At 45.0% G+C, this 72089-nt stretch overlaps 2 protein-coding genes, 2 long non-coding RNA genes and 1 pseudogene across 10 annotated transcripts; 2 read left to right on the top strand and 3 right to left on the bottom strand.

The window, feature by feature from the left end:
* Positions 1-4828: 4828 nt before the first annotated feature.
* LOC120670776 (serine carboxypeptidase-like 51) lies at positions 4829-26700 on the bottom strand. Of its 3 annotated transcripts, none has more exons than XM_039950918.1 (14): positions 26526-26700; positions 20829-20970; positions 20632-20726; positions 20388-20495; positions 20056-20303; positions 19873-19916; positions 19711-19778; positions 19532-19637; positions 6005-6177; positions 5817-5886; positions 5662-5712; positions 5414-5466; positions 5197-5332; positions 4829-5110 (listed from the first exon to the last, which is right to left on the bottom strand). In XM_039950918.1, exons 7-14 carry the CDS (start codon positions 19749-19751, stop codon positions 5042-5044), a joined length of 699 nt encoding a protein of 232 aa, XP_039806852.1. In that variant the 5' UTR covers positions 19752-19778; positions 19873-19916; positions 20056-20303; positions 20388-20495; positions 20632-20726; positions 20829-20970; positions 26526-26700; the 3' UTR covers positions 4829-5041. The 3 variants fall into 3 exon arrangements, with proteins under 3 accessions (XP_039806852.1, XP_039806854.1, XP_039806853.1); XM_039950920.1 differs by lacking the exon at positions 26526-26700 and adding an exon at positions 24896-25055; XM_039950919.1 differs by lacking the exon at positions 26526-26700 and adding an exon at positions 21078-21685.
* Positions 26701-29457: 2757 nt separating this feature from the next.
* On the top strand, positions 29458-32104 carry LOC120669003. The gene is made up of 2 exons (XR_005672654.1): positions 29458-29739; positions 31525-32104. It is a non-coding gene; the product is annotated as an uncharacterized LOC120669003 (long non-coding RNA).
* Positions 32105-32503: 399 nt separating this feature from the next.
* Positions 32504-44193, top strand: LOC120670702. 5 transcript variants are annotated; one of them, XR_005673328.1, is made up of 7 exons: positions 32504-37705; positions 37771-38083; positions 42533-42631; positions 42710-43033; positions 43212-43453; positions 43540-43769; positions 43849-44193. It is a non-coding gene; the product is annotated as an uncharacterized LOC120670702 (long non-coding RNA). The 5 variants fall into 5 exon arrangements; XR_005673329.1 differs by having other exon boundaries at positions 42744-42991; positions 43849-44188; XR_005673327.1 differs by having other exon boundaries at positions 37771-38058; positions 42710-42991; positions 43849-44187.
* Positions 44194-60872: 16679 nt separating this feature from the next.
* On the bottom strand, positions 60873-65238 carry LOC120670128 (annotated as a pseudogene).
* A 137-nt stretch (positions 65239-65375) lies between these two features.
* LOC120669296 lies at positions 65376-67503 on the bottom strand. Its single transcript, XM_039949072.1, has 2 exons — positions 66021-67503; positions 65376-65381 (listed from the first exon to the last, which is right to left on the bottom strand). The coding sequence occupies exons 1-2, from the start codon at positions 66534-66536 to the stop codon at positions 65376-65378; spliced, it is 522 nt and encodes a 173-aa protein (XP_039805006.1). The 5' UTR covers positions 66537-67503.
* Between the last annotated feature and the right edge of the window lie 4586 nt (positions 67504-72089).

Genomic DNA, 72089 nt, shown 5'->3' on the forward strand with positions numbered 1-72089 from the left:
AGCCAATCGGCAGGGGGTGGCAGGGTGCTGCGAGCCCCAAGGAGCAGCTCGCAGAAGCGCAAGCTGAGAGCTCTCTCGGGATGAGTAATTCTTTGTTTCGCTCTTTGTATTTGTTTTTTGATTCCCCGGTCCTTGCTGATCCTGATTCTTTCCCCGCTTGGTTCAGCCGGAGGGCTATCCCGGCTGCTCCCCCGCTGGTGCCAACCAAGGCCCTCAAGTCGGGGGCCGCAAAGAAGAGAAAGAAAGCATGTTTGACTGCTTGAGCAGTATCAAGGTTCCATCTGTATACTCATCCGATGTAAAAGAAATCCTAAATTTGGCAGGGAAGAAATTAACAAATCTAAAGTCACATGACTGCCGCGTGCTTATGACCGAACTTCTTCTGGTTGTGCTGCGGGAGATTCTGCCTGACAACGTCCGGTTAACCATCGTGAAGCTATGTGCCTTCCTCAACACAGTTTCTCAGAAGGTAATTGACCCTGACAAACTGATATAGCTGCAAAACGATGTGGTGCAGTGCCTTGTTGGCATTGAGCTGATATTTCCACCCTCTTTCTTCAACATCATGACACATCTTCTAGTGCACCTTGTGAAAGAGATTGACATCCTCGGAGCAGTATTCCTACACAACATGTTCCCTTTCGAAAGTTTCATGGGGGTACTAAAGAAATGTGTTCGTAATCGAGCTCGTCCAGAAGGAAGCATTGCTAGTGCCTACGGAACTGAGGAGGTCATTGACTTTTGTGTTGACTTTATTGATGACCTTAAACCGATTGGGGTTCCTGAATCGCGATATGAGGGGAGGCTAAATGGAAAGGGTACATTAGGAAAGAAATCATATGTCTGCATAGATGATTTCTCATTCAAGAAAGCACATTATGCGGTTCTTCAACAATCATCCTTGGTGGACCCGTATATCGAGGAACACAAGAAGATTTTGCTCTCTGAATTCCCAAAAAAGTCTGAGGCATGGATTACTCGTCAGCACATGAATACTTTCGGCAGCTGGTTGCGAAAGCATCTAATACATAACTTGGATATAAGTGAACAACTATTCTTATTGGCTAGGGGACCATCTTGGAATATCTTAACACACCAAGGGTATAAGATAAATGGAAACATATTTTATACGATAGCCGAAGATAAAAAGTGTACCAACCAAAATAGCAGTGTCCGTATGGATGCTACAGACAATAATGGAAAAAAGGACACATATTACGGCTACATTGAAGAGATATAGGAGTTGGATTACAGTCCCAATTTCAAGGTGCCTCTATTTCGTTGTAATGGGTTAAGCTATCTGGAGGAGGGGTAACAAAAGATGAGTATGGGATGACAATAGTTGGTCTCAACAATCTTGGGTATAGAGACGAGTCGTTTGTCCTAACCCAGTATGTCCATCAGGTTTTCTACATTAAGGACATGTCCAGTAAGCCAAAGAAAGGGGATAAGCAAGTAAAAGGATGAGTCTAAACGACACATAGTTCTATCAGGGAAGAGAAACATTATTGGAGTGGAGGACAAGAGAAACTTGTCAGAAGAATATAATAACTTTGTTCCCATTCCACCTTTCGAAGTAAATGTTGATCCATGCATCCTGCTAGCCAACAATGATGCTCCATACTTGTGCCGTGATCATAATCAAGGGACATTTTTGAAGAGAAAGTTTGTTACCATACAGTAGCTGCTGATCCTTGATGTACTTGAATCATTTTATATTATTCTATAAAAAAGTAATGGCAATTCGAATACTTTTATTATATATGTACTATACCATTATCCTTTATGTGTTATATATATGTATATATATATATGTGTGTATATATATATTTTTATATTTTTCACTTAATTATCAAACTCATATAATTTTCATACAATGATATCGATTACTCAACTAATTATATTTATTTCATGAAATTACATTCATATTAACACACTATACTCTCTCACTAACACACACACTATCTCACAAACTCACAAACTACTTATTACTCCCATGAAATGGCTTAATTTTGTGTAAAACTCACTTTTTAAATATTAATATCGTGATAGAATCCATTTTCTGTCGAAAAGCAATAGTTTCAAAAAAATTATTCACCTAATACATTTTTGCATGGTCAAAATGAAAAATATAATATGGATAAAGTTATATATTTGGTTGACCCAATCACTTGAATAAAAATTAAACATTTTTGTTTTGTATATCAAGTCTATATACAATAAGAAATTTTGTTCCATAATTTTTTTACTCAATTAACAAATGAAAGCCTATTTTAAAAGAGGAGTAAAAAGAAACAAATGAAAAAAAAGAAAGATTTAGCGGAAAGAAGGGAAAACGGGCCCCTTTTGTCCCGGGTGGTAGATCCACCCGAGACTAAAGGTGGGCTGTGGGCTGGGAATTTCTCGGCCCGCCAAAAAAATACATTTTGTCCCGGGTGAAGCCACGACTCGAAGGAAATAAAGTTTAAAACCTCCCATTTTTCTTCTTTTTTTCATACATTCAGGGAGCTCCTCCCCCGAGCAAAAAATGGCTTGTTGGGTGGAGGAAGAAGGGAGTGTAGCTTTTGATGGCCATTTTTAGGGGAGGAGGGTGAACCTCCCCTAGAAATTAATTTGCAAGGGCTGGTCACCTCCACACCTGCTACTACAAATGGGTTATTTTTAGGAGCGCGTGGAGAGTGAACTACCCTACAGATTGCATTTCCAAGGGCGGTTCACCACCCAACTACCCCTGAAAATGACGCCCATTTGTAGGGGCGGGTGGAGAGATGACCCGGGCTATAAATGGATTTTCAGGGCCGGTTCATTTTGGCCTCCTGAAAAAATCAGGACATTGCTACAAATAGTTTTTTGTAGTAGTGTGCCGTCCTACGGGAGTCTAGATATAGACGCAAGCAACACTGCATGATAGAATGAACCGGCCGATCCAATTTGCGCGCAGTATATTGATATGTTCCCTCTCTTTTCCGCGTATACAGATCGATATAGGTGTTTTCGATCCATCGACACGTATGCACCTACGTTTGTCTCCGTTGTCCACAGGTCAGATTCTGAACCCATTAGCTCTAGCTGGACGTGGGGATAGAGGGGAGTAGCTACACGTGAAGAATCCATTTCCAAAATATATGTATAGTTTCTATATGATTTAGTTTTGTATGTATAATTATATACATTTATGAAACATATTCCATAGATGGAACACAACAAGGCTCAGGTACTGATGGCTTCTCGGCTGAATTCTATCAAGTTTTCTGGGAAGTAATTAAGGACGACATTATGACTCTCTTCATGGACTTCCACAAAGAGGATTTAAACCTCTTCAGTCTGAACTTTGGAATTATTATACTAATTCCAAAAGTTCAGGAGGCAACTAGAATTCAACAATATAGACCTATTTACTAATTCCAAAAGTTCAGGAGGCAACTAGAATTCAACAATATAGACCTATTTGCGTCCTCAACGTCAGCTTTAAAATTTTAGATCTGCAATTGCAGAATAAATGCTTATTGGCAAAATAGTTAGTCAATCTGCTTAATACCAATGGTATGTGGCAAAGTCTACTAACAAACAAATATCTAGGATCCAAGTCTCTCACGCAGGTGAAGGCTAAACCTTATGACTCTCATTTCTGGAGAGCTCTTATGAAGATCAAAGATGAGGATTTTGCTAATGGCTCCTTTATTATTAAAGATGGGAGCAAGACTAGGTTCTGGGACAATGTATGGGAAGGTCAAATGCCATTCAAAGACAAATATCCATCACTTTATAAGGTTGTGCATAATCCTCATGTGACTGTGGCCACAAGGCCAATCAATTTATATTTTAGGAGGACTTTGGTGGATATCAAACTGGTTGAATGGCACAACCTTGTAGCTCAGATCGCTAATGTTCAACTGGAGGATGGGTCGGACATGTTTAGATGGAATTTGACCAATTCAGGGTCCTTTACCGTTCGATCTCTGTATCTTCACTTATTAGATAGACAACCGCCTTTCAGACATAAGATGATCTAGAAATTAAAGATTCCTCTAAAAATTAAGATTTTTCTTTGGTTTCTTCAAAGGGGGACACTTTTAACTAAAGATAATCTTGCTAAGAAGAACTGGACAGGAATCCAAAAATATTGCGGATGTAATAGTAATGAGACTATAAAACATCTTTTCCTGGACTGTCCTTATGCGAGAATGGTTTGGAGGATTATCTTTTACGCTACAGGTTTAACGCCGCCTAGATCAATTAGTCATATGTTTAATTCTTGGCTATCTAATCAATCTAAAAAGATTAGGAATTTCATCTGGGTGGGGGTTGCTGCAGTATGCTGGGCAATTTGGAGATGTCGCAATGATATTATTTTTAACAAAATTAAAGTTAACTCGATTTTGCAGGTCATCTTCAGGGGAACGTACTGGTTATGTTTCTGGGCGCAGTTGCAGCGTGAGGAGCACGCCAAGAACACACTCTCCAACTTGAGCAGACTAATTGAGACAGTAGCTCTTGATTTAGTTAAAGGAGGATGGAAGCATGCCTATCGCTTGCAGTAGTTCTTTGTCTTTCTAGAGACTGGTGTTCCCTTTTCTGTTTTTACAAACATTGTAATAATGGCTGTGTATGCCCCTTGTCATAGAGGCCGGAATGGGAATCCTTTTTCTAAAAATATCTTGATCACTATGACATCAATGGATTTTATGGCAGGCTCGACAACTCATTTCCAGGGGTGGGTCACCCCTCACTCGCCCTGAAAATGGATTTTCAGGGGTGGGCACGACGTTACCTGTCTATGCAAATAGTATTTGTAGCTGCAAGAATTGGCTGCAAATAGTATTTGTAGTTGCAAGAATTGGCGGGTACGGCGGCACCGCCCCTACAAATGTGTTTTTACTCTCCCATAAAAACTGTTTCGGTAGTAGTGAAACACATAGCTACCAAAGTTCACACAACGTTGGTAGATGGCCACAAAGTTAAAGGGCTACTCTTATTACAAGTTCTAAAGGAAACTGGTTTACTTAATTAGCTGGAGACTGCACTGTGCTACTGATCGATCTTAATTAGCAGGAGACTGCACTATGCTACTGATCATGTGAACCGCTGTGCATGGCTGATCAACAGGGACCTGCAGAGAACAAACACAGGCAAATACTAATCTTCAGAGAGGCGGTACAAAATAACCATTGGCATGCGCATAAGGAGATTACTTACCGTGTGTCCTGCTGCGAGGACCCAATAGAAGTTCAAATTCTTGTATGACCTGACGAATGCATTGGTGAGGGAGTAAGGATGACAGTAGTGCATGGTCTTCCTTGGCAAGCTCAAGAATTTATGCAGCCCATCCCATCTGAAACGCAAGATATATCATGTGAGAAACGTGTTTGGATAATGCAAGAAGTTGTAAAATAAGAAGATGAAAAAACCTTACTTGAGCCTCCTCACCCATGCTTCGGCACCAAGTGTCGAGCAAAGGATGTCGAACTTTAGAGGAGATAAGATGACAATATGTTAGCTTTCCATACTCTCTCGCTCTCTCTCCCTCAAAAAAACTCTCTCTCTCTTTCTGTCTTAATTTGTTAGATGAAATGATCGTTTATGCATTTGCTATAACTATAATATTATCTAATTTCAGCAATGTTAAAATTCTCAAACATGTATATATTCGCTACTACTTACCTGTCCATTGTACACTGTCACATTCACACCATATGCCAGCAGCTCATCAACCTGCAGAAGAATTGCGCTGATTTTGTCAACAATGTAAATTCCATCACAGCAGAAGATCTTTAAGATTCATCAAACCAAGTGGAGCTATATATATGTTCACATGCCTCGTTGATAGCTGGCTTCATGAAATCGTTGGACAGTGCATCGAAAACCTGCAGTGATGCTTCCTGCCAGCTGCGCACGCAGTATCAGAGAGTATGTTATGAGTTAAAAAAAAAGAGATAGTCCAATTAACCAATATTCAGTAGGCTTTAGATTTTGTGATTTGCACGTAAAAGTAGAATATGCTCACATGACATCCTTGGGGACAATCTTGAGCTTTTGCTTGATGATACCGTTCATGATGCCGCTGATTGTGTTTGGGCTAGAACTTGTTGCCTGGCTCCTGCTCGCCACTGAGTGTCTCTCTTGTAAGTCTAATAGTACCGAGCTCATTGTGTTGTCAATCATGATGTTTTTAATATTCTGCATAAACTCAATCATTAATTAAGGTGCGTGAGTATGTCTCTCAGAGTCAGGTAATTAGAGCTCTTTTAATGTCCTTTGTACTATTATTAGTGCACTATAGAGATTATCTAACTATATATACATTGTACTATTATTAGTGCACTATAGAGATTATCTAATAATTTTTTATAAACTACGAGATAAATTTATTAAAATTAATTAATCTATCATTGGAACATATTTATTGTAGCAATTTATTATCTAATCACGGACTAATTGGGATCAAAAGATTCGTCTCGCAATTTATAGGCAATTTGTGAAAACAGATTTTTTTTCATCTATATTAAATACATGCATGTGTCCAAATATTGAAGTAATTGAAGTGTAATGTTTTTCACGGGGAACTAAACAAGGCTATGAAAAATGAAAGCATGAATAGTGTAGGTTGTGCCGAATGGTGGCAAAACGTTGGAGTAAACAATGCTCATACACAAGGTACTAAGGTATAAAAAAAATTGTATACCTTTACTAGGGGAATGAAACGAACTCAAGCAAGCTTAAATCAAGCTAATTAGTTCTCCAAAATCTCTCTCTCTCCCTCCCTCTCTCTCTCTCATACACATGTACACCCCCACGCAAGCACGCACATGCACATAATGAACAAGTGCTACATATAATTTTCTGATATAATTCAGTAGTGAAACATAATTGGTGACTAGTGAAGTAATAATATAATATAATTGGTAGAATTTCTAACTAATAAATGGAGGAAAGCACCCCCCCCCAATATAAAGATATAAAGACGTTCAATTTTATTTTAAAAAAGATAACAAATCTAGATCTGTGAAAGGAGCACTACTACAGAACAGGCCTTTGTTCCAGGCCATTTGTCCCGGCAGACTTTGGGCCCGGGACAATAGGTGGCTTTTGTCCCGGGTCCAATGGCTAGCCGGGCCAGCGGGGGGACAGGGGCTTTTTGTCCCGGTTGGAGGCACCAACCGGGACAAAAAGTGGCCTTTTATCCCTGGTTGGTGGCTCCAACCGGGACAAAAGGCCAGCGCAGCCTTTTGTCCCGGTTGGAGCCACCAACCGGGATAAAAGGCCCCCTCTTTTGTCCCGGTTGGTGTCTCCAACCGGGACAAAACTCCTTGGCCCCTTATCCCCTTCCCTCCCCCACCGCCCCCCCCCCCCCCCCGCCCGAGCCATTCAACTCACTTGTTCTTGCTGTTCTTGGCTCGGGAGAGAGGAGTTCTTGCTTATTTCTTTTCTTCACCACATTTGTGAAGATCTTTGATTCCCCGTCCATCCATCGGCGCTAAAGGTTTGGGGCTTGTTTTTCTCTTCTTCCTTGGCTTGTATAGCTCATTTCATTCTTTAGAAATAGAGAAAATGTGTAGCTAGCTCAATTCTTGGACATTTAAATTGCATATGTAGGTGTGATTTTCTTTTAGATTTAGATGAGTATGTGGATAGTAGAAATTTTTAGAATGAGTGTAGACACTTCATGTGATGTACTTGTATATATGACCATATTGTGGATAGTTGATTTTTGTATTCATGAATGAATTAATGAAATGAGTATATTAGAATTTTTTGTATTATGAATGGATTATTTTGACACTCTAGTGATGTATTTATTCAGGCTCACATTGAAACCATCTAGAAGCTAAAAAAATCTTTATTTTGAAACAAGTATACATCGTTAATCTCCGTCCAATGGTGATGGCACTACTTTTCGGGGATACACGATGCGCTATAAGGACGTCGCGAATCGGCTGGTCGCATCACCATCACTTCCGATTGATAAGAAGACAGCATTTGACGCAGTCAGCATGGCCGTTGTTGTACTGAGAGCATATCAACGAGCACGCTGCCTGTGCCAAGTGCTGTGCCTATTAATCATAAACGTTGGTGCTGCGACTGGCCGATTGGTGACATCCTTGTACCGCACCGTGTCCCCCCGAAAGGCAGTGTCATCACCGCAGGGTTGAGGTTACTGACATATACATTTTCAGAAATAAAGATTTTTTTCTTCTAGTGGGTTTCTGGATATTGAAAAGAGTGTACTCCTGGAACTGAAGAGTGTCAAAGTAATTATAAGTTATAGAGATTTCTTTCAATTAATTAGAGATTTCTTTCAATTAATGATACATTTCGTCTTTTTATATGATTTCATTGTTATTTGCAAGAGTTATTAATCTGATCATTGTAATTGTAATAGTAAATAATTTTTGCATTGTAATGGTAAGAATTTATAATTTTGTGGAAAATAAAGGTATTTTTCAGTAAAATATGGCTTCAGCAGCTGGAGGGAGTGGCGCCGGTGGGGGTGATTGTTGTCCTTCTGGAGAGAAGGGCACAACTCGAGTAAGTCGTCGGTCCAAAAAACCTAGTGCTTTTCATAGGGCAGCACTCCATTATTTGGAAAAAGAATATAGAGAATGCATGGCAAGGGGCGAGGAATCTCCGTTTGATCTTGAGGATTTATTGCGGTGTTACGGTTCGTCACCACCAAACTCGGAGGTTTCAGCTCCGTCATCTTCTTCTGCGCCAGCAAGAAATCCGTTAGAGCATTGTGCGTTCCAACGCAAGGACGGTTGAAAACCTATGTGTAGTTGTCCGAATTTTTAAGTTTCATGTATAGTACTCCTTTGTTAAGTTCTGTAATGGATTAAGTACTCCTTTTATGTAATCAAGATGTATGATGGATATTGCAGATCTTTTAATTATTCATGTTATGTTATATTTATTTTAATTTAGGTTTGATATATTTTATTTATTCGATACGTGTAAAGAATTCAAATCGATTTATTTAAAATGCAGATGGACCGGCAATTGATGTACAATGCTGACCGACGTTCGAAAGAATTCATTGATGGCCTACATTATTTTTTGTCTGTGGCTGAGGCAAACAAGTAGAATGGTTTTATGTGTTGCCCGTGTGTTCATTGCAACAATAACAAGGATTACTCATCTTCAAAAATCCTACACAGCCACATTTTCGCAAATGGTTTCATCGAGAAGTATGTTTGTTGGACGAAGCACGGAGAACAGGGGTTACCTTGGAAAACAATGAAGAAAAAGATTTTGACGACCACTTTCCCGGGAATGCTGGAATAGGTGCATTCGATGACGATATTCCCATGGAAGAGCCCGAAGTAGATGTAGCAGAAAATGATCCCAGCGATGATCAGGGGCAGGCATTGCACAATGTGCAGGCAGACTGTGAGAGTGAAACGGAGAGGTTGAAGTTCCAGAAGTTGTTAGAGGACCACTGTAAGTTGTGGTACCCAGATTGTCAAAATGGATTGAAGAAACTTGACACCACCTTGGAGTTGCTGCAATGGAAGGCGACAAATGGTGTATCCGACAAGGGATTTGGTGAATTACTCAATTGTTAAAAAATGCTTCCTAAGGACAACGAATTGCCTACCACAACGTATGAAGCCAAACAACTTATTTGCCCTTTAGGATTGGAAGTGCAAAAGATACATGCATGCCCCAACGACTGCATCCTCTATCGAGGCGAGTACGAGAATTTGGATGCATGTCCCGTATGCAGTGCATTGCGTTACAAGATTAGAAAAGATGATCCTGGAGATGTCGAGGGGGAGCCTCCCCGGAAGAGAGTTCCTGTGAAGGTCATGTGGTATTCGCCTATAATACCATGTTTGAAGCATCTGTTTATAAATAAAGATAATGCTAAGTTGATGCGATGGCACAAAGAGGAACGCAAGAAAGACTCGATGTTGAGACACCCCGCTGATGCGTCGCAGTGGAGAAAAATAGATAGAACGTACCCTGAATTTGATTTGGATGCGAGAAACATAAGGTTCGGTTTGAATACGGATGGCATGAATCCTTTTGGTGAGATGAGCAGTGATCATAGCACTTGGCCTGTGACTCTTTGTATGTACAATCTTCCACCATGGTTCTACATGAAACGAAAGTTCAACATGATGCCAGTGCTTATTCCGGGTCGAAAGCAGCCTGGAAATGACATTGATGTGTACCTAAGACCATTGGTCGAAGAACTCTTATTGCTCTGGGGCGATGAAGGTGTACGGATGTGGGATGAATACAAACATGAAAACTTCAACCTACGAGCATTGCTGTTCATAACGATCAATGACTGGCCTGCTCTTAATAACTTGTCAGGACATTCGAACAAGGGATACAAAGCATGCACACACTGTTTAGATGATACCGATAATATATGGTTGACTCACTGTAAGAAGGTTGTATACATGGGTCATCGTCGGTTTCTTCCCATCAGGCATGCGGTACGAAAGAAGGGCAAGCATTTCAAAGGCCAAGCGGACCACCGAACAAAACCGATGCACCGTAGTGGTAAAGACGTCTTCAACATGGTAAAAGATCTAGAAGTTATTTTTGGAAAGGGATCTGGTAGCCAACCTGTTCCGAACGAAAACGGAATGGCGCCCATGTGGAAGAAGAAATCTATATTTTGGGAGCTACCATATTGGGAAGTCTTAGATGTTCGTCATGCAATTGATGTGATGCACCTCACAAAGAATTTTTGCGTCAACCTGATAGCACTTGGGAGTGTATGGAAAGACAAAAAATACAGTAGAAGCACGTCAAGAATTGCAACGTATGGAAGAACGAGATGCCTTACATCCACAACAGCGAGATAATGGACGACAATACTTAAGTCCTGCCAGCTATACTCTTAGCAAGGAAGAGAAAGAAACCATGTTTGACTGCTTGAGCAGTATAAAGGTTCCATCTGGATACTCATCCAATATAAAAGGAATCTTAAAGTTGGCAGAGAAGAAATTTACAAATCTCATGTCCCATGACTGCCATGTGCTTATGACCGAACTTCTTCCGGTTGTGCTACGGGGGGATTCTGCCTGATAATGTCCGGTTAACCATCGTGAAGCTATGTGCCTTCCTCAACGCAGTATCTCAGAAGATAATTGACTCGGAGAATTTGATAAAGCTGCAAAATGATGTGGTGCAATGTCTTGTTGGCTTTGAGCTGATATTTCCACCATCTTTCTTTAACATCATGACACATCTTCTAGTGTACCTTGTGAAAGAGATTGATATCCTCGGACCAGTATTTCTGCACAACATGTTCCCATTCGAAAGGTTCATGGGGGTACTCAAGAAATGTGTTCGTAATCGAGCTCGTCCAGAAGGAAGCATCGCTAGTGCCTACGGAACTGAGGAGGTCATTGACTTTTGTGTTGACTTTATTGATGACCTTAAACCGATTGGAGTCCCTGAATCGCGATATGAGGGGAGACTAACTGTAAAGGGTACATTAGGAAAGAAATCTTATGTCTGCACAGATGATTTCTCATTCAAGAAAGCACATTATACGGTTCTTCAACAATCATCCTTGGTTGACCCATATATCGAGGAACATAAGAAAATTCTGCTCTCCAATTTCCCAGAAAAGTCTGAGGCATGGATTACACGTGAGCACATGAACACTTTCTGTAGCTGGTTGCGGAAGCATCTATAGCATAACATGGATATAAGTAAACAACTGTCCTTATTGGCTATGGGACCATCTTGGAATATCTTAACATACCAAGGGTACGAGATAAATGGAAACACATTTTATACGATAGCCCAAGATAAAAAGAGTACCAACCAAAACAGCGGTGTTCGTATGGATGCCACGGACAATAATGGAAAAAATGACACATATTACAGCTACATTGAAGAGATATGGGAACTGGATTACGGTCCCAATTTCAAGGTGTCTCTATTTCGTTGCCAATGGGTTAAGCTATCTGGAGGAGGGGTAACAAAAGATGAGTATGGGATGACAATAGTTGATCTCAACAATCTTGGGTACTGAGACGAGCCATTTGTCCTAGCCCAGGATGTCGCTCAGGTTTTCTATATTAAGGACATGTCCAGCAAGCCAAAGAAGGGGATAAACAAGCAAAAGGATGAGCCTAAGCGACACATAGTTCTATCAGGAAAGAGAAACATCGTTGGAGTGGAGAACAAGACAGACTTGTCAGAAGAATATAATAATTTTGTTGACATTCCACCTTTCGAAGTAAATGCTGATCCATGCATCCTGCTAGCCAATAATGATGCTCCATACTTGCGCCGTGATCATAATCAAGGGACATTTGTGAAGAGAAAGTCTGTTACTGCTAATCCTTCATGTACTTGAATCATTTTATATTATTGTATAAAAATGTAATCGCAATTCGAATACTTTTATTATATATGTACTGTACAATTATACTTTATGTGTTATATATATCATTTTTTTATATTTTTCACATAATTACCAGATTCAATTATAATTTTTATTCAATAATGGATTACTCAACTAATTTTATTTATTTCATGAAATTACATTCACATTAACACACTATACCCTCTCACTAACACACACAATCTCACTATAACACACACACTATCTCTCAAACTCACACACTACTCATTAATATCATGAAATTGCTTAATTTTATGTAAAATTCACTTTTTAAATGTTAATATCGTGATAGAATCCACTTTCTATCGAAAAGCAACAGTTTGAAAAAATTTGTTCACCTAATATATTTTTGCATGGTCAAAATAACAAATATGATTTCAAAAAAGTTAGATATTTCGTTGACCCAATCACTTGAATGAAAATTAATTATTTTTGTTGCGTGTATCAAGTTTATATAGAGATAATAAATTTTGTTTCATAATTTTTGGAATCAAAATTTATTAACTGAATTAACAAATGAAAGCCTATTTTAAAAAGAGAAGTATAAGAAACAAAAACAAACATAAGATTTGGAGGGAACGAGGGAAAACGGGCCCCTTTTGTCCCGGGTGGTAGATCCACCCGGGACTAAAGGTGAGCTGCGGGCTAGGAATTTTCCTGGCCCGCCAAAAGACACCATTTGTCCCGGGTGGAGCCACGACCCGGGACAAAAGGCCATTTTGTCCCGGGTGGTGGCTTCACCCGGGACAAAAGGCCCCCATCCTATATATGTGTGCGCCTTGTTCCTCTTCTCCCAACACTTCTCCGTCATCTCCGATCCGCTACCTGCTTCTCCGCCGCCGCATCCGCCATCTCCGATCCACTGCTTCTCCTCCGCCGTGAGCCCCGAAACCTCGCGGAGCCGCCCAACCTCGACCACAGCCCCTGCAGTGGCCGGAGTTTGTGCCGAACGCCACCGCAGGTATTTCCGTCCGCCGCCACGATTCCTCGCCGCCGGTGGACTCCATGCCGCCCTGACCCCCGGCCCGCTGCACCTTCGTAGGTCTCTCACGAGCTGAATCACGGGATCTAGGAGCCCGGAGGACCCCTGCAGCGCCTCCTCCACGAGCTTCGCCCGTTCGCCGCCGCTCGCCATCGCCGTCGACCCTACTGCACGCCGCTGCGCTGCATCTCCGGCCGACCCGAATCCTCGGTGAGCACCAACCCAAGCGTAGGTTGAATCGACCCCCGGAGCACCGAGAACGTTGAGCTCTGGCGAGCCTGAGCCGAGCGCCGCCACGGAACTTGAGTTCCGGGAACGCAGCACCGCCGCGTCCCACGCCAGTTAGGTCCCGGCCGCCCGATCCGCAACCAATGCACCAGATTAGATCGAGATCGGATCAAACCCGAACCCCTAGATCCAGATCCGACGGCCCTCATCCTTAGATACCGCTTCAGCCTGCCCTTTTTGTTAAAGAGCCCCTGGACTTTTCGGGAATTAACCCGCGATCCACTGCAGTTCAAAAATAATTCCAGATCAGCCCTGTTTTTAGCGTTTAGGCCCCTGAGCTTTCCAGTTTTTGAACCCGCCATCCAGTCCCTGTCTTTTTGCACGTTAGACCCTAGATCTAACCTTTAATTATGTTTTAGACCCTGGTTTTTGCGCAGAAACCCCTGTAGTTCTAGTTTTCTCGCAGTTTAGTCCCTGGACCTTGTTTTAGCCCTAGATTTCGCGTTCTAGCTCCGTTTTAGGTGTTCTTTATGTCCACGCAATCGTTGTAACACGCAGAATAGTTCTAGCTCAGTTTTGTTTGCTATTTTTATGTATTTTTGTATTGTTTCTTAGCATTTGTCTTTGTTTGCATGTATGTGTATGTGCTGGACCTTGTTTTGGCATTGCGATCGTGAGTAGACGTTGATCCTTCAGAGGAGTACCTGGAGCCACCTTCTGCGGGGCACTTCGAGCAGCAGGAGCAGTTTCAGGAAGGCAAGTATAACATGAACATTCCTATCACCTTTAAATACAATTTCATACTGCGCAAATATGTCAAAAGTTTATAATATTTCTTGAATATTTCATGTATATTACTTAGCAACTACAAAATATTGTAGAAAATTGCATTTTGACTTTGTGAAATACTTAGAGAATGACTTAGTGAATTACTTGGAGAATGACTTAGTAAATTACTTGGAGAATGACTTAGTGAATTACTTAGTGAAATACTGTGTGAATTAATAAGTGAATATTTCATTGAATTACTTAGTGACATACTTGGAGAATTACTTAGTCAATATTGATGTGAATTACTTAGAGAATTTTTTAAGGGTTTTATTTGTATTCATATTTTAGTTACGATGGACCTGCGACACACAGACGCTGAAGATGAACAGTTCCTGTTGAATATGATTGCCAAAGGTCAAGGAGATGTCCCTGAACAAGCTGATGATGGCAGTAATACCGACATATATTTGAATATATCCGGTGATGGAATTGAGCCACCATCTATTCAGGATGACGCTGCTGCTGAACAAAGTGCTAATGTACATATCACAACTATACTTATTTGTAGTGACAATCACATTTTCATCTGAATCTATATGAATACTATGAATGTTTTTTTACAGCCGTCTAGATCATCGTCGTAGCAGAAAAAGACGAAGCGAGGCCCAACAAAAAAACTGGAAGGGCGGTTCATTATAACGGAAGTTGGTCCAAATGGCGAACCGATCGCTCCAGAAGCTGCCGCCAAAAAATTCATAAGATAATCCGGATGTATTGTCAGGGACCACATCCCGATCAGCTTCAGGCTCTGGAAAGCTTCCAATCCAAGCGAGGAACGGGATGCGGTACCCAAAAGAGAAAAAGAATGGTGCTGGCGGGAGCTTAAGAAAAACTTTATGGTTCTAGCTGAATCCGAAGAGATATGCAAGCGCTGGACCCTGAGTAAGATGGCCGAACAGCTGCAATCATTCAACAAAATTTTGACGAAGAAATATATCAAGACCGGGACCACACCCGTATTTACCGGCGAGCTCGAAAAGCTCAGGGGTCACTAGGATGCATTTGTGGAATACAAGTCTTCAGAGCTTGGGCTTCAAAAGGAGAGCTTGGGCTTCAGAAGGTGCAGAAGGCCAAAGACAACGCCTCGAAGAAAGTGTACCATCACACTCTAGGCCAAGGAGGCTACAAGTTTGCAATACCCAAATGGGAGAAGATGGAGCAGGATCTGCTTGACAGAGGCATCCAACCTATGACCATGAACTGGCCTGAAAGGTCAAGGACCTAGTTTTATGGTCACAGGGGAAGCTTGGACCCATTGACTGGGGACTGCATCTATGGGCCAAACATCCAGCGAGCAGCCCAGAGACTACAGGAGGCCATACAAGCAGCGGCCGAGGGAACATTCCAGCCGGATAGAGAGAGGGACGAGCTGACTTACGCCCTTGGGAATCCAGAGCATCCGGGCCACACAAGAGGCAAAGGCGTGGTTCCGTGGAAGTATGGGTTCAGGGATTACATTGAATCATATAGAAGCCGGCAAAGAAGAAAGAATGTTGAGTGGGAGCACTTGTGAATGCTAGAGGAACGGCTCATGTCACACGATCAAAGACTAGAGGAAGAGGTTCCACGCCAAGTGGCCATAGCAATGAGCCAGCAACAGCAAGCGCAAACGGTGCCTCCAGAGCCTAATGTCGCAGCCGATCATCTGTCTCAGTGGAAAAGCAGTTGTGCTTCCACAGACGTCACCGTCGTCGAGCCAACGGGGATCCAGGCCGCAGTTGAAGCGATGGCCCTGCAGCGATTTCCAGTGGATGAGATCACCCAGTGGACACCTTATGACCTGCAGACTGCCATTAAGAACTTAATGTTCACTGTTGCGTACGGTACCGCCATGCCAACCCAACCAGGTGACGTGGACCACGGGCAGCAAATTCTGCCAGGATACACAAGAGTTGGCGTGGAGCGGGTGTGCCATGGTTGGGAGACGCTCGAGCTTGATATTCCTGGAGACGATGGGGAGAGGACACTAGCAGAAGTCATTCATGGCTACATCCTATGGGATAAGCGCTACATTGTCCTAAAGTCAGATGATCGAACACCAAGACCAGCATCTCAGCATGCCTCTCCAAGGCCGGCATCTCCACAAAACTCCCCAAGAGCAGCACTGTCTCGGCAAGGTTCACCGGCACATTCTCCATCACCATCAACTCATGCGCCGATGAACACTCAAGCGTCACCGTCGCCTACATGGTCACCCCTTCTGCCGCCGGCAAAGAAGCAGAAACAGCCGCCGGCAAAGAAGGTTGCTACACCAGCTAATGAGCCTCCAAAGAAGAAAGAAAAGGAGAAGAAAATCAAGGAGGCTCCTATAAACCTTGGGACATGAGCCTTGAAGAATGCGATCAGATAACTCAAGAAAGAGTTAAAGAGCACTTCAAGCCGAAGCCGGAACCTAAGAAAGTGATAAATCCGGTAGATTTGAATTTTTTTAAAGGAATGTGCGAAGTAAATAAGAGAAAATTCATTCCGAGAGATCCCCCTTCAGACTACGAACGCCCAATTATCAAAACTACTGAGAAAAAGAAGAGACAATCAAAGTCGTCATCGTCCGACGTTCCACAGCTCGGAGCCCAAAAGAAACAATCAATAGAGCCTCTCGTAGTGGGACAGACGACGCAACAACAAGACTTTGTTACATTTTTGAAAGAATCAAACCTGACGGCGGCTCAGATTGCAGGGGCAGAAGATATTCCAAAGGCCGATGTGGTCGTCAAATGGACGTATGAGCTGGGCGAATCTCTTGTACCCCCCCCCCCCCCCGAAGTAGTGTCCGTGCTTCCAACGCAAATGTATAAGCTGCACCAGCACTACATGCGTGCGATGGCCGATTGCATCTTCATGTAGCGCGCAAAGATTAAAGATGACGATTTCTTACGGGGGGAGACCATTATATGGATAATCTGGGAAGAAATTTACTAACTATTCCATCAGGAGGACCTCGACATCTCTATGGTCGGCTTGTGTGTTCTGTAAGTATTTTACTCTCCTTACGTATTGTTTTGCATGATCTCAACGTACGGATCCCTTGATTTATTCGGTATCATGTAGAATGGAGATACAAACTTGCAGGAGAAAGGGATACTCTCACCTCGGCTTCATCGACCCAATTACTTATAATTGGAGGATTCTATGCGACACTTCCGATGAGCTATTCCAAAACCTGTTCAAGTACATAAGCGTTCATCACAACAAGCAAATGATATTGTTTCCTTACAACTTTGCGTGAGTGATTCTTTCCGTCTAACTCTTTCTATTCTGTAATTGAATTGTTTAAACCTTAACTACCAAGAACTTCCTCCGTATAATCTTGCAGTGAACACTGGGTCCTAATTGTCATAATTCCCGAGAAGAGCCTACTCGTGGTTATGGACTCATTGAGGAGAAATCTAGAACAATACGAAAATCTTCTTAACATGATGAAAAAGTAATTCTACCACTACTCCGTCGATGACCGATAATTTGAATCACTTTGTTACTTGACTATAATTGTTCTAATCATGCACAGGATTTGGAAACAATTCGCTAAAAATCATTCAGGCAAATTTGACAAGGAATTGAAGATCAAGACAGATTTTGCGGTACGCACTTGGATGATTCGTTGCACGATTCATTAGTTTTATTATATATTCATGTAAATATCTTGTAATTTCTTCTCTCTTAAAGTGTATGAGGCAGAAACAAGGCACTAATTTATGCGCATACTATGTATGCGAGAACATCCATGGTCTGGTAGGTCCTCCAAGGGCCTGGACAGATTGGGAGGAAGTAAGTAAAAAACTTGTTAATATTTGAACTTGTATTTTAATTAGTCAAAATTAATTATCCCCTTTTTTCATAGGTCGAGGAGATGCGCGATAAACTCATACCGGAGGAATAGATTATGGTGATTCAAGAACAATTGTCCGGATTTATTGTTGAGCAAGTCCTCGATCCAAAAGGCGAATTCTACTATGATGGACTATCTAATATTGACAATCGCAGCAAATATGATAATATACGCGTATATATGTAATTAAGAATGAATATACCTATATAAATATATATGTGTGTGTATGTATTAAATTTCTATTTTGAGTATGTATGTATTATATATATAAGCACTCCAATAATATATATATGTGTGTATATATATATATAATATTGGTCCTAGACATTTTCATATGTAAAGGAATTCACATGTATAGATATGTGTGTGTATATATATAAGTGAATTAAATTATATATGAAAACTATCTAGGACAAATATTATATAAGTAACTATATATATATATTAGTGGAGATCATACATACTGAATTCCAATACATAAGTTTAATTGAAATGTAAAAGTATAATTGAAATAGAAAAAGAATTGAGAAAAGAAAAACAGGAAAAAAAAGGACCATTTGTCCCGGTTGGTAACACCAACCGGGACAAAAGGTGCTGCCAGCGCCCTTTTGTCCCGGTTGGTGTTACCAACCGGGACACTACCTTTTGTCCCGGTTGACAGACCCGGGACAAAAGGACCCCCCTTTTGTAATCTATATGCAAATTTAGGGGTTTACTTAAACTATTTTCATAATGGTGGAGGTATAAACAGAGGTTCAAATTTAGGAGGTTACTTTACGTTGTTTTTCATGTGGAAGTGATGATTAATTTTGTTTAAACATGTTAGAGTATAAGCTTTAGAACATCAATTGAGTCGACAAATCAATTGTGGTATGTTTGGTTTTCTATATCAAATTCTGTCTTTTTCAACCGTTTCTTGAGAATTCATGTGGATGCTTTGAAAAAAAATAAGTATCTAATAAGATATTCTAATAATCAACTTAAATATAAGCTGACACATTAATCAACACCATGCTGAAGTCTAAAACACAAAATCTCTCCCCTGCGCCCGTGTGAACCCAAGCTCACCCCAAGCCCCTTGTGCAATTCACAAACATTCTGGTGCAGTTTGCATCTACTGAGTTCAACTTGCTGACAATGATAGGAGGGAAAATAAACAAATGGAAGATATAAAAATGTTCCGAGTTAATAATCCAATGAAATTCAACCTACAATACATGTTATATTATTACTGAAATGCATGTCCTAGAAGTAATTAACCACTGCTGAGAATTCAGTGTTAAATACTTACCACTCTGCCACTACTGTTGTTAATCAAATCAAGCTGATCAGTCAAGGTCTTTAGCGCAGCTGCAAATTGCCCCGCTGCTACTTGCTTCTTTAATTCCACTGCCATCCTGTGACAACGCCAGATTAAAATTGAATGTAAAGTTCACTTGTTTATGAAGCAGACTACCAGCGCTAGCTTACATGATAGTCTTGGGGACTGCATTGTCGTCTAGCCTGGACATGGCCTGAAGAAGCCACGGGTATGAGAGCTGCATGCATCGATGACCAAACAACCCGTTGGAAAAAAAAAACATTGAATTGCAAGTGGTCCATCAAAGATTTTTCAATAAATGAATTTCTTACCGCAAAATCATCAGGCGAAATCCAGCTATTGCCGAGCACAATACCTGTACGGTGGCCAGGAACCAAAAGTTATTAAGCATTAGTCGAGTTGCAACTTGCAATGCAGCTACTACTTTTAATTCAATTTTGAGACTGGTTCAGAACTTGAGATCACTTGAGTAGTGGGTAATAGGGATTAGTTACCTCCGAGAGTGAGTTTGAGGGTGCTGGCGCGGATAGCCCTTGCCACAAGGACGCCAGTTAGAGCAGCGAACTTGCCCCCGTAGGAGTTAGGACTCGCCGACAAGGAACAATGGGCTACTCTGCAGGGTCGGTATCTCCTTAGAGAGTGCCTTGAGAAGTTTCGTGAGGTCAGTGGCCACCTGCAGATCTGTCTTGGTCAGCGCGCTTGGGTCCTCAACATAGCTGTACCCAACGCCAACTGGGTTGTCCTGCCACCACCATGATAACACATCAGCTGTGCTCATGAAGGAAGAAGGAACTAGAAGATTAAAAAATAAGTCTCCCTGACAGACCACGAAGATGAGGTCAGCCTTCTGTAGCCATGTCAAGTTGCGTGTCTGAAGGTTGACGTCAAGAGGCCCTATCTCTAGGAAGTTACCACCTCCAACACCTGAACCTCCCTGATAGGTCCAGAAGAACAAGATGACAATTAGACATGTAGTTTATCCTCAACCAGTAAGTGAAAACCAAAACATGAAACTTAGCTAAATTTAATATGTGCAGTGTGAGAGGGAGAGAAGGAAAGATTATTTGTACCGGACCACCCTGCAGCCAAAGGATGGTCGGCCATGGCTTCTCTGGCGATGACACCTGATGAGGGCTTTTATAGTAATACCAAAATAGGTACGCCTCTTCAAAATAGCAAGCACAAATGAAAGTAGTGAGTATGTAGAAATGATAGAAAAGTAGTGAGTTATAATGTAAGAGGTGGTGATTTGTGAATAAATGATTACTTTGCCGGACTTCTACGTATCCCCATCGCTCCGTGCCATCATCTGTTCCATCACTGATATTGGCAGCGTCCCCGTAAAGTTTGGAGATGCAAAGGAGGCTGGCAAGAGCAACTATGGCATGGGACTTCATTTCGCAGAGACACTGTGTCAAAAAAAATCAGTTTGCTCTTAATTAAGCAATACTCTATATCACTAGAGATTTATCTGCTCAACCCAAAACAAATTCAGAATATATATATATACATATACCAGTTGTCCATGTCAAAGCATACAAATAAAAAGAGACTTGAAGAGTAGCATATATAGAGCGGCAATCAATCATTTGCATGGAAGCAGCTTTACTGTTGCACTACTTGTTATCTCATACGTATAAAGGTATCTACATTTCATAGAGCATCTACTTTCGCAGCAAGGAAAGCAAGCGAGTGATTGGAGAGGGAATCGGAGTGAGATGTAGATGGAGCTGATTTATGGCGTGGTGTGGTGTTGCATCTGCAGTTTGCCAATTTGTGAGGAGGAGCAGGCTTTTCTGCTTCACTTGGACCGAATCAAAAGAGGAAGATGAGCTGGATTGGATGGATGTTCTGGTGCTTGGCGTGGGCAGGAGAGAAGGGATGTGCTACTTGTTTGCTTCCGGTGCATGAAGGTCTAAGTGTGGGGATGGTCCAGGCCAGCTACTGCTAATTGTTTGGTGGAGATAAGAGCAGCGGGAGGAGATGCAGCAGAGCTGCACAGGGATTAGGAGTTGGCATGTGGGGAAACACTGGAGCTGGGGCTGATCGGATTGGAGAACCGGTGCAGTGGTGCTGGTGCTGGTGCTGGTGCTGGTGCTGGCGATGGCATTGGTGTGAGGAAGGAGATGCGTCCTGCTACTGCTGGTTTTTATGGTGGAATGAAGAGTGGTCTGCTATGGAAAGAAGCACATACTTGATAGAGAAAGGGTAAGATGATAAATAAATAGTGGAGGACAGGGTTAGGGTTAGTTTTAAAAAAAAATAGCGCTTTGTAGATGAGTTTTTTGTTTTGTCCCAAAATTGATATAGGAGACTGGACTCGGGTTTATTTTTTTGCCAACCCCTATCCTGGCACGAATCAGACGCTTGTTGTAGTCCATTTGCGTCACAACTAGAATTTCAAGATGCTCAAATACTATATCTAACATGATGTAATAAGCCTTGTTGCAAATCATATTGAAATAGCAGCGCTGAATACTCTTGATGGAGGTTTGCTCTCGATCCCTCACCTCGCCCCCGGTTTGCCATCTTCATTTAGGTCTAATTTGAATAAACCATTTTCCTTGTGCATTAGAGGGGATTGAAAGGGAACGAACTACTTTTCCCCTTAATTCTCCACTTCCCATTCAATCCATCACATGGAAAATGACTGTATCCAAACAGGCCCGTCGGTTACGTGGATCAAAAACAACTTTACAATGGTGTAATGGCCTGGCTCTTTTATTTTCCGTACTTTTGCTAGACTTTGAGAGACAAAAATCTTCCTATCTCTTCTGGAGGACTTATCCAAATAAATATATATATGTGCTCTCAATTTACACCCTATGCTGAAACTTCTTTAAAATGCACTACGGGAAACTCTACATTTGCCGTGTGCCAACGAGTTTGCCGTGTGCAATTTCTCGGGCACACGGCAAAAAACAACTTTGCCGAGTGTCAACAAATAAACACACGGCAAACTAGTGGCACATGGCAAAGCTGCTTTACTTTGGCACACGGCAAAGCCATGTGTTTGCTGTGTACTTTTTTTTAGCACACGGCAAAGTATTAAAATTGTCGTGTGTTTTTTTTTGCACACGGCAAAATAATAAAAAAATTCCTCCAATCACCTCAAAACTTTTTTTACTCTTCACATATGACATATGGTACTTTATGTAAAAATTTAGTATATTTTTGTTTTTATTTTCTATAATTAACTAATTAATTTTATTTCAAGCAATTTTTTCAATTAAGTCAAATTTGAACTGCAAGTGATTCAAGTAATAGAATAAAATGAGTAGAAAAATAATATTCATGTTATTTAACCTATTTTTAGGCCTTATTCATGAAATGAAATGAAATTTTGAACATCTTATTCAGAAAACATGACCACGAGTGTGTGCTCTAGTGATTTTAAAATTCTAGAAAAAACAAATAAAGTCTGAAAATTATAAAATCTGAAAAAATCTCATGATATCATACGTGGAAGCTATGGTAAAAAATTGAGAAAGTTTCGCACATTTTGTCACATACGATGTTTACAAATCGAAGCATCTCAAAGAAAGACCAGTAGCGTTAAGAATGATTCAATTAGATTTTGAGACAACCGTGATGGTTAAATTGTGGTTTGACTATAAAACCTTTTGTATAGACAATAGAGAATATAGGTTATTTCATGTGAAATTTTGGTAATTTTTTATACTGTTTTCATAATTTTAATGTTTAAAATGCAATTATAGAATAATTTAATTTAAGCTATAACTGCATAAATAATAAAATAATAAAAGTAGCAAATTAAATACATATTGTTGAGTAAATTTGACATAGTATTTTCAAAGTGCATCGTAATATATTTAGAAGAACAGAAAAAGAAGAAGAGAACAAAAAAATAAAAAAATAGTTTGCCGAGTGCTATCTGTCTGGCACTCAGATTTGCGGAGTGCTTTCTTCTTGGCACTCGGCAAACAACAGTTGCCACATCATCGATACGCACCCCGGATCCTCTCTCCCCCCATCAGATAAGCCCCCTCACTCCCCCACTCTCCCTGCCTTTGCCTCTCTCTCTGTCTCTCTCTCCGACCGTGGTGGTGGCGCAGGCGTAGAGCACGGGCCTGGTGGGCGCACCCGCACCAGCGCAGTGGCCGCCGCCGCCCAGGGGTTCAGCCGCCGTCCCCGCCCTTCGGAGCGGGCATCGGGGTCGGGCTCGGGGGCCCCGCCGCATCTCTGCGCTCTGTCGCGCGCCATCCGCCCTGCACTCCACCGCCGCCGGCCGTGAATGGCCGGCGCTGGCGGTGGTGCATCTTCGAGCGCCGGACGGCGGAGGCCACCCGGTGGGGCCTCGAGCGGCGACCGGCCCTAGCGGGGAGCGGACGGACGGCGCCGCCGGAGGCGCAGCCTCGAGCACCAGCCCCGATGCGCCATCCTCATCCGGTAGCTGCCCAGCCCCGCCTTTCCCTCATTGGCGATGGCGCGGCCCCTCCCCTCCCCAGATCTACGACGTGGATGGCCGCCGCCATCGCTCCCTCCCCAGATCTGCGATGTGGATGGCCGCCGCCGCTCCCGCACGTGGATGGCCATGTGCGCCGCCACCGTCTCGCCCTCCTTGTAGTGCGCCCCCCTGGCCCCGACCTGAGGTGGTGTCCCCGCCCCTCCTTGGCCTGCGGCGGCGCGGCACCGCCTCTTCCCGACAGCAACGGCAACGGTGCGGCTCCAGCCTTCCCTTGACGGCCTGCAGGCGGCGCAACGGGGGTGCGGCTGGGGCTGCTGCAGGGCGGAGGTGGCGGCGGACGTGGTGGTGGCTGGTTTTTTTATTTATTCCTAAAATTATTTGCCGAGTGTTAGTTGACACACGGCAAACACTCTTTGCCGAGTGCCCGAACATTGACCCACGGCAAACTTGTCTTTGCCGGCCGATCTATGCCGTGTGGGGTTTGCCGTGTGTAATACGGCCTTTGCCATGTGCCTTTGGTACACGGCAAATGTGGCGCATCTGGTAGTGATGTCTAGTTAAAATCACAATCTATCTATTGGGTGTTGTGTTTATCTTGTCTGAGGTCTGGTTATTTATATTTTTCACTACTTGTGCTTTTAACTTTGATCATTTATGATTTCCTCATGAGGTCTTATCATTTATGTTAGGAAATAAGGGAAGGGAAGGAAAGTAGTTTATTATGTTATCATTTGGGGATGGGCGGGTGGCTGATTATTTGCATAGGAAAGGACGTAGGTAATTTGCTAGAGCATGAATCGGAATAAATATGCCAAAATGCCATTGAACAAAAGTGACTGATGTGTATATTGTCAAAATTCGAAGCTAAATGTTACAGTGGCCAACAGTGGAAGCCCAACACTTACATGTTTTGAATTTCGTTGTATTTGGTAGCGCGAATCATCGCCATACCATGTATCTTACATGTTTTGAATCAGCACATGCCTATAAAACAAGCAATTGATCTAGGGTTGATTTTGAATGTGTTTGCTTTTTGTCCGTGTTAGAATAGATCAATAGAGGCAGACAATATGCATTGTGGGACATGTGCACACCCGAGCGTTTCAGTGGCCGGACCTCGGTACCTATAGTAGTAGTGCAATTTGTTTAGCTGTTGCAGAGTCATGGTGACAGGTAAGCATCAACAGCATGGTGGAGTAATATAGCACATGCGCAAATTAAATGCTAATCTCAACAAAAACCAGATCAGTGGGGTGAAGATGAAGACTATTCCAGAACTAGACCAAAATAAAGCTAATGGTTAAGGGAGTTGAGTGGCAACGTGTGGGTGCACTACTAAAACCAGTATGCTTAAGACTGCAGTACTCTTTTTCCCCTAACTTCAAAATGTACTACTATATTAATTTGTGTATAAGACTACATGCTTTTGGGGTTTCTTGATTTTTTTCGCTCAAAGGTCACTCTAGCTTTGGTGATGGGATGAGACCCACGCGACCAACGGCACCTAACTTGCAGTAACTCCTTTGAGTAGGATAAAAACCTATGAGATGCCCCTGTGTTCCTTTTTTTCCTTGGTTGTCCTAACATAGTTGCCAAAATTCAAGCTTTCTTCTACCAGAGGTAACTGATTGAACAAGTCCAGGTGTTCGTTAATTTTGTAGTTAGTGGCCATGTAATTGTGTCCGGACAAAGTTCTATTTGTTTCCGTCTATATCTTGTTTACTGCAATTGTAATTTAGAGCTCAAACTTTTTCCTCCGACGTACACAATTATATTGTCTTGCATTGCTTACACCAAGCTTGTTGACATCACACTAAAAATTACTATTATTCTCTAATAGAAAGAAAATATATCTTAAAAATTAAATATGCAATTTTGAAAACAAATCATGTGTAGAGACCTTGGGGAAAAAAGGAAACTTCTGTTTGCCTCAATCTTAGATGCATGCAAGAAATACACTGGTAGAAAAATGCAAAGGAAACGAGAAATAACAGAGGAATGAATTTGTAAGTACAATATACCTAAAAGACGGGGTAGATATGCTGGTATTTCACTACCGTAGGTACAAGTACTCCACTATACCATGACGGTATCATCAAGCACTAGCAGTAGGCTAGTAGCTCCTAGTGATGTAGACATGAACTCATCATAAACATGTATTCATATCGGCAGGACTAAACCATGGGCAGGCTGTTTCTTCATAATCCCATCAATTAATGATCCTGAAGCGTTTAGTAAGGTTGTGCTAATGATAAGGACTTCTACGTTAGCATGCAAATACTTTAGCTACAACACACGATGCCTTGAGTTAAAATTTGCCGCAGAAACTAGAACTCGATCTATGCTAGCTAGTTCAACAACATTCACGCTGAGATATGATGTCTCATGGAAAAGTGTCCTGTTATTATATCTTTCAGGCACACATTTGAGTGGATGCAGTGAATGTTCATCAAGTCCATTATAAATAAACTAGATGTCGTCCAATCCAAACAAGTAGGCATTATATTACCAGAATCTAAACAAGCAGTCACTCACAGGTGGTGCGGTGGTTGGAGCAATCCAGTCCCAGCAGATCAGAACGTCAGACTAACAGAGTTGGGCACTCAGCAGTGTTGGAGGGAATAAGGCAGAGGGAACATATGCAGCAGTGCAGTGGAGGCAAGTTGAGGTTGTGGCTCACGAGTCACGAGTAAGGAGATGGAGACACAGCAGTGCAGGGAGAGGGTGTGGCACTGTGGCCTTTTTATTGGCCGGTGTCATCCCCTCTCCAAGCTCATCTTACTTCTTTTTTTTCTTTTGCGGGTAACCTCATCTTGTTGTCAGTTGTCACCGCACCCATCTCATCGCCTTCGATTATTTCCTCTTCCCACTGTTACCCCCACCCCTCACGCCCGCGCGATTTCCTGTCCATATTATTTGATGTAGGTCAAAACCCAGATTATAATTGTGTAAGGGCCACAATCTTTTTTTTTCTTTCAAACTAGCTCCGTATAGTAAATAAACTTCGTTCTAGCCCCTCCTGTGGTTTGCGTTGAAAACGTCTTTGTGGAGCACAAGCCTGGAATGTGGCCGCGATTGCCCTTGGCTCTTAGGCTTTCTCCAACCATTCTCCCCATCCAACTCCCCCCAAACGTACTATTTACTATATTTTACTATCTCCCTCCAAAAGATTCCTCCCCCTATAACTCCTTCTCTCCAACCATTCCCCTCATATCTATTCCCCCTATATACTATCACTCATTAACTAACTATTTATTTAACGTTTTTGAATTTAAAAAAAATCATACAATATTTGTACTGTCATAATACACATTATCATCGTGTTACGGGGCTCAAACGAGATTAATATCGCGAAGAAACGGTGTGATTAGAGATATAGGGGGAGTTGAAACTCACCCTATATATAGGGGGAGTTTCAACTCCCCCTGTATATAGGGGGAGCTGTGGAGGGAGCCGTTGGAGGGCTCGCTCCCCCAAAGCCCCCCCTACGTAGGGTGGGGGGAGGGATACGGGGTGCCGTTGGAGAATGCCTTAGATCGCCTTAGATCGCCGGCCGCACCGCGCAGTTACTCCGCACCACTCCCGCTCATCTCGATTCCCATCAGCGCCGCACCCGCTCGCCTCGGAGGAGATGATGGCGGACTCCATGGATGCGTCGCCGGCGGACTCTTTGGATGCGGCGCCGCTGGACTCCATGGATGCGGGCACCGGCCTCCGCGTTGGCCATGGCAGCCCAGCACAGGGAGCACGTCTTGGAGGTCGATGGCGCGGCCAACGGCCTCCGCGTCGGCAAGCACCCGTGATATGTAAGTTTTTCGTATATTTATTTCTATTTCTTTTTGCTGCAATGTGATCACTCACTCCATGTTTTTCATTCTTTTTGTTCCAAGCAGCGGCGATCCTAAGGTCCCGACACCATTCAAAATCGTATGCGTAGGGGAGAGGGTGCTAACGATGGTCATATAGAATATATATGCCTTTTTTGAAGAACTCTTGTGTCTTGCCATGGAGGACTCCCGTGTGGCTGGAAGGTCTGGCGGGGAGTGATTGAAATTGAAGCACTTGGGCCTTTCAGGATTCGGTGGACAACGACAAGGACGACGGCAAGTGTCAGGCAGCGGCTGCAGCTACACGCCACAGCAGCACTAGCACGACGTGCGTACAAGAGTGTTTCGATGTGAAAATTTTGCAAAAAGTGAAGCTCAAAAAGTATTGTATCGCTTTTTATTTGTATGTGTTAAATATTATTTTATTATGGGCTAACTAGACTCAAAAAATTTATCTCGCAACGTACATCCAAACTGTGCAATAAGTTGTTTTGTTTATTCACATACGTGCGTCATTTGTTATATTTAATATTTCGATGTGATTTTAATGTGATAGAAAATTTGAAAGAACTAAACACAGGAAGAGAAGTCACTGATCACTGCGCCGCACGCTGCTCCTGCCACACCTCTCGGCCTCATGGGCTGATGGTGGGCATCCTTGTGCAGGCTAGGCATCGAGCAATCAGGCAGGCAGGCGAGACCGGCCATAAACGAGCTGGTCGCTCGGGCTAGCTAGGGCACTAGCTTTAGCTCCGTGTCCGTGGCGTGGTGCGCGGCGCACTGTGCTGCAGTGTGCGCACATGGCTCCCTGCCTGCCACTGTGTGCTTGGAATCTTTCCAGGCCAAGTAATCGATCGTATGCTTTTTCATGTTCGGCTTTTGTTCGTGTTACAATGGGGTGGGGTGGGGGGCGAGGCCGACAGGCGTGGCATTTGCCCACCCGGGAAGATCACCTCGGTAATTCACCTGCCCGTCATGTTACAACAGACATATGAACTGCCCAGCTATATACCGCCAGCAATGCAGTTTCGTACCGCTAAAGTTTGGTCCTCAGGATGTTTCAATGCTAATTAAAAATATTAAAATATACTAATAACAAAATAAATTACATAACTCTTAGACTAATTCGCAAGATGAATCTATTAATTCTAATTAGTCCAAGTGATGTTATGGTAAATAAGGCTAATTATAGATTAATTTAACTTAATATATTTATCTAGCGAACTAGCCCTAGCCTTATGCAATTAGTTTGATTATTAGGCTACGTTTAATATTTCTAATTAGCATTCAAACGGACGTGATAGGATTGAATTGTAGCCCTCCATCCAAGCACCCCCGTCGACGTGAACCTTCATTAATAATTAATGAAGAGAGATGGTGGCACGCGGTCGATCTCCCATGTACGGGGCTGCAGGGTAGCGCCGTTGTAGCGCTCAATACTGTTGATGGAGGTTCCTAGGCTGCTCGTCCTCGTGGTCCTCTAAATTTATTTTTTATATAAAATATTTTTATTTGGTCATCAAAATTTTTTACTCTATAACTAATTTTTTTTACTCGTCCATCCTCTATATCTCTCTGTCCCAACTACCTGGAATAGACCCACTTGTCAGTATTAGTTTTTCTTTTGGGGAAAGCTAAACGTTACTTGAGTGATTCTCCGGCGTCCAGCACTCGATTTCTCCGATACTTGCGTTGGCTTGTTTTTGTTCGTTTGATCCGTTCGGTGGGTTTGTCTGGTTTGGAGCTGTGCACGTGGTGGGCCCCACGTGTTTGTGTCTGCTGTTTCATTTTGGGAGCCGAACCTTTTAATGTCCCGTTGCTTTGACCCTTTGACCATTCCCTTTTCTCTTCTCTCGTTCTCCGTCAGGACTCAGGAGGACGTTCTCCACCAGGGGCATCCCGGCTCTCAGCCAGGAGCGCAGGTATGGCGATTTGAAGATTTCCTCCGTTGTTGTTCTTATTCCCCTGTGGATTTCATGTTTTTGCATTTCCGTTTGGTTGATTTCGATCGATTACCCTGTGATCTGTTCTGTATTTTATTCAATTCCTGTGGTATTAACCTAGGCTTTTTGTTGATTAGATTGGTCTAGTTGTCTCTGTTGTGGCATTCGCTTTGGTTGCATAGCTTTTAACCGATTAATTCACGAGATTAGTCTAGTTTGATATGTTGTTTGGTTGGATTCAGTATTGTAGCTTGTACCTGCTCATTTTTTGTGTCTCTGCTTTGCGATTGGGTTTAGTAGTCTAGATTTCTCTCGAATTAATGCCAAAAATAATTTGTAACAGAGGTAGTGAATTAGATAGCAATAATCTCAACAGAAGCATTTTAACTTATAGGTGGCTGGATTTGTAACTGGCTATCTGCATAGTAGGGTGTAAAACTCTATGCTAGAGGATTCTGGGAGTTTGTTGGGAATGTTGTTCTCAGGTTTTCGAAAGAGTAGCTAGCTAACTGATTTTTTTTATTATAGATCTGCTTGATCTGTCTGGTTAAGATCGATTTTTCTTTAGTTTCACAACAAAGTCTGTTCTTTTTGGCTAATAAGTTGTGTTCTCCTCATCAGTGAGCAACAGTCCCCCTAACATGCATTTTCTAGTGGTTGCCGGCTGGAGTTTAATCTTCTTTTTTGAAAGATGGACACAAGAGTTTTTATTAAACCCACCCCTCCCTAAGATAAAATCTCCGTTCATCAGAGATAGTAATCAGTTGTGAATATTGACTAAAACAGAACCATATGAATTGTGTCCATATAAACTTATTCTATATTGTTTCCTGCTTATTTTAGACTTTGTTTCTTGGAAGACATTTCTGACTGATTGGATATTATAACTAGAATAGAATAGATAAGATGAAGGTATTGAGGTTGTTTAGTTCTGTTTTTTAGTTGTAGTAGTACTACAGACTATTCCTGCATATGGTTTTATGATTACTATACTTCTACTAGTGTCAGCTTTTTAAAATGTTGCTTCCTTGATCTGTTTTCCCATTTCCCCCCGGTTGGATACATTGGAAATATTAATATATATACAATTTACATGTTGCTTAGTGTTACATTGTAGTAAATTTGTTGCTATTTTGCTCTTTGTTACATTCAGCCTACGTTAGGTGACAAGGTCCTATACTACTTCTAATAGGATCAATAGCTCTAATGTGATGTGCAATGTGTTATATAAATTTGAAATATGACTTGCTTATTACACTTTTCAATTCTTTGTCCTCCTTCTACCTTCCACTTTTATTTTATCCACTGCCACTGCCTATGAAATTTGCATCCTATATGTAATTTGTGCCATTTCTAAGTGGTAGAGAAGAGGAGGTTTGTCCTGGTGGGCGTTCTCTCCTTTTGTCTTTCTTCCTTTTACTATTTACAGTCCTTTCAATTCTTCATCTTTCTCGTGCTTTAAGTTTACTTTAACGATAGATCACTAGATTAGCCTCATTTTTTATTGTAAAACACTGTTATTTACTACACTTACATGATATGTTTACTACACTTACAGTGTAGCATAACCATAATTACAGTGGAAATGTCACTGTAAATTATGTATCATGCATATGTAATATCATGAGTTCTCATATGTACGTGTGATTTATACTAATTTATATTTTACTAGAACTTTGGGAGTTCTACGGAATTGCTATTGATCATAGCAGAAGTGGTGTCTTTGTACTATGCCCTTATGCTTCCGGCCAAATTGCTTTGTAGGTCCATGTAGGTGGAGAAGACCGTGTCATCTCTGGCACAGTTCTGAGCATTGAACTGGTGCCTGTGGGCAACAGTGCTAGTTCTTATATTGACTTTAAGGAAGGGTTGTATTCTAGATGCAGCTTCATATTGAGTATCCTTTCTACAATGGCTTCATATTGAATTGGTGCCTTTGTTTTCTGATTGAAAATTATGTTGCATTCTATATACAATACAGTCTGTTCATTATAAAGTTTTAGTACTAATTGTACTATCATTTTTGTGTAATCAAGGTGTAAATACTATATAGTAGATATTTTCATATTTACATTTTCTAATATTTGCTATTTGCATCTGCAGGGTTTAGGTCAACAAATAGTTCGAGTTACAGTGCAAACATGTTAAATCGCCAGTGTACCTTGAACTGTCATTTATTTGAGTTCTTGTTGTAATTTCTTTTTCTTTTTTTAGCTTTTTTTTTGTATTTGCCATTTGGCATTTTTTGTGGGGTTTAAAGGCACCCTCAAATTTTTGTTGTCTGTATTCCATAGAAATATTTTGAAAACATTTGTTTATATTAAAATTTGTGTTTTCACTTTTTTTTTTCTGCATTTGAATCACTCATGTTCAATTTTCTTAATTACAATTCTATTTGTTGTCATCTACACCTACTAATCTGATAGAATGCTTTTTGAAAATTCTGAATCTATAGAATGCTTTTTGAAAATCTGAATTTTCTTTTTTAAGTCTGTTTAAGCCTATTTTGTGTGAGATTAGTAGTGTGAATGACTTGGGTTGTGTTGGATTTGTTTATTTGTGTGATTTGATGCCTAGTATCATCCGAGTGAGACTTGTCTATGTTTCACTCGAATTTCCAGTTCTATCATATTCGTGTGATTTGTTGCTCGTAATCACTCGAGTGTAGGAAGTCCACAAATACTCGAGCATGATATAGACAGATCCTTTCTTTTTTTACCCTGCACACGCCCTCCCCGTTCTCTCTCTCTTCGGCCTCCCTCCCTCTCCCCCCTCCTAGGCTCCATCCGGCCATGGCGCATGGCCCTCCTCCCTCCAGCCGCGCCTCCTCCGGCGCGCCTCCTGCTCCGGCCGCGGCTCGCTCCAGCCTCGAGCACCCGCGCCACCTCCAGCGGCGAGCCCGGCCATCTCCTCCGGCGGCCGCCCCTCCTCCTCCCTTTCCCCCTCGCTCCATCGGCCGGATCTGGCGGCGCCACCTCCTCTTCCCCCCTCGCTCCTCCGTCCTCAGCCGGACCACCACTCTAGCGCCACCCCTCGAGCCCCCCGGCCGCGAGCGACGGAGATTCGCGGTGGGCGGGTAGAGCGGTGCGCGCGGCGCGGCCCCTTGAGCTCTGCCGCCGCCTCCAGAACAGGCGCTACAGCGGTGCCCGCCAGCGGGGCTCATGCGCGGCGAGCTGCTCTGCGCGGCGATCGGCGCGCGCGGGCGGTGCGGCGCGGCGCGGCGTAGCGGCGGCGGCACGCTCGTGAGGCCGGCCACGGCGAGGCGGCCCGGCAGTGGCGGCGCGCACGCGAGGCGGAACGGCGGCGGCGGCGTGCACGCGAGCGGCCGGAGCGCGGGACGGCGGCGTACGCGCGGCGGTTGGCGAGCCGAGAGCGCACGAGGTAGACGGGCCACGCCGGCATGCGGTGACGGCCGCGAGCTGCCGCTCGAGCTCCACCCTCTCTCTCCTCCATTCCTTCTCTCCTGTCTGCTCTCTCCCTCTCCTCTGCTTCTTCCTACGTCCGGTGGCGGACGAGCTGCGTCGGCGCGCCGACCGCTCGCTCCGCTCTTGGCCTTCCCTCGCGCCGGCCATGGCCCCTGCTCCCTCCGCGCGCCGGCAGCGGGCGAGGGTGTGAGGGCGGAGCGTCGCGGGCGGGCGGGCGGAGCTCGGATGGCGCGCGGAGGCCGATGTTGCGCGGGGCCCAGACCACGTGTGACGATGGCGGAGGAACGCTATTCCTCTCGATTTGGCGGAAGCTGCCCCCTTCCGCTTCGGTAGCGGACGTGATAGAGTATGCCGCTGCAGCAAATTTTCCTCTATCCAGAACTCGAGGGTCGCATACCAGACGCCAGTGTGGGCAGCCTTGGTGCAAGTACTCTTGATGGAGGTTTGCTCTTAGTAGATTTGTTTGCACGAGTACCACAGAAAAATTAGCATATAAATAAGCAGCACATGCCACAGCGTTCAATTTAAAAAGGAACTTGTGTAGTATAGAATGGGGGAAAAAATCATGTGCACCAAAGTTGGTTTACGTTGGCAACTTATAAGTTTCATTTTCGTCTTCCCCTATTTGGTTTTTTATGGTGTAACCTAGTTGTTAAAGACACTCAGTAGCACCTTTGGTCCTAGGTTCGACTCCATATGCGAGCGAATTTTCTAGAATTTAATGGTGTTTGTGCTTTCAGTAGTAGGCAACGTTGTCGTCGATAGCGGGATGCCTGTGGACTTCATCAATCTTGAGTATTAGCCGGCTCAGAGTGTACGTGCATTGTAAGTGTCTGAGTTATATTGTGTATCTAAAAAAATTACTCCCCTTGAGGTTTCTCCAAGGGCGTTAATTAACACTCAAATTAATTCTAATTCACTTGATATAGAAATGACTGCTCAAGTTTCCCTCCAGATCTGCTTTACTTGATTTGCTTTACCATAAATACCCTATTCTCGAGGACCTTAAGATTGCCTATGTTGCCCTCGAACACCCAATTCTTATTCCTGGATTTGAACTTCACAAACTCGAATTTCCGTTCATATCTTCTTTCCTTACTAGTAGTTTATTAGTTATATTCATCTGCCTAATAAGTAGCACTTCAACACACAACTCTCTTGATTTCACCAAAGGTTTATTATTTTATTAAATTTAAAATTACTATAGATCAAGTTTAACTCAAAAGAAAATTAATCATGAAATTAGAAACAAAATGAAAAAATGTGTTAGAGACCTTGGAAACACATGGATTTAATTTGTCTGCTTCACTATTAAATCATTAGATGGATCCAAATCGCTGGTAAGAAAGAAAGGAAGAATATAACATGGGAGGAAAGAACTTTCAACTACAAGGCACCTAAAACATGGGGAATGGGAATAGCATTTCTGTAAATACAGTCCAAGCTCTCTACCGCCACTGCAGTAGTGGCTCCTGCCGATGTAGGCATGAACTTATCGTAAGTATGTTTCTCCAGCTTTTAGTAAGTTTATGCATTTACCAAACTTATTTTCATTACCTACCCATGAACCTCCTAGCGTTCAGTAAGGTTATCCTAGTGCTCAGAACATATCAATCACATGAAGAAGCTCCTACTGTGATATATCCTAGTCTAGTCAGACATTTGAGTGAAGGTGCACCAATCGAAAAAAGCGCCATAGAAATTAAATGTCCTGTCGAAACAAGATGGCACTAATCACGGGAATACAAACAAGCCGGCACTTAGCAATGGAGCAGTGGTTGGAATGGTAGCAATAGCATGGATCGAAGTCTAGTGCCCCCAGCAGATGAAGATAGACAGCAGTGTAGCGTGGAGGGGAGGTGATTGATTCGATGTGCACGCTTTTGATGGAGCTTGCTCGCTAGTAATGCAAAAGGTTGATGCAGCTTGGAGTGCAGTCGAGCTCAGCACTGTAGTGTGACATTTCTATTGGTGGCGCAATGTCGCCGAAATGGCCCTGTAGAATATAACGGAGTGCAGTGCTAGTTGCATCTAGGAGAATTAATGGTCGTTGCTCAAACTAGTTTGCTTCGGAAGGCTCTTTTTCCCCAACTTCAAAATATTCCACTATATTCACCATGCTTTGCTGCTCTTCATTTTTTCTTTGAAAGGTCACTGTAACTTTTGGTGATTGATGGGAACCAAGCACGCATGACCAACAGCACCTTTTTCACGTCCTTACAATGCGTTGGAATCAGAGGAGGATCCACCAATTAGTAGACAATTTCTTCGTGCCTTAGTTTTTGTCACGAGACACATAAACATTAACATTTTCTAGGGACGGATGCCGCACCCGCTCTTGCTTTTCGCATTTAAAAAGAGTGTTTGCAGATACGAGCGCGTTACCCGTCCCTTGAAAATGCATTTCCAGGGGCGGCTCACCCCTTATCTGCCCCCGGAAACTGAGTTTCAGGGAGGGTCGCCCCTTGCAGGGGCGGTTTGAGGGGTGACCTGCCTTAGAAATGATTTTCCAGCTGCAAAAAAATTCACCAATTTAAATTTAAACTGTTCAAATATATTTCATAAATATAAATAATTATGCATGCACAATTAAATCATGTGGAAATAAAACACACCTATATATCATTACAAAGCATAATTAATATAGTTCATACAAATATGTTTCATATATGCCATTACAAAGTTGAATGCATGTTTTTCTCCTATTTACCTACCAGAGAAGGAATGGTGTTTAAAAATTATGCCCCTTAGGTTGATCACTTCGTGCATAATAAAATAGCATAAATCGACAACTACTTCTAGAAGTTGTATCTCATGGACTTGCTCTTTATTGCTTGGTGGATGATCCTGCAATTAATTAGAATCAGAAAGTAAGCGAGTGTTAGATATACGCTAACATAATGTAACACATGTACATCTATCCCTAATAAAGAGTAGTCCCATACACATTTAGGATTAGTTGTGTATCTTCTTTGCACCCTGAGACGCTCGCTCAAGTAATACCTGCAGTACACGGAACAAGCAGGTTGCTTGTCGCACAGGAAGTCTGTTCATAGAGTCATTTTTCTTTTCTTCACGGGGGATGAGCACTGTCTAATTTAATGTACTGCTGGTAAGCCCTATTTGAAAAAATAAAGAAACCGGAAGTTAGTTTATAAATGCATACTTTTTATGGAAAAGTTTGCATAATGTACGTATGGATGATAATAAGTTCGATCACTAAGATTTTGAGGACGATTAAGAAATCCTCGTAACTGCTCATCGTTAGCCAATCTAAGGAGTCCAATACGAGGACTCTTCCAATCTTCGGTTGTAGTACAAAAACAATCCAGTGATTTCTGCGAAAAATATTATATACAATTTCTAGCTATGGATCGGAGCAAGTATGTATTGTAACCAAATGATTGAAATTAGACGTACCTGACGTTGTATGGCACAAAAATGCAGTCGGCCACATCTTCCCAATTGGTAATCAGAGCAAGGTTTATCAGTGAGAGACTTCCAATCTTTTGCTGTTTTGCTTTTCCTATAGTCCAAAAAAGCCAAAAAAAATTGTAGATTAGTCTACCTGCAATCCTACAAACACTTTGAGCCTCTACTAGTACTACTCAGTTCATGCTTGTTGAGTCTTTGGTTTCATCGGTTGTGTCGAGTTGCTAGTCTTAGTTTTAGTTCCTTTAAAGTTTCGAGTTCTTGTCATAGTCGCACATCACATGTACAACCTCTGTTCGCCTACTGGCAGTTTGATCATCCGTGGTGAAGTCCGATTTGTGATAAAGATTTTCAGGTGATCCTAAAAGGAAGAAGCAACTCATACTTGCAGTCAATCTCCTGCATTTGTTGAGTTGGCCTTACACAAGAGAGAGAGGGAGAGAGAGAGAGAGATTGTGTGTGTGTGTACGTGGTGAATTACTCCTTTTGTAATCTTTTGTTCATATAATCGGTTTGTGAGTTTTCCTTGAAAAAAAAAGAAACAACAACAACAACAACAACAACAACAACAACAAAACAAACAAAAAGCAAAGAAGAGGTTGATCCTCCCTTTGTTGTTCCTGCTATTTCTATTGGTGTATTGTGGTTTCCCTTGTGTCCAGACTTGCTTATCTACCATGGTCTAGGCTAGGACCAGCATAGTACCACCAACGAGAGATTACTCAACTTGCTTTTTGTGACTAACATGATAGTACTATTTCCTTGTGTCCATTTTTAGCCCACCTACAACTCCACATACTTGATTTCAGCTTCACAGGAGTTGTTGCTGCAGTACCGATACACTTTCTTCCTGGTCCACAACTTGTTGTTGTCGACACCTCCTACACCTCCTACGAGTAGGGTAAGAATTGGTAAGAGCTTTATACCACATGTTGAGAGTGAGAGAGCACCACATAGCATTTACATCTAGTAGTTGTAGGGATTTGCTCTACTTCACTTGTTTCCTATTTGTTCTTGTGCTTGTACCATGGCAGGGTCAGGGGATGAAGACGAGGATGGTGGAGGCCCACTTACACCTCGTACCAAGGGTATTATACAACACTTTAAAAAACAAGTTAGGGAGTACACGAAAGAAATTGATACTGACTTGCAGGTGGTGAATGAGAAGGTTGGTGTACTAGAGGGTGGACCCATTTCCACAAACAGCAAGCTTGTAGGGATGGAGACCTCGATCGGTCATGTTGACAAGAGTCTTGCTGCTCTTTTGAGGTGCTTTGATGACCTCCATGCTAGGACTAATAATCAGCATAGAGGAGGTGTCCAAGAGGGTGAGCACATCGCAGAAAATTCAGGTGCTGATTATTTTGCGGACACTGAAGTTGAGGATCAAGATCACCATTATGCCATAACCGTCAGGGTATGGGTGACACCACCACATGAGGTACACAACAATGACAATGCTTTCGGTAAGATACAATTTAAGATACCCTCTTTTGATGGTAAATATAACTCTGATGCTTATCATACTTAGGAGATGGTTGTCAATCAAAAGTTTGCTTATCATGATTTTCCTAAAAATGCACGTGGTAGAGCTGCTACTAGTGAGTTTAGTGATTTTTCTTCCATTTGGTGGATAGAACATGCCAAGAAAAACCCAAATAACATGCCACAAACTTGGCAGTACTACGAAAAATGATTTACCGCTAGCTTTTTTCAACACCTTCGGGGTGGGCGGAAATTCAAACCACCTCAGTTAATGGCAGGCATTAACTGAGGTGGTCATTTCTTGTTAACCGAGGTGGTTAAAGATGTGGCAGAACTACCTGAAATAATCTGGCTTAAGTGCATTAACCATCATCACAATGGCAATTAGGTTTAACTTGCACATCAGACGGAAAACCTCGGTAGTCCGTCGGGTAAAATCCCGATAAAACCACTTAAAACCTGGATCGAACAAAGCAACATAACTCACATGAAGGCGAGTCCAGATATTACAACATTACAACAATTCTTACATCACAAAGTCTCAAGCTTAATTATTACAGACCAAGTTCGAAATGCATAAAATTAGTTCTCCAAGTTCTAGAGTTCAGAAAGTACATTAGAGTTCAAATGCAGTGGAAAAATAAACGATAGTTATAATCGATGGTACAGGATATCATGATAAAGCCCATACATGACATCCCTCATTATTATCATCATTGGCCAGAGTCTTGTCCCACTCAACCGACCAACCAGGAGGAGAGTACACGGCCAAGTCAAACTCTAGCAACCATGTCCTCAAAATTTTCACCTGAAACAAAGTATAGCCACAAGCAAGATTGAGTATACTATTACTCAGCAAGGCCTACCCGACTAAGGGTATACTTAGCCCAGTGTAGGCATTGTGTCTAGATTAGATTCTACTAGTTGATTGTTGTGCCTCTCACGGTTTCTAGAGGTAGCATGCAGGTGGTGACAACCCTGTTTTGTGCCATCGTAATCCTCCACGTTCGGTTGCACAACAGTAGCCTATGCCAGAACTTCTGGTCCGACCAGGTGAAGCTGGTGCCCAACATAAATAGTTGATTCTTAGTCTGATCTTACCTTGAATCTGAATAGTCCTCTCCACCCCTTGATCCTACCGGTGTTGTGTCTTTGGATGTGCCTGAACCGTAGATATCATACTCACATTCCATTGGATTCGATAACCCTTGGAATACTCTGAGGTGAAAGCTACATCGGTATCCATACGCTTGCGAATTCTTTCATGAGGTTCAGTACCAAAGCAGCTTCCTGGTGTTGTTGCTGGTTAAATTAGTAGTGACGTTAGGAAGCGCCAACAGTGATTCATCTAGAGGATCGGGGGCTACACCCACTGCGCTCGCCACCCAATGCTATGGCACTTTCGGCTAAGTGTGTTTTCTGCCTGGCAATGAGATCCCTTGAGAGATCTAGCGAAAGGATCCCAACAAGGGCTCGGGGGCTACTATCGGGTATAAATGTCCCGGATACCCAAAGATAGAGAATTAGATGTCTAAGCTGCTCTGTCAGGCAAGCTGATAGCGGCGTCAGCCAGCCCGGCCAACATGGAAGGGCTCCGCCTCGTCTGAGCAAAGGAGGAGGATTCCTTCCGCCCGACCTAAGGAAGGGATCCTTGCCTCGCCCGAACTATCGAACAATCCCCACTTCATCAGACGACCAGACGGACGAGGGGGCCGCACCCAACATGTAGCAAGGGCCCACCACGACCCACATTGTGTGGGTCTGACAGCGGAGTAGGCTGATAGGCGACCGGGCATGCTCTGCCCCGGCCTATGCTGACACAGCGCACAGTGGAGCGCCCCTTCCCGTCACGTCCTACGGCATTGTAGGACATAGGGTAGGGGCCGGGCATGCTACACCAAGACCAAGACGCCGCCACATATCCCGCTTCACAGACCATGGAGTCAGACGGACCCGGCCGCGAAGGCAGAGGGCGGGGATAGCAGGGTCAGAAGGACCCATGATGACCAAGCATCACGGAGGAGGCTCCACGGGAACTCTCTCTCTCTCCCTCTCTCTGTATCTCTCTTGATGTACATCGTTCTCTTCCCTGTGATATAAGGGGAAGAGGAATAGAGGGAAGGAGGAGAGCTCTGGACCACCAGACACACGGCTGGTCACACTACCAGCACTACTACAAAAACTGATTAACAATGACCTTTTTTTGGACCTCTTAGGCGAGCACAAAAAATAACCGCCTCTGTTAATGCCCATCACTAACAGAGGCAGACATTTCCTATTAACTGAGGGGGTTCAAAAAACCGCCTTGCAAAATCGATTAAAAGAGGCGGTCGATGTTATGATGACCTCCTCTGTTAATACTCCTATTTTTAGAGGCGGACACTTTATAAAGGTCTGCCTCAGTTAATAGGCCAAGCCCAGCCCAATAAGTGGAACCCGAACCCACTCCAACCACTCCACATACTCTCTCTCTCTCTCTATATATATATATCTATGTCTCTCTCCCCCTCACTCCCTTCTCTCCACGCGGCAGCACCCTTCCTCCACATACGCAGGCGGTGGTGGTGGATCTGGCTCTGAGTGGCCCGCGGTGTGGCGGCACACGGCTCGGGCGCGGCCGAGGATGCGACTCGGCGGGCACAGCTTCACCAGCGCGCGGCGTGGGTGCGGTCGAGGAGGCAGCGGCGGGCGGGGCGGAACCCTAGCGTGGCATCGGCGGCGGGATGCGGCGCGGCACCCGGCAGCGGGACGCGGCTCGCTTCTGGCGTGGCCGGCGGCAGCAGCGGGTGGGCAGGGTGGATCGCCGGCGACGGTGGCACGGGCGGGTTTTTTATTATATTTTTATTTGATTAACTAATGTGGGCACACAACCACCTCTAAAAAGGTTCCATTTACTGGGGCCTTTAGTTTGAGGCGGTTGCTAAAACTTCCTTAGAAATGATTTATGTAGTAGTGCAGAGCACATGAGCACACTCTCGCCAATGGGAAAGAGGCAGGTGGAACTCCGGGCAGTTCTCACCGGCAGCTACCCTAACCAGACGAGAGCCACGAACACGTTTCCCTTCCACAAATCTCAGAGATTTAAGGCACTCATCCCTCTCTCGACCATTTGTAACCACCAACTACAAACCAGTGCAAGATGTATGAGCAGCATGAACTGGACATAGGGTATCACGACTCCCGGCGGCCCGAATCAGTATAAATCCTTGTGTCTTCCTGCATTTCCATCCATCACTAAACGCGCATCCACGAGAATCACTAGCCGATGCTAAAATATACCGACAAGCATGAATGGAACAAATCAAATTAGAGCCTAAGGTGAGTTTTAAATATTCCAAAACTAGTCTTTTTGAAACTTGAAAATTATGAAAATAAGCTAGACACTTCTAAGGTGGAATTTAAGGTGTTACACTATGGATAGCCGGAACCTCCATATAGCATTCGCCACTCATGATTTTAATCCATTCAGAACCATGAATGTCAGCTGTAGTGTTTGGTTTGGTATTTGTATTCCCTATAATTTTCCACCTTCAATGTGCATGAAGCAATCCAACTTCATACTTAATTTGTTGATTCCTGGTAGACATAGTCCTGGTAGTGATATGGATGTTTGTTTTGAGCCACTTGTTTATGATTTGTTGGATATGTTTAAGAATGGAGTTAGAACTTATGATGCTTTGAAGGGTGAGTTCTTATAGTTGAGGGCAACAATATTGTGGACTACTTCTGATTTCCCTGGTTTAGGCTATGTGTTCGAATCTATTACAGCTGGTGAAACAACGTCCTAATTGCCACTCCTAGTTCAATTCAACTTTTAATGGTAGCAAGACATATTATATGGGTCATCGTAGATTCTTCCATGAAGACCACCCATTTAGGTTTGATGCAGATAAGTTTGGTAGTACTAAGTTTAGACCAGCACCTACTCCACTTTCTGGAGATGAAATATTGAACTGCACTAAGAACTTAATACAGTTTTTTTTTGGTAAATATCCATCTGGAAAGAAATCAACAAGCAAGAGACACAATGAAGGGGAGCCATTAGTCATTTTTAAAATGAGATCTATTTGGTTTGTACTTCCATATTGGAAAGATTTAATGCTACGACACAATTTTCACTTCATGCACACAAGAAAAAATGTGAGTGAAAACTTTGTCAATACTTTCATGGGTATCGCTAGCAAATCCAAAGTTAATTTGAATTCTTGATTAGACATTCAAGCTCTAGGTATTAGAACTGACTTTCATCCAATTGAAGCGGAAGACCAACTTTATTTACCACCTGGACCATACATAATGAGTTCTGATGAGATGAAATTATTTTGTCAAGTTCTAAAAGGGATGAAGTTTACTAATGGTTATGCATCTGACATACGGCATAATGTATATATGTGCGTAATATTCATCTTTAAAGTAAAAAATATCTGTAGGCTGGTGTTCTAGGGCATCCTCCACGAAGAGATAAATTGTATATAAAGACCCTTACAAGAAAAAATGGAGTGGCACCAAGGAACGCATGACCAATTATTGTAAGTGTGGTTATGAAAATGACTTGCAGATTGTAGAAATATTTTTTGTGTGTAACCATACATATTCCATTTGTGCAGAATAAACTTATAACCATTGTTTGAGCTCATCCAGAAATGAAGCAGAAAACAATTCAACAAGGTGATGCATATGCTGCTGCTTGTGGAAAAAAGGAGCCAAGTGGATGTGTTCGTGTTTTGGGCCTTGGACCAACCCCCCGCCCCCCCCCTCAAGATGTTGGAACCCTGGGGTTGAAGTATTACAAACCCACAAGGCTTCAAATGGAAGCTCTTGCCCGTAAAAAGGCTGAACGTGAGAAAGCACCTCTAGAACAACTCATTGCAGAAATGGAGGAAGATATGGTAATAATGTCACAAAATGGTTCTAATTCAATGCATCATGTGGTAAATTACTTCAATAACCTTGAGTTATTTAGAATCATAGTAAATAGTAAAATATAATTACTTGATGCATAATCTCATAGGCATATGTAAGCTCATATCGATAGAAAATAATAGTTTTTACAAGCTCATAGCTCCGATTTGCACTATCTCTTATTTACTCCATCTTGATGGAGCCCAGGGTCTGAAGAGCATATTCATGAGGCCCATCATAATGCTCAATATCAAGAAGATGGAGCTTCAGACCACTCTGATGAGGATAATTACTTGACTGTGAGAAGGCGTGTCGTAGCCCCAGCAACAGGTCAACACGATCAAAGGAGCCCTAGAGGTGCAACCCTAGCAGTGCAGCCGCATCGGTGCATCCTTGTTAAACCAACCCCAGCACGGAATCATGCCTCTCCATCTTCACATGATGAACTTGTAATTTTCTTATCCATGCTATAATTTTTTTAAGATTTATTTGTGTCTCTATACATTGAATCTCATAAATGCATCATTTCCTTCAGGTTGGAAAGGATGTGATATTATATGCCTTTCTGAGATCTAATCTAGCAGTGGCTAAGGGAACACTTATTTCAACTGATCCAAACAACATGCTAGGAGGTGTGGCTCTTGGAAAGCAGTATTTTGAAGTTGTGAAGTGCTGAAAAGGGATACAATTCTACCTCGTTCTTATGGTTATGTGGAGACCATGGCTGATGCACATAAGATGTCAATTGCATGGTCATATAAGAGAGTAATATTCTTATATTTTCTACATTTTTTCATGTGTGATGAGAGTGACCGCAACCACTAATTGTTTATATTTCTAACAGTTGAAGGTTACAAAAGGGATCACGATCTTCCCAAGGTACATCAAGTATTTAACAGCTCACTCTTCCACTAGTACTATTTGATCTCCAAATTTTAGTTCCAGCTTTGGGAATGTTAGGATTTGTAGTAGTCCATGCAGAAAGTACACTTAGTTGTATGAATTGCACATAATTAGCCAATTTCCCAAACATTAGGATTCCTCCAATGAGTAGGCAAGTTAGTTGTACAACAGCCATCAGTTTTGTAGATTAATTTTCACTGTTCCTTTTGTTTACATAGTTAACTTTCAACATACATTTTTTTACCAACTTACAATTTTAACTTTGTTCAAGTGGGAGGTCTTAGAGGTGGCATGATGGTTGATCATCACTACTGCAGAAAGGGTTTGTAGGGGTGGGCGAAATGACATTTTTAGGGGCGGACGACGCAACCGCTCCTGCTTTTCGCAGCTTAAAATGGCGATTTGCAGGGGCGGGCACGTGAGCCACCCCTGAAAATAGTTTTGTAGGGGCGGGTGGGGGGGGGTCGCCCACCCCTGAAAATCGTTCTGTAGTGGCGGGTGATCCCCAGACCCGCCCCTGTAAATGCTTTTCCAGGGGCGGGTTGGGGTCTCACCCGCCCCTACAAAAAGATTTTCAGGTGCGGGTGAGCCCCAGACCCGCCCCTAGAAATAGTTTTCCCGCCCTCCCAAAATTTTTGAATTCGCATTTTTTACGGGATTTGATATATACGTCTAATATATGTCACATCTGCACTATTATACGTCTATTAATGATAACGTCCTAACTTCAAGCTCGTTTGCGATCGGACCGTCGAATATGTTAGACATAAGATACTTATATAATATTCACAATAGATGAAAAACAAATATCAATATAGTACATCATCACAATTCAGCTCTTATACGTGTTTTTCCATCATTCCCCTAGGGCTTATACGTGTTTTTCCATCATTCCCCTAGGGCGCTTAACCGTGCTTGAATTTGTGCCACTCACGAAGTGAAAGGTATTTATCGTTCGTTGCTAAGTCTGAAGTTTCGTCAAAAAATTTGTCTTCCACGTTGACCACTTCGTGTAGAACGAAACGGCACAAATCATCGACTACATTTAGAAGTTGTCTCTCGTGGAGCTGGCCTCCGTGTCTCACCGGGTCAAGCTGCAATTATTGAATACATAATAAAATTATCAATTTGTAGGTACAGTAATAAACATTGTGCAAACATCTATCTGTAATAAAGAGTAGGCCCTTACGCATTCGGGATCGTAGTGTATCTCCCTTTCAGCCTCATATTCTCGCACAGGTAGTACCCACAGTACACGAAACCTGCCGGTTGCTTGTGGCTACAAAAGTTTATGCGAAAAGTCATTTGCTTTCTGTCAGCGGGGTAAGGAAGCCCTTTTTTTTGCTTTGAACTTGTATGCCCTGTTTTAAATTGAATATATAGAAAGTTAATTTATGTAGGCATATTTCTCTAGAGACACAAGAGGCAGATGTCCATATGGAAGATAAGAAATTCACTCACAATTGAATAAGGTCTATGAATTTTTGGTAAACATCGGTTCGCCAGTCCAAGGAGTCATGTACGACAACTCTTCCACGCTTTGGCATTATTTGGAATGCAATCCAGTTACCTCTGTAAAACAAAAAAAAAGTTAATGTATGATTTGTAGGCATCGATATCGGAGTAATGGTTAATCAAATAATTGGTATTAGACTTACTGGACGTGGTATGACGCAAATATGCAATCCATGTCTACCCACATTTCCATCATAAGCGCTATATAGGCCTCAACCCTCTTCATGGTTTCTTCGTGAAATTTGTTGCGTGCCGCATCTTTGTCCTTCTTTGTTTCAAAAGACTTTAGACAGTCATCATCGTCCTTCATCCATTTTGGCCCAGCGTGCAAAGACTTGCAAATCGCTATGGGATCAAGGTACCAGACCTTAAAATTACAAATAATAGCATCCATTGTTTGCATCCTGTAAATTTAATGTATGGCATTAAATATTTATGCTTATACAATACTATAGAATTTAATACAAAGTCGATGAGGCACTTTTTTACACATGCACCATAGTCGAACCATTTCGCTACCAAGTTGTGAGAGGCGAAACATTTGCTGGATGTCTTCAAAATTGAACATGATATCATTGATTTGTGGCCCCTTAAGTCCGAATACATCCTTATGGTGTGGAGCACCTAGGCTTCTCAGCCCAAGTCTACATGCCCTCTTGTACCAATTATGGATCCTCTTCATGTAAGTTGGACAATCACATAGTATCCAGCTCGGTAGCAAGTCCTTTCCCTATGCAAACTCTAGAGGAGCATCTTCTAAGTCTGGAAGGCCATCAACCGCAAGCACCCTGTTGAACAATGTGTCCGTGCGGGGCATAGAAAAGCCCGACTTTCTACTGCCACTAGAAGTTGGTGGTTTATCCTATGACTTATCCTTCTTAGCCTTCTTAGCTTGGCTCTCGTTGCTCTGGAGCCACAGGTGATGGCAGAGCTGCATTTGATGGCTCTTGTTGCTCTGGAGCCGCAGGTGTCGGCTCTTGTTCCTCTCGAGCCGGAGGTGATGGTGGAGCCGCATTTGACGGCTCCCGTTGCTCTGGAGCTGCAGGTGTCGGGTCTCGTTCCTCTGGTGATGGCGGAGCCACAGGTGATCGGGGAGCCACAGGTGATTCCTCTCGTATTTGTGGAGAGATATGTTCCATAGCAGTCATAGTTATCTGACTAACCAGTATGATATCTCGTTTATGCCACAGAATCGTGCTGCCGACACATTTTCCAAGACAATTCTTCCCATCTGCAGTGGGGATGTCTATCTCGGTATCATTGTAGATTGATTTCAAGAGTTCCTCCACTTCTATGCACGCATATAGGGCCGGGGTGGGGTTTCCCTCAAATAAACTCCCAACCGGATGCACTCGGGCCCTTGCAACTTCCTTTGTTTTCCCAGCTCCAGCCGGATGGAGTAGAATAGATATCCATTTATGTCGTACCCTTGCCAAGATATGACCTGGCTAGATGAGCCGGCTGCCAATCTTTTAATCGTTTGCTCCTCAACAGTCACCCCATCTGGTAGATCTAGATCCTTCAACCATGTAGTACGTCGACGTTTGTGCTCTCTCATGACCCAATCATCCGAGCGGCCATTACATTGTGCCTGAAGTATGCTCAAGTATTCTTCGACTAAAGGTGTCATTACCGTGAGATGCTGCATGATGCAATAACGTGCTTGTTGCACACCTTTGAAATCTTTGTCGATGAAGATTTTCTTGCCGATTGTGCCCACACCTTCCAACCTCCCAAAAAAACATGGAATTGACAAACCAAGGGACACAGTATCCTTTAGGTAACCTAGGCAAGACTCGATGACTTCCTCAGTATTGTATCCCTCTATCATTGACCCCTCAGGATGAGCATGATTCAATACATACCTGTTGAGGATAGACATGAAACGCTCATACGTCCACATTTTGTGTAGGTAAAGTGGACCAAGTGCTTGTATTTGGTCGACAATGTGAATCATTAGGTGTTTGGTTATATCAAAATAACCAGGAGAGAAACACATCTCTAGATGTGCCATAGTCTCCGCAATGAATTCTTTAAGATCCTGCAACTCATCTTCGTCGATCACCTTTTGTGAAATCCTATTAAAGAAGTAACACAATCGAGTAATTACCATCTTTACATATACTGGCTTGATCGCTCTGATTGCAATCGGGGGGAACACCGTCAGCAGCACATGACAATCATGACAGTTGTAGCCGCATAGTGACAAATCTTTCATCGAGACTAGTTTTCTTATGTTCGACGTGAAACGACTCGGAACTCGGATCCCTCTTAAGCTCTCGCACATTGCCTTCTTCTCATCACGTGTAAAGTTGTAGCTAGCTGGGGGGAGTTCATATCTGCCATTCCCTTTGTCCACAGGGTGAAGATCTTGTCTAATCTTCATGGCTACCAAATCTTGACGCGACTTCAAGGTATCCTTTGTTTTGGTTGATTTCTCCAGGAGGAGCCCTATTGTGTTCCCAAAAACATTCTTCTTCGGGTGCATACCATCGATTGCATGGCGAACCTCGAGATCCGCCCAATACGGCAAGTATTTGTAGAAGATGGATTGTTTATTGAATGGTACACCATCGATAGGTGCCTTATCTCTCTTTCTCTTCTTCCCATCCTCCTTCTTCTTCACATAAATGACCTGGATGGTCTGAACCATTTTGAAAACATAGTGCCCGTCTCGTTGCACTGGTGCAGAATGTAATTCAGGCATGCTGTCAAAATGATTATAGAACTTTTTACTTCTGTACCTATGTCCTTCCACTAAGAAGCGTCTGTATCCAAGGTAAACTACCTTTCTAGAACCTTCAAGAAAAGATGATACAATGTCATCCACGCACACCGTGCATCCTGTCCTACCTTTGATCTGACCTGACAGGACAAACAATGCCTGGTAATCATGGATGGTGACAAATATAATAGCTCTAAGATTAAAGGGCTGCCGTGCAAAACCATCAAATATATCGATACCCTCCTTCCATAGATTTTTCATTTCTTGCATCAGAGGCTCAAGGAAAACATCTATATCGATGTCAGGATGCTTAGGGCCCTGCATAAGCACAGATAGCAAAAGATACTTTCTCTTCTGGCACAACCATGTAGGCAGATTGTACATCGTCAGTATCACTGGGCATGTGTTGTGGGTGCTACTTCGTTCACCGAATGGATTCATTCCATCCGTACTCAACGCAAACCTAACATTTCTTGGATCATTCCCAAATTCATGATAATACTTGTCATCGAATTCCTTCCACTACCGAGCATCAGATGGATGTCGCAGCTTTCCGTCACCCTTCTTGCGCTAATCTGAATTCAACCATCGCATCAGCTCAGCATCCTTTGGGTTTGAAAAGAAACGCCTACGGCGATCGGAAACTAGGAGGTACCACATAACCATGGCAGGAATTTTGCTCTGCTTCCCAGACATGCCTAAAGTAGCGTCATCTGCCTCAACGGATGAAACTTGATTGTCGTCACCACTGTAACCCGCATTGGTTTTGTACCGACTTGCAGAACACACAAGGCATTTTTTCAGGTCTTTGAAAGTATCCCCACGATACAAAATACAATGATTTGGACATGCATGGATTCTTTCAACACCTATCGTGAACGGACTAACAAGCTTCTTGGCTCAGTATGTGTTGGCAGGCACTTTATTTGGCTTTGGAAGCAACCAAGCCAAGATACGTAGCAGATCGTTGAAACTACCATCTGACCAACTATGCTTAGCCTTCAGAGTCAACAGCTCCAATATGAAATGAAGCATGGTCCAGTGTTTCGGGCATCCCTTGGATCGCTCATATATATTTTCCTCTGCTCATTTTCTCACATTCTTTAAGTTTGGTAACCCCCTGGCACTAGCAGCCAATACCTCTACTTTGGTGTGGCGCAACAACTGCCTCAGAAAATCTCCGTCGTCAAGTTCATCTTCACTACTATCACTATCAATGGGCCTGTCATCGACATCATCACTATGGAATACACCTACTCCATCATCAACGCTGACACCATCGTCATCTCTGCCAAGATCATAATAAGCATCAAAAAATCTGCCGAAATCATCGGCTTGTATGATTTCATCCAATGGGTTATTCGTCAGAGGGGGAACATCCATCTCACCATGTTTCTTCCAAATCGTGCAGTCTTTAACAAAACTACTCACTATCACATGAGATCTGATTGTAGTTGGCTCGCTAAATACTTTCAAATTTCCACAAACCCTGCACGGGCAATGTATCAACACTGTGTTCTTATTTCTTGCGTGGTTCTCAGCGACTTTAATGAATTTATCTAGCTCTCCACAGAAATACGCATCCATCGTGTTTGCATTGTACATCCAAGACCTATTCATCTATAAAAATTTAAAAATAAATAAAAATGGATTAAAACACATTCATAAATTCATGCCTTCAGGGAAAACTATAAATGACAATACATAATTCAAGCATAAATGATGGTACTAAATTACATATATCGTACTAAATGAGAAAAATTAAAGCCAAAGATCATGCATAAATTAAAACATATTATCACGTACCACTACATCTTAAAAGAAATTCATGCTTATGTATAAAAAAAGGAAAAAACCTAATCTTCTCCCTCCTCCATAGATCTAGTAAATACTATCCTTAGAAATGAGGGTAAAACATATAGATGTAGGCTAAATGCTTACATAATATTGTTCTCCTACTAAAATAGCACAACTTCATCCAAAAGTTTGGTGCAAATAGTCTAAAAAATGGCTAATCTTAACCATGGAGATCTAGATCTAGTGAGAGCCTAAGAGAGCACAATTTGAGCCAAAAAAACACACAAAAACGTTTGAAATGACAAGGAATAAGTGGTAACTTACCTCTTAGAGCCCTCAGCTCGATGCAAATCAGGTTGAAAACCTCCCCCCCTTTTTTCTTTTTTTCGGATGTTGGGGGAGCTCCTCTCCCGAGCTAACAATGGGGGGTTGGGAGGAGGAAGAAGGCATAATTTATACACATATTTTTAGGGGCGGGTCGGGAGCTCCACCGCCCCTAAAAATCCATTTCTAGGGGCGGCTCACCCCCCATCCGCCCCTACAAATTGCACCTTTTTTAGGTGCGGGTGGTGGCGTCAGCCGCCCCAAGAAACACCATTTGCAGGGGCGGCTCACCCCACCATCCGCCCCTACAAATTGGCGTCATTTGTAAGGGCGGATGGGAGGGTGAGCCACCCCTACAAATGTTGTTTCTAGGGGCGGGCATCAGCCAACTTTACACTACTACAGATCGGGCCATTTGTCCCGGTTCCAAAGGGCTATTTGTCCCAGTTTTGGAACCGGGACAAGGCCGCCGGGACAAAAGCGCTGGAGGCTTTTGTCCCGGGTGGTAGAACCGGGACAAAATGTCCCTCGCGCTAAAAAATATTTGCGCGCTGCGGGATTGGAACCCAAGACCTATTGCCTAGCGCATGGCTTCCTTGCCAACTTAACTAAGTAGTACATGTGACTCAGTAAAGAATAACTCCCTTTTGAACTATCACGTGGAGGGGCCTTTTGTCCGGGTTGGTAACACCAACCGGGACAAAAGGGTCCTTTTGTCCCGGTTGGTACCACCAACCGGGATAAAAGGGTCACCCTTTTGTCCGGGTTGGTGTTACCAACCGGGATAAAAGGGGTTGGACCTTTTGTCCCGGGTGGAGCCACCAACCGGGACAAAAGGGGGGGCCTTTTGTCCGGGTTGGTGGCTCCACCGGGGACAAAAGGCCCCTGTCCCCCCCGCTGGCCCGGCTAGCCTTTGAACCCGGGACAAAAGCCACCTTTTGTCCCGGGCCCAAAGGTAACCGGGATAAATGACCTGGAACAAAGGCCTATTCTGTAGTAGTGTTAGGCCCGCCCCTAAAAAAACCGGGGCGTTGCTACAAATCGTTTTGGTAGTAGTGCATGTAAGCAAAAAGAGGACCAGTGCTCATGGACACTATTATTTGGGGCAGTGCTCATGGACACTTTTATTTTGGGCCGCGCTTATTTGGAATATCTAGGCTAGCTCCCTTTATTTTGTAAATGTGGCTGCTGCTTGTACGGTGTCTTGTGACAAACCGAACATATGATCTAGCTAGCTTGACTTGAGCACTATGACATCACAAAAGATGTCTATAATGAAAACTTTGCTGTTTAGCCAATTATATATTGTTTCATGTCTGTTAGATTCATATGAAAACTTTGAGCTCTATTTTAGCTAATTCTATGTTTGATATCTGTTGGCTTCAAATGAAAACCATGAGCTATATATCTTCAGTCAAGTGTGTTTGATATGTATTGTTTCAAAAGATTGGTACTATATGGTATGATTCATCGGTACAATGGCTTTTACCACCATCAGTCGGTGTATTAGGCCTGTGGTGTAGTGTATGTCTAACCAAAAATGCCTAATGGGTGAGGGCTGCCCCACCTTATATATTGTGCTCCCTCACCATCAATTTTGGATATGAGACTAAATCTAACAAAATATAATTCTCCAAACACTGTGCATGATTTTGATCTAATAGTCCCTCGCCTCCCTACCCTCCACCCCCCACCTTCAGTGCCCCGGCTGTTGAATCTGCAACTAATGCCATCGCTTGTTCCGAGCCAAACAATGGCCACGACAAATGTTAAAAAACGATGAGGGGTTGTGTAGCAGTGACATGATCTCTGTACTATCGGAAAACCTATAGAGCGAAGCATGCACGCCATACACCTTGCCCGCGCTGCAACCAGCAGCTCTCTCTTTCTCATGCCACCAGCAGCAACAAGCTCTTGTCTCGTTCTTCCACCAGAAGCAACCTGAGCCAACAGGTGCTCCCATCGATCTCTCCCTTCTCCCGGCCTCAGCTCCGTGATCAGCCAGCTCTCCATCGATCCCTGCAGAGGAGAGAAGGAATTGGAGGCGCGGGAGCAGAGGAAGCCGCCAAGCCGAGGAGAAGGAGCCGCCCCGAGCCAGCGCTGCAACGAGCCGTCACAGCCGCGCCGTCTCCCCGCTTCGCCTGCACGACCCCGAGCCCAACTGGTGAGCGCCGCCGCTTTGCTCCTTGCCCGACCCCCTGCTGCCGGCGAGGGCTTCGCGTCGTCGCCGATGAACCGTCCGTAGCAACACTAGGACACACATTCCTTTGGCCTTGTGCCGGTCTTGTGCAGGAGCCTGACGTGGAGCCGTCTATCTGTAAACTGCCGTCGCCACACCGCCGCCACAGACCTGCCTGTGGCACCAGGAAACCACGTGCCCTTGCGTGAGCGCGTCACCAAGCCAATCGGCCGAGAGGCCAAGCACTGGCCTTCCCTTGGACGAAACCGAGCTCGCCCAGCAAGGCCAGCATAGCTTTGCCTCTCCGCTGTTTCGCCGTCACGGGCGTCCAGGGCTTCCCGAAGCCTGGAGGTCGTGGCGTGGCGCGTGCCAAGCCCTTTCAGCTATTTCTCCGAGCACCCTCCTTGCTCTTGTCACTTGTTCTTCCATCGCTAGCAGCTTGAGTCCTCTCTGTTCTAGCAACTAGCAGCTCGCTCTTTCGCTGCCAACAGCAGCAGCCGTCTCTCTGCTCTCGTTCTTCTACCAGAAGCAACCAGAGCCAACAGGCTGCTCCCATCGATCTCTCTCTTCTCCCTGCTCTGCCCCCTGATCAGCCAGCTCTACTTCGATCCCTGCAGCAAACCACAACCATCAGCACAAGCCTTCCTGTTTCTTCTCTGATCGGCAACCAGCAGCTACTAGTAGCTCGCCCTTTAGTACGAAGTCTGTAAGGACAAATCGTCGACCACTTTTCTGCACCCTCCCCATGACCTCTTAAGCTGCTTGCCATCTTACCGCCATGGCCACTCCGCCGTTCGCTGTGGCCACGGCCGCCCGTCCGCCACGGCCGATACAAAAGCTAGACAGCGTTCATGTGTCAGTTGTACATGACAGGCAGGTGAATTATTACACCGCTACTACCGAGGTGATTTTTCCCGGGTGCGTGAATCCCACTCACACCTGTCCCCCTCTATTCTAACACGAACAAAAGGCAAACATCAAAAAGCATACTAGATCGATTACTTGTTTCGATCAGCCTGGAAAAATTCCAAGCAGGCAAGATATAACATGTCTGTAACCCTCATTTCATTTTGGCATAATTATTATTATTGGTTTTAGTCCTCATTTCTCCGCGGTTCTGATTTTGCCAAATGGTCGGACGCCGACTTGATCCTAATAAAACAGCTTGTCCAGCGCGACCAGCTCATTCCGGTTTTTCATCCTCCAAAATAGAGGCAAAATTTTTTGCCACGGAGAGTTGTTAATTGAAATTAGTGAATTTAATTTAATCTCTCAACTTGTCTCGAAGTCTAAACGAAGTATGCAAAAAAAGATTGTGGCCCTTACGCCCTTATAATATGGGTTTTGATCTACCTTAAATAATAGAGACAGGAAATCGTGTGTGTGCGTTTTGATCTACCTAATAACTTGGATAATAGAGACAGGAGGATACCGTGTGTGGGTGGGTGGGTGGGTGGGGGCGGGCCGGCGGGGGGCAGTAGGAGGGAATAATAACCATGTCAAAGGTGATGAGACGGGTGTGGCGACAACAAAGGAAGATGAGGTTACCCATGAAAAAGAAAAGAAAAGGTGCGGTTGAAGGACAGAGACACCGGCTAATTAAAACTTAAAAGACCACACCCTCGCTTTCCTCTCCTGCACTGCGGCGTATGCTCCATCTGTCTTGCTCGTGAGCCACAATGTTAGCAATCGAAGGGAACTGGAGGGGAAGGAAGAACGAAGCTAGAGCAAGATAGGAGCTCGGAGGACAGATTCCATTTGGAGTTCTGATTACATTTTTCATGGCGAGTTCTGTTCTCGTCTTGCCTCTTGTAGCCGCCGGCCACGGAATCACACACGCAACTCACGCACGCCACTTACACGGGCCGTTGCCACTCTGGGCCCGACACATGCACACTGGGAATCTTGGGCCGAGTAGATCGCCGAGGCCCAGGCGTAGAGGGGGATGTAGTCTTGTAGGTGGTGGTAACATCTCCCCCCTGTAAAGAACCCGCTTGTCCCCAAGCGGGTGCAGCTGGGAAGCGTTGACGGAGAGCCTCCACGTCTTCCCAAGTGGCGAGAGAAGCTGGCCAGCCGGACCACTTCACCAAAACTTGTTGAATGGAGCGAACGCCCTTGGTCACCATCTTCTTGGCCAGTACCTGCTCTGGAAACTGACAAGGAGCATCGAGGTCAGGAATCAGAGAAGAAACCTGATCAGTCTTGGAGATGGCTTGCTTCAGCTGGGAGACGTGGAAAACGTCATGGATGGATGCCGACGATGGAAGCTGGAGCTTGTAAGCGACCGGACCGACTTTACCGATGACTTTATACGGGCCGAAGTACTTGAAGGCTAATTTCTGGTTAGCACGTGGCGCCAGCGATGATTGCACATATGTTTGGAGCTTGAGATACACTGAATCGCCCACCTGAAAAGAACGATCAGACCTGCCCTTGTCAGCTTGCATTTTCATACGGTGTGTAGCGCGATGCAGGTGCTGTTGGAGAAGTGTGTTCATCAGCTTCTTCTCACGGATCCACTCCGAAATGTTTGCTCCCACGCCCTGAACTGAAGGCAAACCCAGGCTGCGAGGAGAATACCCGTACAAGGCTTCAAACGGGGAATACCCGATAGCAGAATGAGCTGAAGTATTATACCAATACTCAGCCGAGCTCAACCAATCCACCCATTTTGATGGGCAAGCATGAACGAAACAGCGAAGGTATGTCTCGAGGCACTGGTTGACGCGCTTGGTTTGGCCATCTATTTGAGGGTGGTAACTTGTGCTCATACGAAGAGAGACCCTGACCAGTTTGAAGAGTTCTTGCCAAAATGTGCTTGTGAAGATCCTGTCACGGTCGGAGACAATGGAGTCCGGAAGCCCATGCAGCTTGTAAATGTTATCAAAGAAGACTTGGGCAATATCAGCAGCTGTGAAAGGGTGTGATAAGCCCAGGAAGTGACTGTATTTGGTGAATTTATCCACTACTACCAGGATACAACTTTTACCCTTGGACTTAGGTAATCCTTCGATAAAGTCCATGGAAATAATTTGCCACGCCGATGAAGGGACTGGAAGTGGCTGAAGGAGGCCGGGGTACTTGGAACGGTCTGGTTTAGCTTGTTGGCAAGTGGAGCAACTGGCCACAAATGCTTTAATATCAGATTTCATGGCCTTCCAGGCAAACAACTGCTTGACCCGGCGGTAGGTTACTGGGAAACCTGAGTGACCGCCTGAAGGGGAATCATGTAATGCTGACACTATTTGAGCTTGCAGGTTGCTGTTGTTGCCGAGCCAGATCCTGTTCTTGTAACGAAGAATTCCATCTTGAATAGAAAAATGAGGGACAGCTGAAGGATCTATGGTCAACTTGGACAACAACAATTGAGCATCTTCGTCCTGATTGTAACCTTGAATGATGGCCGAAGTCCAAGACGGGGCACAAGAGGACATGGCGTGTAGGACTGGTTCAGAATCATGCGGCCGCCGGGATAGAGCATCGGCCACACGATTGTCGGAGCCTTGTTTGTAAACTAACTTGTATTGCAGCCCCAATAATTTAGTGAACACCCGCTGTTGCCAAGGAGTGTTGAGGCGCTGATCAGTGAGGTGAGTCAAGCTGCGTTGATCAGTGAAGATAGTGAATTCTGCATGTTGCAGGTAGGGGCGCCATTGCTCAACTGCAAGGAGAATGGCTAGATACTCCTCGTATGTAGAAAGGCCTGCTGTCTTGGGACCTAGCGGCTTGCTGATGTATGCAAGAGGGTGACCACACTGTATGAGAACAGCGCCAACACCATTGGCACAGGCGTCAGTCTCCAAGCAAAATGGCCTGCTGAAGTCAGGAGTGGCCAGAACAGGTGCCGAGCTAAGAGCAGACTTGAGAGTATCGAAAGCGGCTTGATGATCAGGTGTCCAAACAAAGATGGAGTGCTTCTTCAGAAGATCAGTGAGGGGACGAGCAATGATTGCAAAATGTCTGACAAACTTCCGATAATAGCCCGCCAAACCGAGGAAACTCCGCAGCTCTTTGGTGTTGGTAGGGGTAGGCCACGAGACCATGGCTTCCACCTTTCTGGAGTCAGTTGAGATACCTTCGGCGCTGATGATATGTCCGAGGTAAGAGATCTGCCGCTGTGCGAAAGTACATTTGGACAGTTTGACTTGCCACTGGTCTCGTGCGAGCAACTGAAAAACGGCACGAAGGTGGGAAAGATGCTCTTCAAAAGAATGACTGTACACCAATATGTCATCGAAGAAAACCAGAACACATGTCCTCAATAATGGCTGGAGAGTGGAATTCATAGCACCTTGGAAAGAAGCTGGGGCTCCACAAAGGCCAAAAGACATAACCTTAAACTCGAAGTGGCCAAAATGGGTTTGGAAGGCTGTTTTGTACTCTTCGCCGGCCTTCATTCTGATTTGATGAAAACCCGAGTTGAGGTCAAGGGTAGAAAACCAAGAAGCCCCTGCCAATTCATCGACTAGCTCATCGAAAATGGGTATAGGGAACTTGCCCCGGACAGTTAGCGCGTTGAGGTAGCGGTAATCCACACAAGGACGCCATGTCCCGTCCTTTTTCTTAACCAACAGCAGTGGTGAAGAAAAGGGGCTGCTGCTTGGTTGGATTAGGCCCTTGTCCATCATATCTTGTATCTGCTTTTCAATTTCGTCCTTGCGAGCCGGAGGGTATCGGTAGGGGCGGATATAGACTGGTTTGGCGCCCGCCACTAAGGGAATTGAGTGATCACAATCCCGAGCAGGAGGTAACCCACTGACTGGAGCAAAAACTGAGGAGAATTCAGTGAGCAAGGTCGAAACCGAGGGGTGTACTGAAGAAGCTATCTCCTCTAGCTGATCAGGTACTGAAATACTGCAGAGCCGAACAATTGTATCAACAGGCACCTGAGGCAAGAGACCTTGTAGTAATACAGTGGAATTACCATACGGAATTGACATCCACTTCATCTTCCAATGAACCTTCATGGGGCTGAAAGACTCAAGCCAATCCATACCCAAAATCAGGTCAAAATGTTGAAGGGGAAGAACCCGGAGATCAGAAGAGAAATTGAAGCCCTGAATTGACCAAGAAGCCCCAGGTAAGTGAGCATCACACTGCATAATACCCCCATTGGCAACCCGGACTCTGATGGCGCTGGGTAGAAACTGAACCCCAAGCAACTTGTCAGCAACATGAGAACTGAGGAATGAATGTGAGCTCCCCGAGTCCACTAAAATGAGCAGGTGATGAGTTTGAATAGTGCCCTGAAAATGCATTGTTCGGGGACCTTCAGTGCCACCAAAGGCCTCCGGAGACAGAGCAAGAAACAGCTGCGCATCCTTGACTGATCCACCCTGTTGAGAAGATAGCTCATAACCAAAAGAGTCAGTGTTACCGTCGGCGTGCGCGATCAAGTCCATCAGCTCTTGCACGACATGAAGTTGCACCGTCGGGGCACACTTATGGCCAGGATGCCATCGCTCGGCGCATCTGTCGCAGAGACCGCGAGCATGGCGGTAAGCCTTCAGTGCAGCGAACTTGTCGGCTGTTGGCTTCCCAGGATCTGGAGCTGCAGGTTTGGCGTCAGTCGGAGGGTGCGGCCGATCGGCAGCAGGAGGCGCCGGTAAAGGTAAAGGTGCCCGCGGGGGCGGAGGCTTCCACTGAAAACCAGCTTCAGGGCGACGGGAATCTCGCTTGAACACTGTCCCAACCACTTCTTCCTGCAACAAGGCAAGGGAGTAGGCAGTATCTAGAGAAGAAGGGCGCTGAACAAGCACAATGGAACGTATATTATCACATAATCCATCCATAAAACGAATAGTGTAGTACATAGGATCCGTGGAATGCTCGTAAGCAATAAGCTGATCCACCAATTCAGAAAACCGTTCTACATAATCAGCGACAGTACTAGTCTGGCGAATGTGGTAAAGCTGCCTAATCAAGGATTCCTGCTGGTCTCTACCAAATCGCTCGAGTAAAAGAGAGGAAAACTCAGACCACGATGATTGTTTCAAACGCTTGGCCACTGATTGGGACCATCGTGCGGCTGGACCATCTAACTGATTCAAGGCTAGACGAACCCAGTAACTAGAATCAACAGAGTACATCTCGAAATAATCCTCACACCTAGAGATCCAGAGTTTGGGATTTTCACCATCGAATCGATGGAAATATAATTTGGGTAACTTGCCAAGCATGGGGTTGTCACGGGAAAAACCAGAGGAACCGTGTTTCGTGGAGGAGATGGGAGGGGGAAGGGGATGAGATAACGTACCCTTGACCGGGACGTGGGTGTGGATCAGCACGGATCCGAACCCCTCATCCTGGTAGTGATGTTCAGCGCGGTGCCCAGCGGGGCCATCGGCGTCGGTAGGAGCAGGTGAGCGCTCCGTCGCCGACTGCGGGGATGGGAAGATGGGAGGCTCCTGGACCACGCGCTCGCGGAGGGAACGGTCCCAGAAGCGGGTGACTTTGCCGAGCTAGAGCTTCACGTCGTCGACGGTGGCCTCGATGCGGGGACGCCATTCGTCGAACACCTGAGCCGCCTCCTCCAAGCGGTCAAGCCGGGCGCCCTGAGATTGCTCGATGTCGAGGAATCGGCGGTCCCACTTCTCGTCGTGCTCGGAGAAGCCCTTGCGGAGCTCGTCGGAGAACCGCTGCTGCATCTCGTCGAGGACGATCTTGACGGCGGGATCCATGGCGCCGTGGCGACGCTGAAAGCGAGTGAAGTGCTCGTGGGCCGGTAGGGAATCCAGTGCTCAAACCCGACCTACTATCCTAAGCGTTGCGAATTTGGGTGGTCGCCGACGCAGGAAGCGCTAACCGGCGATATGCAGGGTCGTCGCCGACTGGGAGTCGGGAGGCGAGGCTTGGACGCCGAGATCGGAGTGATGCACGGCGGCGCGGGAGAATCGGGCGAGCAGAACAGCGGGATGCCGAGGAACGGGCGAATCTGATACCAGAATGTTAGCAATCAAAGGGAACTGGAGGGGAAGGAAGAACGAAGCTAGAGCCAGATAGGAGCTCGGAGGACAGATTCCATTCGGAGTTCTGATTACATTTTTCATGGCGAGTTCTGTTCTCGTCTTGCCTCTTGTAGCCGCCGGCCACGGAATCACACACGCAACTCACGCACGCCACTTACACGGGCCGTTGCCACTCTGGGCCCGACACATGCACACTGGGAATCTTGGGCCGAGTAGATCGCCGAGGCCCAGGCGTAGAGGGGGATGTAGTCTTGCAGGTGGTGGTAACACACAACCTCAGTTTGGCTCCACAGTCCACTGCACTGCTGCATATGCTCCCTCTGCCTATTCCCTCCAACACCGCTGAGTGCCCACCGATCGATCACCACTGCTCCACGATCCACTTCTGTTTGTCTCGCATCCTGCTCTGCTGGGACTGGGATTGCTAGCTCCAACCACCGCACCACCTGTGAGTGACTGCTTGTTTAGATTATAGTAAATATAATGCGTACTTGTTTGGTCTAGTTCAGGAATCTTCTTGTTTACCGCAGTGATCCGGTTTCTGTAGAGACTCGGCGTTTAATTTGCACATGTGCTATATTATTCCACACCGTCGCTGTTGATGCTTAGCTGTCACCATGAGTCTGCAACAGCTAAACAAATTGCACTACTCCTATAGCTTACCGAGGTGATCCGGCCACTCTCAAACGCTCGGGTCGGCACATCTCCCACAATGCATATTGTCTGGATGGGCGGCCAAGCACAATGAAGGCACGGCACGGCTAGGCATAGCTAGCCAATCGTACCGTACGTGCCAATCCTGGCAAATGTCATCACTTTGTGGAACAATCTAGGCATCAACACTGTTTTTACAAGCGTAGTTAACAGATTGAGGAGGTGACCATGGCAGCAGACATGCTAAGGCTTTTTCCAACCATTCCCCTCATCCAACTCCCCCCAAACGTACTATTTACTATATTTTACTACCTCCCTCCAAAATATTCCTCCCCCTATAACTCCTCTCCAACCATTCCCTCCATATCTATTCCCCCTATATACTATCACTCATTAACTAACTATTTAATTAATGTTTTTGAATTTAAAAAAAATCATACAGTATTTGTACTGCCATAATACACATTATCATCGTGTTACGGGGCTCAAACGTGATTAATATCGCGAAGAAATGGTGTGATTAGATATATAGGGAGAGTTGAAACTCCCCCCATACGTGGGGGGAGATTCATCTCTCCCTCTGCATAGGGGGAGCTGTGGGGGGAGCCGTTGGAGCACTCGCTCCCCCCAAAGCCCCCCCCTACGTAGGGTGGGGGGCGGCTTAGGGTGAGCCGTTGGAGCTCGCCTAAGCGCAAAGAGAGTTGTAGTGAGAATCATACGTGAACCTGTGTCGCGACCGTCATTCTAGCCTTGAAGGATTTTTCTTTGGTTTCAACCACTTTGATACCTTTTACACCACCAGAAACTGCATAATTCCCGTGCAATGTAATTTTACTTTGTTTCGTATCAATCAATCAAATAGACGCTGGACAGAGAAAGTTTGCCATCTGAACTCTTTCCTTTTCATCTACTTCCTCATTAGCAGCATCACATATATAGGTCTTGCACCTTTTCTGAATCTAGACCAATCACACTAACCATCGCACTATTGGCAGCATCTGAAGCATCCAACACAGACAAGGGACATTAGAATTCAATGCACAAAATCAATCAAACGATCTCTTAGTGTTTATGTAGACTAACCTGCGTGCTTCTCCTCTTAGCTTGACAAGCTTCAGTCCGTCCTCAAAGCTGCATGTTGATATACGATGTGTAAGTATGCATATTTGGCACACTACAGTATCCAACCTATAGTCAACAAAATAAGCCTATTATGTATAGATGTTCACTCCATGTAGGACATGATTTGACCTGACAAATGAGTGCTTCTAAATGAACAAAAAGAATACCTAAGGCCGTGTTTAGATAGAACGCAAAATTTTTTTGCGATGGAATCTTGCTAATTTGAAGTACTAAATGAAGTCTATTTACAAAACTTTTTACATAGATGGGTTGTAAATCGCGAGACGAATCTAATGATGCTAATTAATCCATAATTAACGGATGGTTACTGTAGCATCACTGTTGCAAATCATGGATTAAGTAGTCTCATTAGATTCGGCTCGCGATTTACAGCCCATCCATGCAAAAAGTTTTGTAAATAGAATTTATTTAGTACTCCATGCATGTGTCAAAACATTCGATGTGATGTTTTTTGTGTGTTTACGGGATTTACGGATAAAAATCTAAACAGGGCCTAAAAGCACCAGCAAATGCAAGTGCAGTGTATTCTCCCAAGCTGAGACCACATGTAACATCAACAGAGTCGATCACATCTTTGCCTCCATCGCGTGCACGTAGTACCTCTACTGCTGCAAGGCTGGCAACATATGCAAAATGAACTTATCCAGCAAGCAGAACACAACACTTCACTGACAAGACTGCAAAAATACTATACTGCAAATGCATAATCGTAGGTAAATCTTGAGTCATACATATATGCGATATAGCTGATGCAAAAAAAAAATTTGCCAAATTAATTCTTTGGAATATCCAGCCTACTGCAAGCTTTAACGAAAATATTGCAGCTAAATAAGAGCAGCCTACTGCTGAAAATTTGTGTGGTCAAACCCGGGATTTCCAAGCCAGCCATATAGTGGATGCAAAGCCATAGTAGCAGTAGTGAAGGGCTGCATGAAAAATAAAATGTATTTACTTTATAATGGTTCAAGCGACTTTGGACTATGCAATCAACATACCTGACTGGTCACTGTTGAGGCAAGCTTTTCTTTTGGTCCATTGGTGCAAAGCAGGTCCAACAAATCATATCTGTATCAACATATAGATAGAAAAACATTAGCATGCGTGCTCATATTTCATTTTCTTCGAAGGCGAGCACCCATACAATTTGAAGTAGTACATCAAATGCAAGAGAGAACACCCCAAAAAGAGCTACATAGATACCATGAGAGACTTGAAGATACCCGAGTATGTCATTTGCCTGGCTAAACAGTTTGGCGGCGGCTGAACACTCTGAGCCTCTGCACCCATTCCTACAGTCTGGGCACCCTGAAATTGAAGGAATTCAGAAATAATGGAATAGACATGCCTCGAAGGCATTTATCTTGGAAAAGAGTAGCGACTTGTTTTTTTTCTTAGCTCAGAATCACGCATGCTGTAGATGCAAATTAAAGCAGCCCTTTAGGATCAAATTATAAATTAACAGGACCTCCTAAGAGCAACTCCAGTGGAGTGACTAAATTTGAGTGACTAAAACTCATTTTAGTCACCACTTTTCAAGTTCAGTCACCCAAAATATAATCTCTACTCCAGCAACACCGACTAAATAGATTAAAAAATAGTGGGCCTTACTTTTGGTAGCCTAAATAGAGGGTGACCAAATTGAGGGGATGAGAGCAACTCCAGTGGGGCTTCTAATTTGGGTGAGCAAATGCCTATTTAAAAGCCCACTTCTAAATTTTAGTCACTCAAATATAGACCTCCACTCCAGCAGGCTGAATATATTGAGGTTCCATTTTTCCAATGGACAACCGAGCCCCACCTGTCATTCTCCACGGTGACTCCGCACCTAGCGTGCCCTGCACCGCCGTGTCTGGGCTTCCGTGCCCGCGCCGCCGCCGACAAGGTTGGCCTCGCACCGGCCCGCGGGGTCCGGGGTGTGGACGTCGGCGTCGGTGTCCAGCTCGAAGTCGGCGTGGAAGGCGCAGTTGAGGAAGCTCTCGAGGTTCGGCCCGGGGCTGACGGGGCTGCGCAGGTGCGTGGACAGCACGCGCGCTAGGTTGCGCACGGCGGCGCGCGCGGTGGAGACGGCGCGGAGGAAGGCGTCGACAGGGTAGGCGGCAGCTGTGGGCGCGAGCTTGAGCTCCAGCTCGGCAACTGAGTGCTTCAGGCGCGTGATCTCCTCTAGCGCCTCGTCCCGCGTGCGCGTGACTACGGCGAGCCTCCGGGAGAGGTCGGCCGCGGCGAGGCACCACTGCTTGCTGTCCCCCGCATCGCCGGCCCCTCCCGAGGCCGACGTCGCGGACGGCGACGAGTGCGGGGTGGAGCGGCGCGTGAGGGAGACGAACAGCGAGTGGATGACAGCCCCGAGCGACGCCGGCGCGAGGGCGCGCTGCTTGAAGCGGCAGTCGGAGCAGGACACCGCCGCAGCAAGAAGCAGGCGCCGGCGGCTCCGCGGCGGATCTGGGTAGGAGGAGGACCTGAGGCGGGCTGTCCGACGGCGGCAGCTAGGGTGGCTGGCGGCGTGGCGTCTGCATGGGAGGGGCGACGGTGGCCGCGGCTAGAGCGGACGGCGGCGGGGCGGCGGCGGGGGCGGGGCTGGGGCGGCGGCAGCGTGCGGGGCGCTCGCCCAGTTGCCCTGGCGTGCGACGGATCCGGAACAAGTTTGTGAAAATGGAAAAAAAAGAAATTAGTGGGGCCCACAGTTGGCAGCCCAGATAGAGGGCCACCAAATTGGGGGGGGGAGTGGGGTGGGGGAGAAATTTGGAAGGCCTACCAAAATGGCAGCTCATTTGCTCTCCCTGCTGGAGATGAAATTTTTGCACTCACCGAGCAAATATGGAGATGGAAGTCCATTTAGTTACCCTGCTGTAGTTGCTCTGAGAGAGAAATTTAGTCACCCCCTCATTTTAGTCACCCAAGTAGGGGCCCTGCTAAAGATGGAAATTTGAGTAAAATGACTAAAATATGAGTTTATTCGCCGAAATAGAAGTCCTGCTGGAGTTGCTCTAACATAATATAATCATCACATTCCACTACTAGAAAACAAGCCTTAGGTCCACCCAAAAGTACCGGTAGCATAGGTACATCTCCATACCGGTACTTTTAGGGTGGATGAAATCTTTGAATGAGCCTTAGGTACCGGTTGATAACTTTTATATTAGTATCGGGTGGTACCACCAATCGGTATCTTTAGACGAGCTTTAGGTACCGGTTGGTGTTACCAACCGGTACTTTAGGCTCATCCATGGGTTACTTCAAAAGGGAAGCATCTAGTTCTCAATTAGAAGAACTATGTAGCTGAGATGGTAAAGGAGCAACGCGCAAGGCTAGAGGTCGTGAGTTCAAATCCCAGCCAAAGAGAATATTTTTTGTGAATTTTAGAGGCCTTAGGTACCGATTAATTTACCCGGTACAAAAGGCTCGAGCCTTTGATACAACTTTCGGGGTACCGGTTCAAAAAAACCGGTACCAAAGGGCACCTGCAACCGGTGATTTAAGGCATTTTAGTAGTGCTCAAACTTTAATCTTTGCGGACAAAATACGATCTACGGAAACTGAAGCGTGCAAAGTCCGAGTCTGAAGTAGTTACCAATGCCAAATTGCTTCTGATTCCTTTAACTTTCCATTCAGCTAGATGATATTATCTGTTTTACTTTCAAAGTTGAAACATGCCAAAAGAGCTCGCTCTGTCTCATTGTACCTGACCGGGGAAGAGAAAAGCGGTGGTGGGCTTGTAGTCGGCGAAGAGCGCGTCGCCCACCGCCACCTCCGACCCGAGTGACACCCTAGCCGATAAGTACCTAGATCTGGACGACAGCGCCACCCTCGCGGTAGCCGGCGCGGCAACCCGGCCCTGTGACCTTGCGAGCGGTGCCGGCGCGGAGGGCCTAAGGATGGCGAGCGTGGAGGCCATCGGGGAGCCCGGAACGAGGCCAAGACGGTGAGGCGGTAAGCGCTGGAGCGGCAAGCGTGAGGGGGCGAAGAGCATGAATGAGGCATCAGAGATCGCATGAACGTCTGTTCAGAAATGTCACATGCATACTCTACCTGGGAACAGGCCCGGTCCTGAGATTTTAGTGGCCCAGGGCGAAACTCAATTTGAGGCCCTTAATACAAATATATTCATGTCAAACACTTTTTAATACTAAGTATTAGATGCATATTTTCTAGACAACATAATGGTGCTAAATCTGTAAAAGAAATTAGTAATCAGAAACTAGCACAAAATCAAAGGGTACTAGATGAACGCAAGAAGAAATTTTTGCTGACTGTCTTTAAAAACTCGCACCTCAATGTATAGATTCTATTCCTGACCAATGTATAGTGAATTGAGATTATCAGTGGCCAGCTGCAACGAACATGTAATATATATAATGATATGTGGTCATCAATGATATCATAGCGAAAGGGTCTGTAGCCTAATAGTTGCAAGAGCCTCAGTAGCACCTGAGGTTCTGGGTCCAACGCCCCATGGGAGCGAATATTCAGTGGTAGACGACGTCTCAGTCTTTAAAGATGCTCATAGGGGTAGAGTTTTCGTGTGTTCATAGGGGTATGAGTGTGCGTGCATTGTTCTAAAAAAATTGATATCATAGATCTTGGTAATTGTTACGTGCAGGTAGGATATACCTAGCTAGCTACCTATTCGGTCGTACCTGATCGTCGATGGCTTGATCTTAGTAACTGCGGATTAGACACGTGAACATGCTTGCATGCGTTGAGTAACATGGCCATGTATTACTCATGATGTGTACTCTACGGAGTATACATGTACATGGTGGGGAGGGGCCCCTTGGATTCCGAGGCCCGGGGCGGGTGCAATGCTCGACCCCCTCAGGGCCGGGCCTGCCTGAGAATGTCCAGCCGTGCGGCTGCCACCGCCACCTGAGGTAGTCGCTGTCCGGCAGGCCATTCCTGTGGCTCCGGCCTCCCCGTGGCCGGCCAAACCCAGCTTGCCGCAGCAGCTCTGCGCACCGGCCAGGGAGGGAGAGGGAGGCCCGCCGCAGATGGTCGCACCGGCCAAGGAAGGGGGAGGGAGGAGGCCATGCTCCGTCACCTTCGGAGATGGCGTTCTGGATCTCGGCGCACTTGACGACGATGTTGTGGTCGTTGAGGTCCTCATCCTCCTCGATGAGGTAGTCGCCGTAGCCGTTTTTGCTGCCGCCCATGGCGGCCGCGGCCGGGGAGAGGTTCACCCGCGACACGAGCACCCACTGCATGACGGCGAAGGCGATGCCGATGACACCGGCGACAGGGATGCATACAGAAAACAGAGCAACCGAAGACTTGCGCGGGGATGACAGCGCGGTGAGGGAGGAGGGCCGCCGGCATCCGGCCGCCGCCATGGACTTGCTCGACGAGGTCGGAGGTCCGCAGGGATGCGGCTGCGAGCGCCATGGACCAACGCCGTCTCGCCAGGGCCGCCGGGCGCCGTGCCTCCGCCTCGCGGCGCGGCTGCGCAGCCTCGGTGGCAGCACGGCTGCCTGGCCCGGCGTCGGTCGCGGCGCGGTTGCGCGGCCTCGATCGCCGGCGAGGGAGGAGAACAGAGGGTCGGCAAGGGAGGAGAGGGGTCGCCGGATCCAGGGGCAAGGAGCAGGCCGGATGCCGCCGGGCCGCCGGATCTCGCGGAGACAGGTGCTCTCCGCCTGCTAGCCGCGCCGCAGATTCGCGCCACCCTCATCGGACCCGAGCGCCGCCAGCCCTCCCCCCTCCTCTCCCTTGCGCACGGCCGCTGGATCCAGGGCGAGGAACGACGCGGCTCGGGCGGCGCCCAGCCGAGCTGCAGCAGCCGCGGTGCCTGGCGGCGCCGCTCTGCCCGCGGTGGCCGGATCTTGTGCCCCGCAGCAGTTGAGCGGCGCGCGCCGGCAGAGGGCGAGCGGGTGGTCGAGCACTGCGCGCGGCCGCGGCCCCTGCTCCCTCCGCACGCCGGAAAGGAATTAAGAAAGAGGGAGAGGAGAACGAGAGCTTCACAAGCGCTGCAGTGGTGTGGAACTGACACATCTGAAAACGCAGTGTAAAAGGGAGACTACAGCGGCAGACACGGCAGGAAGTTTGCCGGGGTGCACGACGTGGTCATCATTGTCCGTCGGGCCATGGCCAGGGCAAGAAGCTTCACGGGTGCAGCAGCGAAGAAGGAGGAGGCCGCCAAAAAGCAGGGTGGCTCGTGCAGCAGCGTGTGAACGCTGGGACAACAGGGACGCAGTGGGAAATGAAGACCCAGCGTGTTGACAATGGGGAGGGCCGCCGGAAGCGCAGTGGAGCAAAGCACGCGCTGTACGGACCATTCGATGGCGAATTGGACTCTTGAGAAAAAATGCCGAGGTGGACACCTTGAGGCTGCGCGGTATGCCAGCCCTTTAATCTATAGAAATGTGGAGTTGTAATGGGCTGTTAATGGGCCTAGTCGTGCCTATGGCCAACAAATGTCATGCTTGGGCCGGCACTCAGGCCATGATGGCAGCCCAGGCACGGCCCGATATATCATGCTAATTGCCGCCCATTTTGCCATCTGTACTCTATTCTAACACGGGCAAAAAGCAAACATTCAAAATCAACACAAGATCGATCAATTGCTTGTTTAATAGTCACGCGAACATTCAGAACATGCAAGATACATGGTATGACGATGATGCACACTACTAAAACATGTAAGATCAAGTGCCCTCGTGAACGTGCAGTGTCCAAGCCGTTCGGCCCCATGCAAGCCAGCCAGCCAGCCTCCTCGCCGCTTGCGTCCCGCCATTACCAAGTAGAGGAGAAGCACCTGCAAGCCTAGGCCTAGATCACCGCTATGGTGTGGCAGCTCCCATTTCCAGGGCCGGCGGCAAGCCGTGTCTCCTCCAAGCCGCTATAAATGCCGACACCGCTGCGCTCCTCCTGAAGCTTCTTCCTCCCCTTTACAAGCAATCTTTGCTAATTAAGCTTTCTGGAGTTAATTAATCCAAAGGGTTTAGTAATAATCCTGCCCACCTGCCAGGGTAGGGAAGCTGCCTACAGAACCGAGCAATGTCCCCGATCAGCCGGGCCATTATAACGCCGCGACCGGCGCTCATGCCAGCCGCGCCCCTCCACAGGGTTGACGGGATAGCCCTTATCAGGTCACCCTCCACTGTCAGGCGTAGCCGCGAGGGTGCATGGAGCTAGCGGGCCCCACCCTATACTAAGTGGCAGGAGGGAACTAAGCGCCCAACCTCCAAAGGGGAGGCGGGCGACACAAGAGCCACAAGAGGCAGCGCCGTGGAGTGGGTGCACAAAACTCGGTGACAGGATGCAGTAGAGCATGATCGACCAAGGACCCCGGATAGGAGACATATAGCAGCACCGACCTCCTTCCAAGGACGACGAGTCTGGGGGAGGAAGCCTCTTTTCACACGCATTGTAGCCCAACCCACCGAGAGTATAAGGCAGAGGTGGGCCTTCACTCTCAGAGAGCCTTTTTCCTTGATTCATTTCGACACACGCACATGCCACTCTTGGAGTCCACCAAATTAACCCACATGTTTAAGATGCCACAAACTGTCCAATCGTCATTCGCTGCTTCACCATCATATCACCGCCATCCTGAGTTTGCCAGTTTCAGTTAGGATCATTCAATAGATTAACTAGGCTTCCAACTAAAGCTTACAATATGGCCTTGCCCACAACGTTATCGTCCAGCCTACTAATGCCCTCAAGCAGCCAAGGATTCGACAGTTACATGGATTGAGAAATTGATTTGGTTAGAAGTGTGAAACTTCATATGATGGATAAAAAAGTTTTTCAAGAACTGATTTCCTCGCTGCATAACAATCCGGTGATATCCAGCTATCGGCAAGCACAACGCTTGTGGGAAATGGCTTGTCGGGATTGGAAATAAGTTAATTCAGATCTATCGAATTGCATCCTGCTGCTTCATTATTAATAATGTCCAAGTTGAGCAATGAGCATAGGGAATCACTGTTTAATTACCTCCACGGATGAGCTTGAGAGTGCCAGCACAGATTAATATTGCCGCAAACATCCCCATAGCAGCAAGCTTGCCTCCATAGGACTCACTGACTAGGAACGGATGGCTTCTGTCGGTCGGTATGTCATACAAAGGCAAGCTCCTCGGCCATGTTCTTGGCCGCGTGCAAGACTGTCTTCTCTAGGGTATTCAGATAGTCTATGTTGCTGAATTCGATGCCCACAAGGTTGTCCGGCCCCCATCGTAGTCACAAATACATCAGCTCCGGAATAGCCATCATAGGAGAAGGAGGAAATTCAAAACTGGAAACAGAGGTCAACGTACAACAAAAATAATGTTTGCCTTCTCCCACCTTGTTAAGTTATGTGGGTTGAGGTTGATGTCAAGAGGCCCAATCTCTAGGAATTTTCCGTGCCCTATGCCCAACTATTCGAGATTAAGAACACACAAACGTGCTATTAAAAAATTTGTCCACGAGAAGATAGGGTTTTCCGAATTTCAAGCTTTTCAGTGATAAAAGATGTTGAATAAATAAGTACATACTGGACCATCTTGAAGCCAAATGATGGTTGGCCATGGTTTCATGGGCAATGACACACATAGCGGCTCCAAATCTGCCACCAGACATTGCATGCTTCAATAAAATGGTGAAGCCTAATGGAGAAGCGAGTTAGCATGGATGGAATGTACTTACAAATAAGATCAAAAGAGAGTCTGTTGTGTGCAGTGGGTTCCTCAGCTGGACTTCTATCTATGCGGAGCGTTTCATGATGTTTGTGGTTAAGGAGAAAATTAATGCTCCGCCACGAACATGGGTGAGGTTGTTGAGGCAGAAAACCACAGTGATACATCGGATCCCCATATATCTTACAAACAAACATCTGTGTCATACTATATTCTTCTTTAGATAATGCCAAGTTTTATGACTGCCCTAATGTTCTGTTAAGAGAAAAAAAGTGTCCTAAAATCTGATCTAAAAAGTTTCATAAAGTTTCATTTATTAAATATCCTCTAGAACATATATAAAGAATAGTTCTATTTTACAGTTTTATTGCTCCCAAATTTTACTTCAGTGGTAGTAATGGTGCACCACGCATCACTCTAATTCATGAACATGATTGGTGTAGAGTCCACATTGGACAGGCTTCAATGCCTCCCCATGGTGCGAACTTAACTATCCATCTAATTCGATCATTGGGCGGCAGACGTTAAGCAATTTTCAATTTCTTGTTCTGAGCTCAAGCTGTCTTCAAGAAAGAGATTTGAGCTTAGAATAAGAAATTACAAAAATAGCTTCTATCCAGTGATTGAATAGGATGGATAAGCTAAGTTCGGCCCATGGTGAGGCTATGAACCTGGTCTAGTGTGGACTCTACCCTGATCATGTTCGTGAATTAGAGTGATGCGTGGTGCACAAATATTACCACTAAAGTAAAATTTTGGAGCAACAAAACTACAATAATAATAGAATTATTCTTTATTGTATAGAGGGTATTAAATAAATAAAACTTTATGACTCTTTTAGGACACTCATTTTTCTTAACATAACACAGGGTACGTCCTTTAATATTAGGACCATCATAAAACCTGGCTTGATCTAAAGAAGAATATTTTATTACAATGATGTGCCTTTGTAAGATAGATGGAGATCTGACGTAAAACTATGGTTTTCGGCCTCATCCATGTTCATGGAGGGGCATTCCTTTCCTTGTTAACAACAAACATCATGAAGAGCTCGTCATAGATAGAAGTCTGGCCAAGTAACGTACTGCACAGAATAGACTCTCTTTTGATCTCATTTGTAAGTAAATTTCATCCATGGTAACTCACTTCTCCATTATGTTCATCGTTTTATAGATGCCCGCATATTCCGGTGGCACATTCGGAGCCCGTAGTGTATGTCATTGCCTATGAAACCATGGCCAACCATCATTTGCCTTCAAAGTGGGCCGGTATGTACTTGTGTATTCAATGTCACCCGTCATTGGAAAGCTTGAAATTCAGCCAACCCTATCCTCATTGGGAGAAATTTTTTAATATCAAGACAGTTGTGCATAAGGCATGACAACTTCCTCGACATTGTGCCTCTTGACGTATACCTCAACCCTAAGTAACTTGATGTGGTGGCAGAAGGCTGCCTTATTTTTATAGTATGTCAAGGTGACGTCAATTTCCATTTTTTCCATTTCTTCCTCCTAAAATTGGCTATTCCGGAGCTGATACATTTGTGATCATGATGGGGTAGGACAACCCTTCAGGCATAGAATGCAGCTACTTTGATGGCCTGAACGCCCTAGCTAAGATGGACTTACAGGCGGCAAAGGGCATGACTGAGGAGCTTGCCGTGCAGGAGTTAACAACCCTACATATCAGCCCTATGTTCCTAGTTGGTAAGTCATATAGAGGTAGGATTTCCGCTATGATTGGGGTCCGCAAGGGCCATCTGTATTGGCGTTCTCAAGCTCACGCTAGGAGGTAATTAAACACAGATTACCTGTACTCATTGCTCATAAGGCCATTATGAGTAAGGAAGCAGCTGAATGCAATTCAATTGATATGAATTAATTTGTTTTCATTCCGGACCGAACATTTCCCATAGGAATGGGCTTGGTGATTGTTGGATATCATCGGATGATTATGTGGTGAGGAAATAAGTCTTGAGAAACTTTTGAACCATCATATCAAGTTTGATAGTTCTAACCAAATCAGTTTCTCAATGTGTGTATCTGTCATATCCTTGGTTCCTGGAGGGCATTTCTAGCCTTGACGGCAACACCGTGGACAAGGCCCATCACGTAAGATTTAGCGGGAAGCCTAGTCGATCTACTGAATGATCATAACTGAAACTGGTATACCTTATGATGGCGGTGATGGAGAAGCAACAGATGCAACACGTGGGTTGATTTGCTTGATTGGATCGACTCCTATATAGTGGATGTGTCAGTGGCCACCA

The sequence above is a fragment of the Panicum virgatum genome, chromosome 4N (assembly GCF_016808335.1).
Source record: "Panicum virgatum strain AP13 chromosome 4N, P.virgatum_v5, whole genome shotgun sequence".
NCBI lineage: Eukaryota > Viridiplantae > Streptophyta > Magnoliopsida > Poales > Poaceae > Panicum > Panicum virgatum.

Excerpts from the sequence above, each read along its gene's own strand:
- LOC120670776 (XM_039950918.1), bottom strand. The coding sequence starts at position 19,751 with ATGTCCAGGCTAGACGACAATGCAGTCCCCAAGACTATCAT. Across the intron at positions 6,178-19,531 it reads ACAACAGTAGTGGCAGAGTG|AATATTAAAAACATCATGAT; the intron begins GTAAGTATTTAA and ends GAGTTTATGCAG. Across the intron at positions 5,713-5,816 it reads TGAAGCCAGCTATCAACGAG|GTTGATGAGCTGCTGGCATA; the intron begins GCATGTGAACAT and ends ATTCTTCTGCAG.
- LOC120669296 (XM_039949072.1), bottom strand. The coding sequence starts at position 66,536 with ATGGCGGCGGCCGGATGCCGGCGGCCCTCCTCCCTCACCGCGCTGTCA.